This window comes from Somniosus microcephalus, chromosome 3 (genome assembly GCF_052327205.1).
Source record: "Somniosus microcephalus isolate GS21.2 chromosome 3, FLI_Smic_1.0, whole genome shotgun sequence".
Classification (NCBI taxonomy): Eukaryota; Metazoa; Chordata; class Chondrichthyes; order Squaliformes; family Somniosidae; genus Somniosus; species Somniosus microcephalus.
This window is the reverse complement of record NC_140989.1, coordinates 305,289,395-305,361,483: the sequence shown is the minus strand read 5'-3', so window position 1 is coordinate 305,361,483 and position 72,089 is coordinate 305,289,395. Positions and strand designations below refer to the sequence as shown.

At 45.3% G+C, this 72,089-nt stretch overlaps 1 long non-coding RNA gene across 2 annotated transcripts; it reads right to left on the bottom strand.

Moving 5' to 3' along the window:
- Positions 1–18,217: 18,217 nt before the first annotated feature.
- LOC147122119 (uncharacterized) lies at positions 18,218–49,151 on the bottom strand. 2 transcript variants are annotated; one of them, XR_015075422.1, is made up of 4 exons: positions 48,622–49,145; positions 37,639–37,756; positions 28,731–28,816; positions 18,218–18,887 (listed from the first exon to the last, which is right to left on the bottom strand). It is a non-coding gene; the product is annotated as an uncharacterized LOC147122119 (long non-coding RNA). The 2 variants fall into 2 exon arrangements; XR_015075423.1 differs by lacking the exon at positions 18,218–18,887 and adding an exon at positions 27,211–27,318 and having other exon boundaries at positions 48,622–49,151.
- Between the last annotated feature and the right edge of the window lie 22,938 nt (positions 49,152–72,089).

The following is a 72,089-nucleotide window of genomic DNA, read 5'->3' as shown; positions in this document are numbered from 1 at the left end:
CACAAAAACAACCTTCGACCATCACCTTCTGCCTCCTGCCACTAAGCCAATTTTGGATCCAATGTGCCAAATTGCCCTGGATCCCATGGGCTCTTACCTTCTTGACCAGTCTCCCATGTGGGACTTTGTCAAAAGCCTGACTGAAGTCCATGTAGACGACATCAACTGCACTACTCTCATCCACACACCTAGTCACCCCCTCGAAAAATTCAAATTGGTCAGACATGATCTCCCCCTGACAAAGCCATGGTGACTATCCTTGATTAATCCTTGCCTCTCCAAGTGGAGACTAATTCTGTCCCTCAGAATTTTTTCTAATAATTTCCCTACCACTGATGTTAGGCTCACTGGCCTGTAAATCCCTGGTTTATCCCTACTACCCTTCTTGAATAATGGTACTACGTTAGCTGTCTTCCAGTTCTCTGGCACCTCCCCTGTGGCCAGAGAGGTTCTGAAAATTTGTGTCAGAGCCCCTGCAATCCCCTCCCTTGCCTCACACAGCAGCCTAGGTTACATCTCGTCTGGGCTTGGGGATTTATCCACTTTTAAGCCCGCTAAAACCACTAGTACCTCCTCCCTCTCAATGCTAATTTGTTCAAGTATATCACAACCCCCCTGCCTGATTTCTATGCCTACATCGTCCTTCTCCATAGTGAACACAGATGCAAATTATTCATTTAAAACCTCACCTACATCTTCCGGCTCTACACACAGATTGCCACTTTGGTCCCTAATGGGCCCTACTCTTTCCCTGGTTATCCTCTTGCCCTTAATATACTTGTAAAACACCTTAGGATTTTCCTTTATTTTGCCCGCCAGTGTTCTTTCATGCCCCCTCTTCGCTCTCCTAATTTCTTTTTTAAGTATCCCCCTGCACTTTCTATACTCCTCTAGGGCTTCCACTGTTTTTAGTCCTTTGTATCTGCCAAAAGCCTCCCTTTTTTTCCTAATCCATTCTTGTATATCCCTTGACATCCAGGGTTCGTGGATGGCTACCAAGCCACTCTTGGTGGTGAACTTTGAAGTCCCCCACCCAGAGTACATTCTGTGTGCCTGTTACCTTCAGTAATACTTCCAAGTGGTGTTCAACATGAAGGAATACTGATTCATCAGCTGAGGGAAGGCGGTAGGTGGCAATCAGCAGGAAGTTTCCTTGCCCGTGCTTGGCCTGAAACCATGAGACTTCATGGGGTCCGCAGTCAATGTTGAGGACTCCCAGGGCCACTCCCTCCTGACTGTATTCCACTGTCCCACCACCTCTGGTGGGTCAGGACATGCCCGGGGTGGTGATGGAAGAATCTGGGACATTGACTGAAAGGTATGATTCTGAGTAAGGCTGTTGCTTGACTAGTCTGTGAGGCAGCTCTCCCAATATTGGCACAAGTCCCCAGGAGTTAGTGAGAGGACTTTGCAGGGTCTGGGTGTGTCGTTGTCGTGTCCGAAGCCGGTGCCGAGTGGTCCGTCCAGTTTTATTATTATTATTGTTTTTCGTAGCGGTTGTGTACAACTGAGTCAACCACATTGCTGTGGGTCTGGAGTCACATATAGGCCAGACCGGGTAAGGACGGCAGATTTCCTTCCCTAAAGGACATTAGTGAACCAGATGGGCTTTTACGACAATCCGATAGTTTCATGGTCACATTACTGATACTAGCTTTTTATTCCAGATTTATTTAATTAACTAAATTTAAATTCTCCAGCTGTTGTGGTAGGATTTGAACTCTCTCTCTGGATCATTAGTCCAGGCCTCCGGATTACTAGTACCAGTAACATAACCACTATGCTACCGCATAGTGCTGCTAGACACTTGGAAGGCTTCGGATAGTAAAGGAAGGCCTCTGAGAGGGAAGAGGAAGACTCAAAAGAGGAGGAAGCAGAAGGAAGGATGCAACCCAGACAGCCCCTTTCTGGCTGGGATATCCAGGATTGAATTATCCATCTGCAGTACCAGTGACCACAACACCAATTCCCCTTTCAAAATTTGTCCCACACCTTATCTTCCCTCAGTTACTGACCATCACAGCGTCCTCTTGGCCACAATGCTGAAATAAAATTCACCACAAAGCAAACTTTCCAATCTAACTTTATACATCCAGAAATTAACTAATCACCCTTGTGCATTCCCTTAGTGACTGCCGTGTGTGTGCCTTTGCCTAACCTAGTGATGTCACGCAGTGCTACCCCAGTGGCTGCAGCATGGCTGCTGACTTTCAGTGGGGGGACACTGCAATTGGCCTTGCAGGACTACCTCAAGGAGTTTGTGGCTGGGAGTGTGAAATCGAGTGATGGTGTTTCTTCTTCTTCTTCACTCTCCCCTCCCACTTTCTGGTCAATCACTGGCTGGGCAGACTGGATTTCTTGGGTGTGTGAAATGAGGAAGGCACAAGGGTGCAGTTGTGGTGAGGGAAGGGCAGGAAAGCAAGTGGTGCATGTTTTCACCATGTGTAGTTTGTACATCAGAAGATATTGTGGGATGAGGGAGAAGTGGGATGTGAGAAGGAGGATAAAGTATGAGGATACCCGCATCTTGTATTCTTTCAGCCCTGTGGCTGGCCATGGGATCAGCTATGCCCTGCCAAGAATGGCCAGCACCATGTCCTTCAAGGGGGTGAGGTGGAGCTAGGAATTGGAGGTGTGCCTCGTGTTTGGTAGAGATTGTTGGTAGGTGAGTGATGGGAGGGGGTTGTGTAATGAGCAGTGTGTGAAGCTAGTGGTGCAGTTGGTAGGAGACGGCTTTTGAAGATGCATTCACTGACCTTGACCAGTGGTCTGAGGTCATGCAGCCTCTTTGGGCACTGGAGCCAGGTCATGGGGGTGACACTGCTGGCAGTGACGGCCTCGGTGATCTGTTCCCACATCGTTCTTTCTGGCTGGCCTCCTTGCCCCTGTGGATGGAGGACCTCTCTTCCAATGTTGACCCCCTGCACAAAGCTGGAGTGCTGCGTGCGAGACCCTGGACTCCCCTTCCCTGGCTTGTTGACCCATTTGTGTTAGTGCTGAAGCAGTTTTCCCATTATTTAGGTGTGGAAGGCAGTTCAGCTTTAAGAGCGGAAGACTGCCATTTGGAAATTATTTTTAAAGTTTACTTTTTTTCAGAAGGCAGTTGAGCTCAAGGGCTAAAGACTGCCATTTTTAAATGATATTGTTTTTTTTCATTTTAGAAGGGACCGACACTGCTTTCTAAAATGACAGCCTTGCTTTAAGACAATGCTGCTCTTGCTCCAGGGATGCTACGGTCACACTACATTGGGCCTCCTGCTGAGAGTACTGCTGGAAAACCAGTCTCGCTCTCCAGGTTTTGCGCTGCACTAATTTAAATTAGCAGGCTGCACCAAAATACTTCAGTCCGCGGTGGCACCGGTAGGTTTCTGGCCTACTCCAATTTCTAGGCCCTAGACAGCTTCTGCTTGGTTGATAAGTCTTGCAGTCCATAGAACTACTTTTCAAATAAACGCTTGAAGGTGAAGGTGCCACATGCATCATTATTGTAGGTCTGTAAAATGGAGGGCAACAAGATCAGATATACTCGACATACTGCTGTCAAGTACTCTTAGTAGAGTAAGAGATAGTACAGTATTATGTGGGGTCAGACTAAGAAAGAATACAAGGAGGTCTAAGATAGGTTTACAGTGCATGCGTGTAAATGCACGAAGCGTGGTAAATAAGGTTGGTGAGCGGCAGGCACAAATAACCACATGGGAATATGATGTTGTGGCAATAACGGAGATTTGGCTCAAAAAAGGGCAGGATTGGGTACTAAATATTCATGGATATTGTGTTCAGGAAAGATAGGGAAGGAAATAAAGCAGGTGGGGTGGCAGTATTGATTAAGGAGAATATTACAGTGCTGGAGAGAGAGGATGTCCTGGAGGAGTGAAGGACAGAATCTATTTGGTTAGAGTTAAGAAACAATAAAGGTGCCATTACATTACTAGATGTAATCTATAGGCCACCAAATAGTGGGAAGGTTCTGGAGCAGCAAATTTGTAGGGAGATTACAGAGAGGTACAAGAACTATAGAGTAGTGATAATGGGGGACTTCAATTATCCTAATATAGGCTGGGATAGTAATAATGTAAAGGGCAGAGAGGGGGAAGAATTTCTGAAGTATGTTCAGGAGAACTTTCTTGATCAGTACGTTTCCAGCCCAACGAGGAAGGAGGCTTTGCTGGATCTGGTTCTGGGGAATGAGATAGGTCAGGTGGATCAAGTGTCAGTAGGGGAACATTTAGGAAACAGTGGTCATAGTATCATAAGGTTTAGATTAGCTATGGAAAAGGACAAGGAGCAATCTAGAGTAAAAATACTTAATTGGAGGAGGGCCAATTTCAGTGGGTTGAGAACAGACTTGGCCCGGGTAAATTGGAATCAAAGATTGGCAGGCAAAACTGTAATTGAACAATGGGCTGCCTTTAAAGAGGAGATGGTTTGGGTAGAATCGAGGTACATTTGCACTAAGGGGAAAGGTAGGGCAACTAATGTCAGAGCTCCCTGGATGATGAAAGAGATTGAGAGTAAGATGAGGCAGAAAAAAGGGGCTTATGATAGATGTCAGGTTGAGAATACAAGTGAGAACCAGGCTGAATACAGAAAGTTCAGAGGGGAAGTGAAAAAGGAAATAAGAGTAGCAAAGAGAGAGTATGAGAATAGACTGGCAGCTAACATAAAAGGGAATCCAAAAGTCTTCTATAGGCATATAAATAGTAGATGGGTAGTAAGAGGAGGGGTGGGGCCAATTAGGGACCAAAAAGGAGACCTACGCATGAAGGCAGAGGGCATGGCTGAGGTGCTAAATGAGTACTTTGCATCTGTATTTAACAAGGAAGAAGATGCTGCCAAAATCATAGTGAAAGAGGAGGTAGTTGAGATACTGGATGGGCTAAAAATTGATAAAGAGGAGCTACTAGAAAGGCTGGTAGTACTTAAAGTAGATAAGTCACCAGGACCAGACAGGATGAATCCTACGATGCTGAGGGACGTAAAGGTGGAAATTGCGGAGGCACTGGCCATAATTTTCCAATCCTCCTTGGATACGTGGGTGGTGCCAGAGGACTGGAGAATTGAAAATGTAACACCCTTGTTCAAAAAAGGGTGTAGGATAAACCCAGCAACTAAGGCCAGTCAGCTTAACCTCGGTGGTGGGGAAGCTTTTAGAAATTATAATCCGGGACAAAATTAACAGTCACTTGGACAAGTGTGGATTAATTAAGGGAAGCCAGCATAGATTTGTTAAAGGCAAATCGTGTTTAACTAACTTGATTGATTTTTTTTGATGAGGTAACAGAGAGGGTTGATGAGGGCAATGCGGTTGATGTGGTGTACATGGACTTCCAAAAGACATTTAATAAAGTATCACATAATATGCTTACCAGCAGAATTGAAGCCCATGGAATAAAAGGGACAGTAGCAGCATGGACATGAAATTGGTTAAGTGACAGAATACAGAGAGTAGTGGTGAACGGTTGTTTATCGGACTGGAGAAAGGTGTGGTGTTCCCCAGGAGTGGTGTTCCCCAGGGGTCGGTATTGGACCACTGCTTTTCTTGATAAATATTAATGACTTGGACTTGGGTGTACAGGGTACTATTTCAAAATTTGCAGATGACACAAAACTTGGAAGTATAGTGAACCATGAGGAGGATAGGGATAGATTTCAGGAGAACACAGACAGGCTGGTGGAATGGGCGGACATGTGGCAGATGAAAATTAACGCAGAAAATTGCAAAGCAATACATTTTGGTAGAAAGAACGAGGAGAGGCAATATAAACTAAAGGGTACAATTCTAAAGGGGGTGCACGAACAGAGAGACCTGGGGGTATATGTGCACAAATCGTTGAAGGTGGCAGGGCAGGTTGAGAAAGCGGTTAATAAAGCATACTGACAGAGTAGATAGAGAGAAACTGTTCTCATTGGCAGAAGGGTTGCGAACCAGAGGTCACAGATTTAAGGTGACTGGCAGAAGAACCAAAGGCGACATGAGGCTTTCAAAAGGGAATTGGCTAAGTACCTGAAGGAAAAAAAATTGCAGGGCTACGGGGAAAGAGTAGGGGAGTGGGACTAGCTGAATTGCTCTTGCAGAGAGCTGGCACGGGCTCGACGGGTCGAATGGCTTCCTACTGTGCTGTAACCATTCTATGATTCTAAATGATTTCAAGAATAGCAGTCTTACTGGTTTTAGAATCTTAACTGGAATTAATTTGCAGTGGTTTTATATCCCAAGAGTTTGAAAACTGGGGTGAGCTGTCTAATTATTATAAGTAAAAATCAAATACAAGCTAATTATATTTCCAGTATTAGCATCATGGCTAAACTATCTTAGCAGTTTCCTAATGAAATACAAAGCAGAGAGATAGACAGAACACATTTGGGGGTAAAACACACACACACTAATCACCAAAGGCTATAATGTTCGACAGTCTTATCGGCATCAATGGGGGCTTGCCAGTGAAATGTAGCAGAATATCCCATTCATCCAAAAGAATATCCCATTCTTCCGTCCATTATTGAAAAAATATCTAAAATCTTGAATGTCTGTAAAAACGTCACAGCGTATCAGGATGCCTAACACACGGGAAATGCTGAATTCTGGCAAAGCCAGCAGTTGAGTGGAAAACAAGCACTATATATACAGCATGGAAAGACGACAGAAAATGCTCTGTAAAACCTCCATTTATAAAGCTGTTTTCATCTACTGTAACATTTCATAGGGCACTTTATTTTTAATGTTTTATTCCTTCCATCGTTGACCAATAACACTTCTATTATAAATTGAAATAGATTATAACAATAATAGAGAACATAATTTACAATTCTGTGGTTTGTCATGAGACATTTTGTAACTAATTTTAAAATTAGATTTATTCAAATGAATTAAAATAATACAATGAATTTGTTATGAAAATACTAACAGAGATAGACAGGGAGTTGATTTTAGTTCTCTGACATTCTGGCAAGGGTCCACTCGGTTTTCATATTTTTGGAATATATCATTAACATATGCCAAATCTTGTCAGTAATTAAATAATTAAAGTAACTCACACTCAATATATCAATATAATAAGAAAAAAAACCAAGAGACTTATTTTTGTAATGACACAAATAGCTTTCCAACAGCATTTTCCTCCTCATTAATTTCAGTTTTACTACACTACTTTGATGCAACACTGAAATGTTAAAAAGTTATTTTCAACCATCTCACTCCTAAACATGACAGGGCAGACCAGTTATGTCAATTACTAATGGAATTAAGATTGTGGTTGATCACGCTAAAATGCAAGATAAGTAGAAATTAAGGGTACAAGTTATAAAGCTCAGTTTTCTGCTAACCAGCGCCTATTTGAGCATTTATAGAAATTGAAAGCCATATTTATTACAGTGGAGCACTTTGCCTGCCTGCTCCCATTTGGAATCCTATAGTTGCTATTCACAGTCTATTTCCAGAGAAGCCAAGGATTTGCTATCCATGATTTTGTTCTTACTCAATATTCACAGAAATGCTACAGACAATAGATAACTTGAGATACATGAAAAATATTTGTAGATACAGGTAGACTACCCTTTATCCGGACTTCCGAAAACCAAAAACCACTAAAAACCAAAGGTTTTTTCGGTCAGCGTAAGTCGTGCGCACGACATGACCAGAGTGGCGCACGACTTACAGGCCTAGCCGGATAAGGGATAGTGTAGCATTTTTCCGCACTTCTGAAAACCGAAATCGCTCAGCGTAAGTGTACCAGCCTTTATCCGCACATCCGAAACCAGAAAACCTCTGAAAGCCGAAAGTGGAGCAAAGCATGACTTCTGAAAACCGAAATGCGCACGACCACGACCCCCGCCGACCCCCACCCCCGACCCCCACCGACCCCCGACCCCCACCCCCCCCGCCGTACCCCACCCCCGCCGAACCCCACCCAATTTCGGATAAGAGATAGTGTACCATCCTTTATCCGCACATCCGAAACCAGAAAACCTCTGAAAGCCGAAAGTGGCGCAAAGCATGACCCGACGCTGCCGATGCTTGACCTACGCAGGTGTTATGCTGCTCTGTGTGATATTTGCTGCTCTCTTAGATATTTGCTGCTATTTGCAGCTCTCTTAGATATTTGCTGGCTTTTAACAATTTGTGAAAATGCTAAAAAGAGCTGCAGATACCCCAATGGGTAACAGTGAGAAGCAGAGAAGGAAGCATCGCTCATTATCGATATCGCAGAAAGTGGAGTTATTGCAGAAGCTTGATCGTGGTGTGTCTGTGCGACATCTTACTGAAGAATATGGTGTGGGAAGTACCACCGTATATGACTTAAAGAAACAGAAAGACAAGTTGTTGAAATTTTACACTGACAGTGATGACCATAAACTAATGAAAATTAGGAAAACATTGCATAGGGCAAAAAATGAAGATCTTGACCGTGTGCTGATTGAGTGGATTCGACAACGCAGAGGTGAACGTGTGCCACTGACTGGTTTGATGGTCATGAAGCAAGCTAGAATATACCATGAAGAACTGAACATTGAAGTTGAGTGTGAATATTCAGAAGGTTGGCTGCATAAATTTAAGAAGCGTCATGGTATAAGATATCTGAAAATCTGTGGTGAAAAAGCTTCTGCTGATCATGAAGCAGCTGAAAATTACATAGATGAGTTTGCAAAAATAATATCGGATGAAAATCTCGGTCCTGAACAAATTTACAATGCTGATGAAACAGCTCTGTTCTGGCGCTACGTTCCTCGAAAAACATTAGCAACGGCTGATGAGAGTGCACCAGCAGGTTTTAAGGATGCTAAGGACAGGTTGACTGTTCTTGGGTGTGCCAATGCTGCAGGCACACACAAGTTAAAGTTGGTAGTGATTGGAAAAAGCCAACATCCGAGATGTTTGAAAGGTGTATGCAATTTACCTGTGCATTATTATGCGAGCAGGAAAGCATGGGTAACCAGAGGAATATTTTCTCACTGGTTCAATAACCACTTCGTACCAGCGACACGAGCTCATTGCAGGCAAGTTGGACTGGAAGAAAACTGCAAAATTTTATTGTTCCTGGACAACTGCTCTGCACATCCCCCTCCTGAACTTCTTGTGAAAAGTTATGTTTTCGGCATTAACTTTCCCCCTAATGTGACATCTTTAATACAGCCTTGTGACCAAGGAATTTTACGCTCCATGAAGAGCAAGTATAAAGACGTTTTTTTGAACTCTATGCTTGATGCAATCAACAGAGGCGAAGGAATCCAAAGCTTCCTGAAAGAATTCAATGTTAAGGATGCCATTTATGCAGTTGCTAATGCTTGGAATGATGTTGACAAACCAACATTAACAAATGCTTGGCACAGACTTTGGCCTTCAACGATGTTTCATGAAGATGGACCTGCAGATGACGAGTTTGAAGGATTTCCTGTCAGTCAGGAGAAGATGATGATATCAAACCTCCTCACTTACGCCAAAGGTTTATCATCCGAAAGTGTAAATATGTTAGAGGAAGCTGACATCGAAGAAGTGCTGAACATTGACAATGATGCACCTGTTGTGAATTCATTGAGTGATGGGGAAATTGCTGAAATGGTGTTAAATAAAGACAAGCATGAGGACAGTAGTGATGATGATGATGACATTGTGAACACAGGTGAAAAAATCCCCATAGACGATATGGTGACAATGTGTGATCAGTTAATTGCTGGCCTTGAAAAACGTGCATTTATCAGTGAGCAAGAGATTATGCAAGTTTACTCAATTAAAGAGAGACTGCTTAGACAGAAACCAATGTTAATGAGACAGATGACACTGGAAGAAGTCTTTAAAAAGGCCGTCTGTCGTAGTCATGCTTCATCACTTGAGAATCCTGTTCCTGGCCCATCTTCAGATGTCCAACTCCAACCTGATGACAATGATGCCAACACTGATGTACCCTCTTCTCCAAGATCCTCAAGCCAGATGTAATGCTGCTTCATCACTTGAGAATCCTGTTCCTGGCCCATCTTCAGATGTCCAACTCCAACCTGATGACAATGATGACAACACTGATGTACCATCTTCTCCAAGATCCTCAAGCCAGATGTAATGTACCTTTATTGCATGTTTATGTACAGGTATTTAGCTTAGTTTGTACCTGTACATGTTTGAAGTTTTACTGAATGTTTTCCTTACAAATAAACTGTACTACAGTATTTATCCCTGTAACTACAGTATTTATAGTCGTTATTTTCGGATAAGGGATAGTGTATCCTTTATCCGCACTCCCGAAAACTGAATTACCTCTGAAAACCGAAGTGTTTTCGCGCACCTTCCGAAATCCGAAATTTTCCTAAAACCGAAACACGGCTGGTCCCGAGGTTTTCGGATAAAGGATAGTCTACCTGTACTAGCAGATCTCCCATGGCATTACTTACAGTGAATCAGAGGTTATGCTGTTCCAAACATCGAGTGCGCATTTCCAGTGAGAGCTATGCTCAGACTGTTGCATATTAGGAATTGCAGTACAGGTGCAGTATATAGTAGGTAACTCTTTTCAGCTGAGGTGATAGCTTTGGGAAGAATATTGACACAAACCCCTTGGGAGGCGATTTTGTCAATGCCGGCGCGTTGGAGGCGGGACTGTTGCTTGTCGGGTTTCAGTCCCGCTTCCATCGACTTCTGGCCAACCCAAGCTATTTTCCCTTGATTGACCTTGTTAAGCCCGCCCAGCGGGCTTAGCAGGCCAATTAAGGGGAAGCCGGTTGCAGAGAACGTCAGCGTATGACGTTTCATCTATCAAAAAATTTTTGCCAGATGAATTGTCATTGTTTGACAGTTCTGTGAAGCTGTCAAACACTGACATTCTCTGTTGTTTGATGAGTCCTTGTATTCAAGACTCATCAAACCTCTTTCTTTAGCAGAAATTAGATGGATGTTGCATCGGAGAATGCAGCAGCCATCTGTCATCTCTGCTGGTGAGATGCGAAACTCTCTGCATCCCCAACTGTTGAAGCCTGCAGGAAGAAACAAAGGTAAGTAAACATTTTCTAGCACTTTCCACTCACCTCACATACTTACCTCTCCACACTTGCACCCATCACTTACCTTTACAGCACACTTTTGGACCGCGCCACCCCTTGCAGACCCACTGCTCGCCTCGGTGACCATGGCGGGGTTTCCCGATGTCAGGAAGCCCGCGCCTCAGCTGGAAAAATGGGGACAATCCTCTTAACTGCCTGTTAACTACCTGTTAACAGGCAGTTAAGTGGCTGTAATCCCCTTCCCGCCTCCAGGAGATGGGACCTGGCGCAGGTCGGCTACCCGCCTTCTAGGAAGATGGCACGGATGCGGGTTGGGGGCGGGATGGCCACCCGCCCCCAGATTCTGCCATTTTCTCAGCAGTCCCGCCTCCAAACCTGCCTCCCCAGGGCTGGCAAGATCGCGCCAGCTTTTTTGGAAAGGCTAAGACTTCTTAGTACCTTTAAAGGCACAATATTGAGCATGCAGGATAAATACATACCTAAAGTCAGCAAGTTCAAACTACATAGACATGACCCCAAATGGATTAATAAACAAATCAAAAGCAAAATAAACCTCTACAAATCCCACAGGGAAGAGGGATGGGGTTCACATGGATGAAAATAAGAACATGTGGAAACATGTTAAATAGGTGACCAGAGAGTCAAAAAGAGGCCTGGAAAAATATATAGCTGCAGACATAACAGAATATACTCACTAGGATCTGATTTGAAACTGCCCACTTATTTCATAAACAAACATTCCAGCCAAAAAAGAAAGAAAGGAGACTCTGATCCCATTGTTCTGGGCTAGGTTTGAACACAAATTTCAGATGTGACAGTATGGAGTTCTAACAGACAGGATAATTCACACATCCTTCCTGCTGCAGTCTAGGGTGCATTTACACTGCACCTACTGGTGAGTGAGGTTTTCCCCACATCTAAGAGCAGGAGGGTTACAATACTAATACACAGGAGAACTGCCTTCCCACCGAGATCAAAGCACAGGAAATGAAAGATCAGTACAGAGCAATGAAAAAGCCATTGGACAATGAAAAGACGCTATTATTGTTCATGAGTTAAACATTGATAGTTCATTGCTATAGTTATGGACATCATCATGCTCCTTAAGGGCCCAACTCATAGATAACATGCCATCTGAGTTAGCATTTCCCCCCCACCCCCCAAGTTAGATATTTACTTTAACCCAAACATCACCATAAATGTATATAATGAAAATTTTTGCATCTAGCGCATGCTTGTAGCAGCATACCTATTCAAAGGTGCCATACATTAACTGTGGTACTCACCTAAAAAGCATTGCACATTGTAGGGTAAAAAATTGTGATTGGCTGAAATGACCACTAACTGTTAAGTATCCAAACAAATATCCAGTTAACTAAATGTGAATGAATGAAAAGCATTTGCATTCACTTGGCTGGTAGCCCAAGGTATCAATGAGGAACAAGTGACCAGCAAAAAAAAACAAAGCAATAAAATTACTATTTTTTTTTACCACCAAAGATAACAAACATCAAAAATAATTTTCAAAGAAAATGACTAAACTTAGTCACTTAGGAATCTATGTAAAAGTTTTCTTGCACACAGGCCTACCTCTACTCCTGTAACCATGGAGTGGAGTGCCACTAGGTTCCCAGTGCTATTGGTGAGCTTTTCTGCTGATATTTCCCAGGTACGGAGCATGCTTCAGCTGTTGGCAGCCTGTAACCATTAGGTTGCCATTTTTAATGCTTAGCAAAATCTTACTTCTGGCAAAATTTCATTCGCTACTCCAATTGATAAATGTGCAGCCTAACTTCTCTTTTTTGAAAACTCTGCTGCCCAGATCCTATCCTCCACCAAGTCCAGTTTGCTCATCACCCCTGTGCTTCAACATTCAAATTGTGAGCCTTGTGTTTAAATCCCTCTATCACATCACTCCTCCCTACCTCTGTAACCTCCTCCCACCTACAAGGCCCCCTCCTAAACTGCTCTGATTTTGGCTTCTTGCATGTCTCCCTCTTCTCGCCCCACCATTAGCATCCATGTTTTCCGCCGCTTAGAATTCCCGCCTTAAATCACTCTGCTTGTCCACCTGAGAGCAGATGTAGATTCTTTTGCCTGCTGCCAAAAAGCCCAAAGGTAAAACTTAGCAAAGGTATCCAATCCCAGAGGGATTGACTACCTTATAATTGCTGGGCAAATGTTCCTGCTAGGAATAAACTGAAAGACATTTGCAACAATCTTTGCCCTATTATGGGCACAGGTCTTCCTGTCTCAGAGCAACCAGGTGCCACTGACATTCCAGCGGCACAACAGGGCGGGCAATTCTGTTGCACGACCAGCAGCTGAATGTCACCCACCCCAATTATTCAAATGAGCGGGTTGCGTGATTTGAAACGGGGTTCTGTTGAGGTTCAACTGGTAGATATTAGTCCTGTTCCACCCAGCTTCCACCCCCACCTTAAGGCTCCACGGAATGTCTAAGCCAATCTATTTATTTTTCCTCAGTGGAAAAGTTGAGTTTTGTCCTTGCTCGGGCAGTATTTCAGCTTGCCTTTCCAAGAATCAGCTGGATGTGAATTTGAATCCTTCAGTTGGGCCTTGCTGACTGTTTTTTTTGGAAATGCTTTGGCTCCTCCTGATTAGTGACTGTCCATGTAAATCACGACAAGCCCTTCTCACTGGCTCCAAATACAGCTAAACATCTTTCACAGTGGAGTAAAATTAACAATTGCACATTAGCATAGTGGTCAGTTCCCCTTGCAGTCGAGTTTAAAACTCAGAAGTATGTGACGCAATTAAATTTTTGGATAAAAGCCCAAAAATGTAATTCTTAACTTTTGGGACTTTTGTCAAAGATAATTAATATTTTCTGAAGTAAATTTTAGTGATTGACTTGCTAGCTGGTTATTCATGCAACTTCCAAAGTGATGTAAAAATTGTTAAAATGGGGCTTGGGATTGAATAAAAAATAACGTATTTTTGTAACAAAACATGGAAACAGTATGAAGCACAATTTTCTTTAAAACGCGATCTAAAATATTTTTTTTTCTATTTTATGTCCGCTACAATTTTTGGGTCTGCTTTAAATATTCTCTTTGGTTCAGCAGCGCTGGTCACACCCATAAGCTATCCAAACGTATTGGCCTAGGTACTGGTTCATGCTCGACTTCAGGCACGAACCCAGCAGCAAACTGTGCTGAAACTGATGAGCAAGATGACCACGCAAAATTGGTCCCCTTGCATCATCATGACGTGACCAGCACGCTGGGGACAGCGGTCGCACCCCAAGAAGCAGTGCACTTGTCGCGAAGAGGACAAAGATCGACCGGCGGGAATGCCGGCATTGGAGCAACCATGAGTTGGTGGGGGGGAAAGGAGATCAGGAGGGAGAGAGCTGTGGATGGCAGCTGCCCGCACTTTTAATGTGCAGCCAAAAGGAGCGATTCTGTTCTTTCTGGCTCCACGTAGGCAAAAACTTCAGGTTACTTACCTTTTTGGTGGCAGCCACCAGCGGTCCCTTTAAAGACCACTTGTTTGGCTGCAGTGCACTTGAGAAAAATTACGTCAGGCGCCAACCATTTGTGGGAAGGGGCCTGAAATAGACTTAGGCCTCCGATTTGCACAGACATTGAGCCTAATGCCTTTTTCAGTCACCCTGAACGATTACAGGGCGCCCTAACCAATACGGCTTGCAGTAGACAGCTGGATGTTGGCGGGTAAGTCCTACGGGCGATTTTCACTGGCCGGTTCCACAGGCCCGGCAAGGTTAAAATCACCCCTATAGTTTTTCCTTGGAAAAATGGGCAAATACCATACAATAAAAATGGAATTTGACTTATTAGTCACTGTAAATTAGTTGCCCTGACATCACACAATGTATTGACACCCATGTTATCATAAAGCACTATATCCTTTGAACTACTGTAGCAAGGCCACAGAAAGTCCACTACTAATATAATAAAAACAATACAATAGCTTACATTCCCTGTCATGTCACACTTTCTGTGCCACACTTTGGGTATCACATGACTGCTATTTTATTAATTAAAAATTTGAACCAATGAATCAGAACTCAATATGCGGGTCACAAATTAATTCAAACATGAGTAAAGCGGCTAGAAAATATAAAGGAGAAACTATTAAGTGTTCTTGAATTCAACAAGTCAAGGAAAATCCAACACTAAGAGAAAGGAGATGATCACCTATCATTTTGCTCAAAGTATTTTTAAAAATCCTTTCGACTGTCTTCATGGACGCTCACCAGCTTAAACTTAGAACTGTAAATAAAATTTGTGACATAATAAAGACCAAAAAATACATAGTGCATAACAGGATTAAATGACCTAATTTGTGTTTTTGAGTACTTCACTAACATTACTTGGAGGCCTCAACCTCTGAAAAGTTGAGGCTTTGAGTTGTTCTTCCCTGAGCTCACACTGTCAGTTTTACCAAGTGCACGTGTATCAGAAATTCCCAGCATGCTAAAGTCAGAGTATGTGCACAGTAGAAAATAATGCAGCATGATTCACTCAGCAAATCGGTTCAGATTCTTCGAACCATAACTTTCCTCAAGCTACAACAGCAAATCATGTGTTTTGTTTCTCCAAATGTTTTCAAAATCAACTGAAGCATGAACTTTAGATCTTTTTTGAGGTGCATTTTGGCAGGAAAATTATCTCCAGGTGCTTATTTGTGAGTGTGTATCAGAGAAAGAGAGAGAAAATAACTGCAGAGAGATCTTTATATTTTCAAATGAATTCTAAATGGTTACTTGTGTATACTCAATTCAAAAATGAATAACAGATTTATTTTGTAGCTGAGGCATTTAATAATTTAGTTGGATGAAGTGGGTGAGGAAAGCAGTAACTTTTCTGTGAGCCTTCACTGTATCCGGTAGAACTTACATAAACTTCTTTCTTTCCCTTTTTTCCATTCAAGTTGTGCAGCTCTCCCCTACATTCATATTCCAGTAGCTTACCCCCACCCCCCAAAAATTACAACCTCAGACTCGGTGAGCAATGCCACAGATCTCTTAGTATATATTAAAAATGATATGATAGCATGTGTTTCCTCCCCATCACATCACAGTTGGGGCACCACAGTTGATGACTGGCTCAATCATATTGAGAAATGACTAAAGATTTAGGAAAAAAAAATCCCGAATAACCAAATCAATAGAAGAAAAAAGAAAGAGAACTAATAATGTCACTCAAAACACTTTGAAAATTGTTTCAAGCATCATTTCCTTGCCTGTTCTCACCAGGCATATCTCTGATGGCCATATACTGGGTTCTAATAAAGGCCCAAAGGATGGGAACGCTGACATTTGGGGCAGGATTTTCATTCAGGAGTTGGGTTGGAGGCGGGACTACAACTTTCGGGGTTGTAGTCCCGCCTCCATCGAGATGTGGCCAATCCACGCGACCTTAACTTGATTGACTTTGTTGAGCCCGCCCAGCGGGCTCAGCAGGCCAATTAAGTGCCACCCGGCAACAGGTGGCGTCACAGACTGAAATTTCATCTGTCAAGAGGTTTTGACAGATGAAATATCAGTGTTTGAAAGCTGTTTGAAGCTGTCAAACACTGACAGTCTTACTTCTCCACAGACTCAGTTAGAAATCTCTCCTGCACAGTAAGCTGAAGGCTGTCACTTTTGACTGTTCGCAGCCATTCTGCTTTCTGTGCTGGTGAGATGAGGGACTCCCGGGACCTAAAGGAAGGAAGGCTGAAAAGGTAAGAAAGGGTCATTTGAACTTCTTTAATCACTTTAGACACACCAAACACACTTACCTTTGCACTCATGCACACATCACTCACCTGAGCACCGACATCTCGACCCCTCCAAGTCCTTCAACCCGACGGCCCGCCTCCTCTAATTTGGCGTGGTTTGGAGCCGTCGGGAATCCCACACTTCAACCTTAAAAATAGGGATTAGGCTAAAAACTGCCTGTTAACTACCTGTTAACAGGCAGTTAATTGGCACTAATCCCTTCCCGCCTTGGGTAGGTGGGTCCCAGTGCGGGACGGGAACCCGCCTCCTTTGAAACTGGCATGGAGGCGGGTTTGGGTGCGGGATGGGGTCGGGACCCCTGATTTCGGGATTTTAATCCCCCACATGCCTCCAATCCCGACTCCACGGCCCAATGAAAATCCTCCCCTTGGAGTCCCTGCCCCTTATGTCAATGGCCAGGTTTGGAATGCGTGGAAGCTCTGCCCCCAACAAGCCATCCAACTAATTTGGATGCAAGGCTGAGACCCAACTTATCTGGTTCCTGGTCTAGTTTCTGGCATTTCCAGTGGGTCTGCCAGAAAAGCCAAAATGTCTTGCATCTAGCATCTGTCAGAGTTCACACTTTGTTACAAATGTAAAGCTATGTTAATAAAAATATGAAAGAAAACCAGTCATTGACCTGGAGCCTGAAATGATAAGCAATTATAACTGTCCTCTGATTGACCTCAGCTTTTTAAATACGTAGTTAGAGTTACTTGGATTTGTATGTTTGGAGCAGTGACGTTAAATACACAGCCTAAGTTAGCAGTTAAAAATCACAATCATGCTCCAAACACAAGACTCTCCATGATCAATTTAAGGGTGATCTTTTAGTTTATTGTTATATATTTACGGACATTCCATAATTTTCACATCAACGTCAGCTTTATATCTAGTCCAATAGTCATACTCATCATACATGAATGCCCTTTATTTCCCATTCATCATTTCCAGGTGGATATTTGGTCTTTTTCAATTTCCATTAGAAACTCTCCTCCTCACCTCAGCCTTAATTGTGCCCTTTTGAGAGAATTTTGCTGTCTAATTTTCCTTAGTGAGAATACGGTATAGTGAAACACATTTTATTTTCATATAGTTAACAATGTTGGATTGTAAAACATTTGTATATATTTGTGAAGTCCATTATCTTCTTTACCATGGATTTGAAGAGACAGTGGAGTTCGAAGTCTAATTCAATAGTTATATATAGAGGACATCCACAAAAACTCATATTCACAATTAGTTTCTTAATACAGGCACTGATGATTTGTAATTATCAACTTTTTTGGTAAAGAAACAGTGAGAGCACAAGATGATTCTGAAGGAGAGCATGAAATCTGGAAAGTTCCAGACATCAAACATCCAGAACAGAACTATGAAGTAACTCAAACACACCATCTTGGAAACTTTCAGAAGGCAACTTAACAAAAGGTAGTGGTGATCCAAGGAGTAAGGACACATCAACCATTGGGGGTGTCAGAGTTAACCGCTTGCCTCAATAAATCTATTAATTGACAACATTGATATTCAGCCAGGCAATTTTATTTTCACAACTCGGTAACAAAAGCTTAATAGAAGGTAAGGAGGTGGTTTTGCGTCCAGCTCTAGTGTTCTGATATGTGGTGATTTTCTGTGTGGATCTAAATTGCTTAATATATATGGATGTAGAAAATGGTTTGCCTGGTACCAATTAATTTGATAAAGCACAACGTGTATTCAAAATTGGTTCTTTTTTTTTAACATCATACACTGATTAAACCTAAATGCATCAGATATGATGCCCTATAGTTTGACTTACAGTATATTCATATTTGGCAAAAATGCAGCACATTTATAAGCAAATATCCCTTAACACAGTGGGAGGTATTAAATCTGCTTCAAATGTTTTGCACCCTCTGGACAAGGAAAACAGCAGTCAGAATCATTCAGACAAAATACATCCCCAGTAATGGCCTCAGTTGGCATTTTATTTATCTATTATTTGATTAAATATTACAAACAGAATGCAGAGTAATGGTCAATTCCATAATTTCTGAATTACTGCCAATAGTAACATACCACAATCAGTTCTATTACCACACACAGAACAATCCAGACATTTATTTTTTTCCTCCTCAGCAAATAATTGGCTTGCTTTGCAATGGCTCTAGAAACAAAAGGCAAATAGGATAGAGGTTATCCTTTTCAACTGTCATTTTCAATTGTGAAAACAGTCAGCAGTCAATATTGTTTACCTTGCCTTTTTTAGTAGCTCTCAAATGTAAAACAGTTAGTCAATATTGCTCATCTCTGCCTCCTCTTTGGGATTACCATAAATATCTAATGCCCAAGAGTGGATTTCAGGCTGCTAATACTTCCATTTGCTATAAACCAGAGATATTAGGCCAGAATTTACTGTAAAAATAACCATGAGGCTAACAGCACTCACCATTATTTATGTACAAATTGGACACCAATTTCAGGCGAGCGCAGATGCGCAGTTAAACATGGAGATCCGTAAGTTGCCGTCCAAGATGTGCTGCTGCACCGTAAGCTGTGCAAAAGCGGCATCTCGCTATCTGGCTCCACATTCAAATATATTGAACAGTGTGAAGTTCCTGTACTGACGTCGTAGCTATGGGCTAAACTCACCACAGAAAGTTAGGGCTTGTTCATTTCAGTCTAAGTGCCCTTTTAACAGAGTGGTAAGTCTTAATTACTGCCAAACAACCTCTCTGGCACTGCAAATTAACTTTTACAAGTGTGGAGTCTCATTATTCCTTCAGCTTTTAAATGTTGTTGGAGATTTAAAAAAAATTAAATTACACTTACAAAAAAAATGTATGTCTGTTTCTCCCTCGCTCTTAAGGCAATCTTTCTTTCCCTCTCTTTTTCTTTCTGCACCCGATTTGACATTGAATCCACTATTCTAACTCACATTTCCTGATTCAGATTCTTCACTGTTCATTAACAATTTTTCAATCTGATTGGTTAAGGAGAGACACAGGCCGCGATTTTGCCGGTGCTCAGAGGGCGGGTTTGGAGTAAAAATCCGAATGATTGATGGCGGGTTGCAAACCCACCGCCATTCCACCTCCACGCAACTTTGCAAAGTGTCAGGTCTGCGAGTCCCGATCAGACCCAACACCAAACGGTGGGAGAGGCACTTAAGGCAGTTAACAGTTTGTTAACTGCCTACGTAATGCCTTTTTAACAGGCTCTTCTCAATTTAGAATCGGAGGAAGACCAGCCGTGGCAGCAGCAGAACCGGGCACAACAGCAGCAGCAACAACAGGAGCACCAACCTTCTCCTCAGCCACCTGATGCTGCACAGGGCATCAGCGCAGGGCTGCACCGCGCTACAGGAGATACCCCCAACACAGGGTTTACAGGCCGAGGATGAGTTTCCTCAACATGAGTGAGAAGCAGTGCCAAAGAAAGGCTGAGACTTTCACAAGAGGTAGTCGCTGACTTCTGCACAATGCTGCACCAACACCTGGAGCTCAGAGGAGCGGGTGGACACTCCTTACCAGTGGCTGTCAAAGTCACCACCGCACTCAACTTCTTTGCTTCAGGGTCCTTCCAGGGATCATCAGCAGCATCTCCCAGTCAGCTGCACACAACTTGCATCACGCAGATTACCGATGCCCTCTTTGCAAAAGCGCACAACTACATCCACTTCTCCACGGATGAAGCAAATGTAACTGCGCATGCGGTTGACTTTGCAAATATGGCAGGCTTCCCAGGGTGCAGGACATCATAGACTGCACACATGTGGCCATTAGGGCACCCCATCACAACCCATCTGTATTTGTCAATCGCAAGGGCTTCCACTCCCTTAATGTCCAGCTGGTGTGTAACCACAGGAAGAACATTATGCATGTTTGCGCCAAGTTCCCTGGCAGTTGCCATGACTCGTCCATCCTGCGCCAGTCTACCGTGCCTCAGCCCTTCAATCTGCTGTAGTGTATGTAACCGTTCTACCTTTAAGAGAACTACTGTATGTAACCGTCCACCTTTAAGAGAACTATTTTAGGTGTTGCACTACTTTATCTTGGCTGCTGTATACTGTAATACCGGGAGTGACCACACCGGTATATAAGTGCTGTGTAAGGATTTATTGGGCAGATTCGCCCTGACCTTCGAATAGTAAAGTCCTGTTAAAGTTACTCTTGTAGTCTGTGTATTAATTCACCATATAACCCACAGACTTTACAGTGGCGACGAGTTCGATCTTACCCTGCGGCAGCGACACACCCGAAGCAGTTAACGAGCGTCGAGAAGAGGCACCCGCCCTCGTCGTTCTGCTGAGAGAAGACTCGAGTCTGCGGAGCAAGGAAGAAGGAAGGATTCAGACACGAAGCCTTCCATCAGCAACAGGCTGTTATTGTCCCTTCTGCCACGGTGGTGAGTGAGCCGATCAGCCAAGAGAAGCAAGTCGGCCACGTTGACTGTGAGTAGGGGGAAAATAAAAAGAAACAGAGGATAAGGGCGGTGAACTCGACCACGGTCGGGGGAAAGGAGCCGGACAGAAGTCGGGCCCAGAGGCGCTGAGACTGGGGCAGCGTAGGGCACGGAAGCCACGGTACAAGCGGGAACGCAGCCGGTGTGAGAGACCGGGATACAAGCAGGAACGCAGCCGGTGTGAGAGACCGGGCTACAAGCGGGCTGGGAGACGCAACAGCGTCGTGAGACAGCTCGACCGCGACCGGCCGGGCAGCTACCGAGGCCGCGAGGCGCTGCAACCAGGATCGTAAGGCGCGGGAAGAAATAAAAATAAGAAACCGCGGAGAACTCAGCCGCAGCCGGGGGAGGAAAGGACCGGACTGCAAGAGGGCTGGGAGGCGCGATTGGAAGCCGCTGAGGGAGAGACAGAGCCTGAGCGAGCGGGAGAGACAGAGCCGAGCGAGGGAGACCGAGGAGATTCAGCCAGCGGCTGGAACTGTTCGCCGTCAACGGGTTGTCCCCAGCGCCGGTTGCCCTGCCGAGAAAAGGGAACAAGGAACGCACTGAAGCCAGCGCGCAGGCTGCGAACTCCGAAAGCCAGCGGTCGTCGCCCGAAGGAAAGCTTACCCCTCCAGCCAGGGGAAGAAACGTGGGAAGCCGCCAGTAGGCGGGGAAGAAGACAGAAGTGGGAAACCGCCATTTTGAAAGTGGGCGGGGAAGAAGACAAGCGCGGGAAACCGCCATTTTTGGAAAAAAAAAAGTAACGAACAAATTCGTTGTGGTTTCTCAAAAAGATAGTGAAGATGCCTAAGCATGGTAACATCAACAACTTCGATTCCGAGGTGGAAGATTGGGCCACGTACGTAGAACGCATCGAGATATATTGTGAGGCCAATAAAATAGCAGATGATGATAAAGCTCTCACCTTATTAAACGCAATGGAGGCGAAGACATATGGGCTATTGAAGCATCTTCTATCACCAGCTAAACCGGCGGATCAGACTTTCGCTGATATTGTTGCTGTCCTGAAGGATCATTTGAACCCCACACCACTGATGTTGGCGGAACGATTCAAATTTTATGCGAGAACGCAACGGAAAGAGGAAAGCAACGCGGAATACTTGGTCGAACTGCGTAGACTAGCGAAATACTGCCAGTTTGGGGAAAATCTGACAGAGGCATTGAGAGACAAGTTCGTGTGCGGGTTGTCGAAGGAAGGAACACAAAAGCGACTGCTCGAAGAGAACGATCTTACACTTGACAAGGCTGTCCTTATTGCAGCATCACACGAAGCAGCCGCGAGAGGCACTGCGGAAATGCAGCTGAAGGCAGCGGTACTCAGCGTGGATCAAATGACTTCGGGTACAACAAAATGTTATCGTTGTGGGAAGACAACACATGACCAGAACCAATGCTGGTTTAAAAACCAGGAATGTAGAAAATGTGGCAAGCTTGGTCACATAGCTAAAGTATGCCAGTCAGGAAAGAAGACCAACAACAGAAAAAAGTCACCGCAGGAAAAGTACAGCAAGGTACACAAGGTGGCTGAGAAGAGTTCAGATGAACAGAATTCGGATTCAGACCCAAACGGCCAGGAACTGGGTAGTCTGAGAATTCACAATGTGAGTAAGGAAGCTGACCTACAAACTATCTGGGTCACACTAAAAGTAGCCGGAGTCCAAGTGAAAATGGAATTGGACACAGGATCAGCCCTATATCGAAGGGATTACAACCGGCTATTCTCACATATACCCTTGAGAGATACCAAGATCGTATTGCAGACATACACGGGGCATAAAGTATACCCCATGGGAAAGATACAAGTCAAGGTGAGGGACAGGGGCAAAGAACACCAAGGAATGGACTTATATGTACTACCTGAGGGAGGTCCACCACTTCTGGGACGGGAGTGGATCAGGGAAATAAACATGGAATGGCACTACCTAAAAGCAATAACGAGTGAGAACTCGGTGAAGACAATCAGCTCAGACTCTGAAACGGATGACGACAGGACCAGCCCAGGTGCGAAAGACAAGTCTAAAATGGACTTGCTGACTAAGGTTGGAAAAACAAAGGAGTGCATAAATACTAATGCTTCAAAGGAGAACAAAGTTTCAGAACAGAATTCCACTGAACAACAACAACATAGTTTGGCAGAGAATTCTGAGTCTGTCCAGTTTACAGACATGCACAAGTCTGAGGAACACCGGGCTCGAATTCAACTCCATTTCAAATTACAACAGCAATTAGAACAATTGAGTTGCCGTCTCGAGCAAGAGATAAAAGCAATGAAAACGTTCTTTGACACAGAGTGGGAGAATCTGGAAAGACAACAGAAACAGCTGAGGGAGAAAAGGGAGCAGGAGCACACAAACCGTCTGCGCAAGGAGGCCAAACGAATCAAAGCTGATTCGGTTTCTGAAGGTGCGTGCTCTAATCTGGTGGAGCAAGAGGTTCAGCAACTGAAGGCGCTTGTTAGCAGATTGCAGGCAGAAAAGGCTGAGTTGGTCGCCATGAATTCCGAGCTCCTACTGAAGTTGGGTGCAGCATCACCGGACGATTCATTTGTGGAAATTCGAATGGTGGAGGCTGCGGATGATGGCGAAGTAGAAACAGCAAAGGAGCCCCAGGGCAAGGTTATAAACAGCCCTGCAGCTACTGGGAAACGGATGAGGTCAGAAGAGTCAACGGTCAGCCAACTCCTTCATATGCTGAGGGACAAGACTCTGAAATGGGAACAATTTGGACATGAGTCTAAATCTTCAAAGGAGAGGGATTTGGAGCTCCCAAAAGTTATTGGAATAGCTGAGGTTGCAACACAGACTGAGAAGATGGCAGCAGAGCAAACCTTGGATGCCAAAAGTACGCTGATTCACGTCAATGTTGAACAACAGAATGCTGAAACAGCTGCTCCAGTAGAGGGATTGAATAATACAATCAATCAATCTCCCAATGAAGTTGAAGTATTGAAATCACGAATGAGGTAATTAGTAAAAGACTTGCAGGAAGCCCAGAAAAAGCTGGATGAAACTGAATGCATGAAGAAGTCTCTTCAGGAAAGATGTCTGGATTTGGAACAAAAGCTGGCTAACGTCCAGCTGGGTATGGAGGAAATAGAAGACCCTCTCGCTGGCCTAGCTCAGGACGACACCGAATATTACCATGACCTGTTGGACGACACCGAATATTACGATGACCTGCTCTGCCCAGCTTGTGATGAAAACTCCCAAAGTGCAGAAACCATGAAGAATCACCTAAAGTCTAAGGAACATCGGGAGATGGTGGCGCTACTACGGAAAAAGGAGGACGAGAAGGAGGAATGGTGCATGCAGCTGGCAGCTGACAGTGGAGCCCAGAGAGTCTCCAAGAAGCAGAAAAGGAAAAGATGAAGCAGAAGATGATGACCATCTGAACCATTATCACCTCTACCAGGTCACGCACGTGGTCTCTCTGTACGGAGCCAAACCAGTTTGGAAGTAGAAAAACTTCCCAAGGTACTCAAGCTTTTAAAAGTCAACAATGCTGGTTCAGAAGTGACGGAAGTTCAAGCTGTTAAGTCCAGTGAAGGACTATTGGATGAGTCACTCCAGCAACGTGAACCGACTACACCGAGACTGAATCTGTGAACTGTTTTCCGCAGAGACTGAACCTGTGAACTGTTTCCCGCAGAGACTGAATCGGTGAACTGTTTCCGCAGAGACTACATCTGTGAACTGTTTTTACATGAAGTTGGATATATGTTATGTTTAATGGGGAATAAGTATGTTGTAAGCTAAAAAGGGAGGATTGTAGTGTATGTAACCATTCTACCTTTAAGAGAACTATTGTATGTAACCGTCCACCTTTAAGAGAACTATTTTAGGTGTTGCACTACTTTATCTTGGCTGCTGTATACTGTAATACCGGGAGTGACCACACCGGTATATAAGTGCTGTGTAAGGATTTATTGGGCAGATTCGCCCTGACCTTCGAATAGTAAAGTCCTGTTAAAGTTACTCTTGTAGTCTGTGTATTAATTCACCATATAACCCACAGACTTTACATCTGCCAACACAACTTTCTGGATGGCTACTTGGAGCCAAGGGTTACCCCCTGAAAAAGTGGCTAATGACACCGATGAGAAGGCCATCAAACGAAGCAGCATAGAGCAAACCATCGGCTTGCTCAAAAAGCAATTCAGATGCCTCGACAGATCTGGTGGAGCCCTGCAGTATGCACCTGCCAGGGTCTCCAGAATCATCGTGGTCTGCTGTGCCCTGCACAACATTGCACAGCAGCGTGGTTTACCACTGCCTGAGGAACAAGTGGCTCAGCGCACAGCCTCCTCGAAAGAGGAGGAGGAGGAGCAGGCAGTAGATGAGGCACGCCTTGCGGGGGCGGATGTGGCAATTCCACCAGCACGCAAGCATATTGCTGGCCGTGAGGCATGGGATGCACTTATCCATGCCACGTTCGTGTAATTTGAAGCTTCAACCACATATGGCTGGCACATGGTAATGAATGTCTGGCCAACCTTCTTAACACACCATACAGCATCTGTACAAAAACTGTGGTTTTCTATCACTCTCACCACCATCATTACAGATGAAAGGCGCCCTGACCCCTCACTGTGCAACTTCTATTGGGAGGCCAGCCAGGGGTGTGTTGGAATAGTCAAGTCTAGAGGTAACAAAGGCATGGACGAGGGTTTCAGCAGCAGATGAGCTGAGGCAAAGGTGGAGATGGGCAATGTTACGGAGGTGGAAATACTGGGTAATTAGAAGGCTATTTGCCCAACTACTGCCCAGCGAATATCCACAAAACCCTCATGCCTGGTAAAAGCAGGCATAAGGTCTTCTGTTACTAGCTTACGGGTTAAAATAAATGTTAAAATGAATAGATATTAGTGTAGATACAGCTTGTAACCCAGAATACTTTAGCAGTTTTGCCACTTTAGCTGTTTTAATTCTGCTCCCTTACACTTTTTGGTATTAAGAGTAAGTCCAATCACATCATTAGAACTCACTGGCTGGGATATTCCTCGGATTTGCTCCCGCTCGCTGGTGTTATGTTTGTCAGAAGTATAGCAGAAACCCCGTTTATGTGTGAATGGGCATTCCACTGCATTTCTGGTGAAGTAACGCCAAGAAAGTGTGAACAGATCCGATGAATTTCCTGGCCAGTGTTCTAATGATATGATTAGAGTTCCTCCTAATACCACTTTTGTGCAAACATTAAGAATCTATGGGGGACAAATTCAATGGAGCCCCCTTTGGGGTGCTAACTTCGCCGGGGTGCTACTTTTAGCGCCCCAAAAAAGTTAGCACCCTGCGCCGTAAATTCAGTGGTAGTGCCCCAAGCAGGAAGCGCTTCACCTCCTTCCTAGGGCGTTACAAGTGAATATAGCGGTGCTACATGCAACCGCACCACGCTCTGCGGCACGCAGTGCCGCGGTACTGCAGGCCTCCCTCCCCTGATTAAAGGGGAGGGGCCTAGCTCTGTGCGCACCGGGGCCCTGCTGGACCACCGGGGAGCGGAGTGCCTGGAAAACAGCTCGGCAATGAAGAGGAGTGTCGGGCTGAGCGATCGCGGCCGGCACCCCGAAAAAAAAAGGGGAAGGGGGCAGGTGCTGTCAGGTGGCCAAAAAAAATGGCCACCTGACACCTGCCCTTTAACTTGCGCCGCCACGCCTGCAAAAACGTCACCCTGACACTGTCGGACATATCGTCCGGCAACAAGTCAGGGGGCACAACCGAAGTTTGCGGCTGGGGTGCGAGCGGGGCCCTGCGCACAGCGATAACATCACCGCCGGTGGTGCAGCACCGTGGGGCGCTACCAGCTACCGCCGCCGCTAACCTCCCGCTGAATTTCGCGGGAGGCATTAGCGGCGCCGTGCCCGGGCGCTAGGGTTCCCCCTATGAGTGCAGATGCCATTATTAATTTATTTAAGATGAAACAAAGCAAGCAGCAACATGAAATCCAAACAGGGCAAAATAAACATTCCAGAAAGGTGCTGAGCATTGGCCAATAGGAATGCAGAACTGAACAGTGCAACTAACCTTTTAACAGAATTTGAAGCAGAGTCTTGGGGCACCGACTTGCTGCTGTTTATTTATTTCTCCATGGTAACAGGGACCCCAGGGCTCATGAGCACTTCCAAAAAGAATGTATTGCTGCACAGAGGTACAAACCAGAGGGCAAACACTTTTTTTTTAAACTGAAAAAAGCACATTTAAACTGAGCAAAAGGGGTAGGTCATTCAGCTCTTCGAGCCTAGTCTGTCATTCAATTAGATCATGGCTGATCTGTACCACAACTCCATTTACCCGCCTTTATTCCATACCCCTGATACGCTGCCTATATTGAAAATACCTGTAAACTGCAACTGTTTGCAAGGGTTGCTTGAGTTTTAGCGAGAGTGCAACTGGGAATCAACCTGAGATTTGAGGGGAGTGCTACAGCGCCACCAATGGAGAAAATACAGATTTCAGGCATTAACTGTTGGTAAATTACAGCTGGCGTCCTTCTCACGCCCCACCTAATAACCTTGTTGTGCTCCCCAGTTTTGGAACCTCTGCAGTATAGCATGTGTTGACTGGAAGCGTACTTGATGTGGGTGCATCAAAACCATGTTGGCACGATATCTAGAAGTATGATTTGGATTACAGTTGTTAAACGATGATGGACGTATTGGCCCAGAAATTTGGGTCGGAGGCTTCCCGCGGGTACAAGCCTCCGACCTGCACTTACCTAGCGCGCCGGCTGTTGAGCTGTGGGCCCGCGTGGGATTCCGATCCTGGGCCTCCTCCAACTGCTGGCGCGCAGTGCTTGCGTATCCCAGGGGCGCAGTTAGTTCGAAGCGTCCCCTGGGATCACGTGGGTCATGGGGAGCCAATGGTAGCAGGGAAATGCCCATTCATAAAATTGACAGGAAGAGCTGTCAAAACCATAAATACTATAAGCCCCAAAACATCACTAAAACTTCAAATAATTTTTTTTTTAAATCACAATTTTTAAAATAACTATAAATTATATAAAATAGCTATTTTAAACAATAATTTAAATTTTTGAAAAAATTAATTACATCTAATGGGGCTAAAAATAAACTTACCTTTCTTTAAAGTATTTAAAAATAATAAACCTGTGGAAAAAATGTTTTAATTTTAATTAATTCACCACTTACCTTGTTAAAAGCAAGCCTTGCGACTGCTTTTTACATGTGTAACTCCTGGCGACTTACCCTCCCGGAAAAACCTGGGAAAAAAACGTAAGTGCAATGCGCACGCGCTGCCTCTGCGGCGCATGCGTTCCACCTCTGAACCCCTTCTTTCAAGGGAACGGAAGTTCCGGTTTCCCACGCATGCACAGTGCATGCACGAAACCGGCACTTTCGTTGGGCCTACGCGTGAGTGCTCAGCGCGTACTCACACGTGGGGACCCGAATTTCTGGGCCATTATGTACATCTCCCCAAAATACATTTTGTTCCCTGAACCATGGTGCAACAGTGAGCAAGTGACTTGGGCCCTGCCAATGTCTTTGTGATTAACTGCTAGGTAATATAAGAGTTAGGTAGGTGTCCCTCACCTCTCCAAACGTTAGCTTCCTTCTTGTGAGAAAACACATGGCTTCTGCTTCATAATGCCATCTAACAGTACCACAGAGACTAGGATCTTGTCATGTGGGAAAATCACAGGTACAAACAGCATGTTAAACATTTTGTGTCAATATGCATTCAATGCAATATACTACTTCAATAGAAAATAAAGGAAAATAACAACACTAAACTGCAAATTACTGTAAAAATTTGAATCTAAGAAAGAAAGTGTTGACGTGAGAGAGTTATAAGGATGGATTACTAGACCTTTAATTGGCCTTCCAGGCCTCCTAAAGATTTATTATAAAGCATGTCCTTAGTACCTATCAAATAAATCAAAATTAGGTCACGATTAATTAGTACTTTTGAAATACCTATCAAATATACTCATATCTCAATGCATTTTGGCTATTAATCCAACTGCAAATTTTAGGTGAAAGGTTTGTATGTACAAATCTGACCTCCATGAAAATGGTATGTGTGGCATAAATATAATTTCTACAGACTGGTCCTGCCAAAAGAAAGTAGGAGCAGTTTTACAGCCCTCAGTTTTACAGTCATTGTACAGTACCCTATTGTTTTCAATGTACATAATTACCCAGATAGCTGCCTCTGCTACTCCCCACTTAGAATTATACAATCATACAGCACAAAAGGAGGCCATCCAGCCCATCGTGCCTGTCCCGGCTCTTTGAAAGAGCTATCCAATTAGTCCCACTCCCCTGCTCTTTCCTTATAGCCCTGCAAATTTCTCCTTTTCAAGTATATATCCAATTCCCTTTTGAAAGCTACTGTTGAATCTGCTTCCACCACCTTGTCAGGCAGTGCACTCCAGATCACAACAATTTGCTGCATAAAAAAAATTCTCATTACCCCCCTGGATTTTTTTAACCAATTATCCTAAACCTGTGTCCCATTTAAACACCCCCATTAAATCTCCCCTTAACCTTCTCTGCTCTAAGGAGAACAATCCCAGCTTCTGTTTTCTCTCCACATGAGAGAAGTCCCTGGTATCATTCTGATAAATTTCCTCTGCACCCTCTCAGAGGTCTTGACATCTTCCCTAAAGTGCGGTGCCCAGAATTGGACACAATACACCAACTGAAGCCTATTCTATGCCTCTATTTATAAAGCCAAAAATCCATGTGCTTGTTTAACAGCTTTATCAACATGTCCTGCTACCTTCAAACATTTGTGTATGTGAACCCCCAGGTCTCTGTTCCTGCACCCCCTTTAAATTTGTACCATTTCGTTTATATTGCCCCTCCTCATTGTTGCTTCCAAAATATATCACCTAACACTTCTCTACATTAGATTTAATTTGCCATGTGTCTGCTCATTTTACCAGTCTGTCTGTGCCCTCCTGAATTCTGCTACTATCCTCCTCACTGTTTACTATATTTCCAAGCTTTATAAGAACATAAGAACATAAGAAATAGGAGCAGGAGCAGGCCAATCGGCCCCTCGAGCCTGCTCCGCCATTCAATAAGGTCATGGCTGATCTGATCCTAACCGCCAATCTACTATCACAGAACCATCTCCTGAATCTAACAGAATTAGACGCACGAAATAGGAGCAGGATCAGGCTCCACGGCCCCTGGGCCCGCTCCGCTACCCACAGGGCCATGTCCGATCCGAACCGAGACTCATGTCCAAATTCCTGCCCGCTCCCCATAACCCTTAATTCCCTTTACTTCTAGGAAACTGTTTATTTCTGTTTTAAATTTATGTAATGATGTAGCTTCGACAGCTTTTTGGGGCAGCATATTCCATGGACCTACCACCCTCTGAGTGAAGTAGTTCCTCCTCATCTCAGTTTTGAAAGAGCAGCCCCTTATTCTAAGACTATGCCCCCTAGTTCTAGTTTCACCCATCATCGGGAACATCCTCCCCGCATCCACCCGATCCAACCCCTTCACAATCTTATATGTTTCAATAAGATCGCCTCTCATTCTTCTGAACTCCAATGAGTAGAGTCCCAATCTACTCAACCTCTCCTCATATGTCCATCCCCTCATCCCCGGGATTAGCCGAGTGAACCTTCTTTGTACTGACTCGAGAGCAAGTATGTCCTTTCTTAAGTATGGACACCAAAACTGTACGCAGTATTCCAGGTGCGGTCTCACCAATACCTTGTACAACTGAAGCAATACCTCCCTATTTTTATATTCTATCCCCCTAGCAATGAAAGCCAACATTCCATTGGCCTTCTTAATCACTTGCTGCACCTGCATACTAACCTTTTGAGTTTCGTGCACCAGGACCCCCAGATCCCTTTGTACTTCAGTACTTTCCAGTTTCTTGCCATTAAGATAATAACTTGCTCTATGATTTTTCCTGCCAAAGTGCATAACCTCACACTTTCCAGTATTGTATTCCATCTGCCAAATCTCTGCCCACTTACTTAGCCTGTCTATGTCCCCTTGCAGGTTTTTTTTGTCCTCCTCACTCACTACTTTCCCTCCCATCTTAGTATCATCTGCAAACTTTGATATGTTACACTCGGTCCCCTCCTCCAAATCGTTAATATAGATTGTAAAGAGTTGGGGACCCAGCACTGACCCCTGCGGAACACCACTAGTTACTGATTGCCAGTCTGAGAATGAACCATTTATCCCAACTCTCTGCCTTCTGTTAGATAGCCAATCCTCTATCCATGCCAGGATATTACCCCCAATCCCGTGATTTTTTATCTTAAGCAATAATCTTTTGTGTGGCACCTTGTCAAATGCCTTTTGGAAGTCTAAATACACTATGTCCACTGGTTCCCCTTTATCCACCCTATATGTTACTTCCTCAAAGAACTCCAGCAAATTTGTCAAACATGACTTCCCCTTCATAAAACCATGCTGACTTTGTCCTATTAAATTATGATTATCCAAATGTCCTGTTACTGTCTCCTTAATAATGGACTCCAAAATTTTACCTACCACAGATGTTAGGCTAACCGGTCTATAGTTTCCAGCCTTCTGTCGACTGCCCTTTTTAAATAAGGGTGTTACATTAGCAGTTTTCCAGTCTGCCGGGACCTTTGCTGAGTCCAGGGAGTTTTGGAAAATTATTACTAATGCATCCACAATCCCTACTGCCACTTCCCTCAAGACCCTAGGATGTAAGCCATCAGGTCCAGGTGATTTATCCGCCTTGAGTCCCATTATTTTACCGAGTACCACTTCCTTTATGTCACCTGCAAACTTAGAAATTATGCCCCTATACCCAAGTCCAGGTCATTAATATATATCAAAAAGAGCAGTGGTCCTAATGACAACTCCTGGGGGACACCACTGTATAACCTCCCTCCAATCTGATAAACAACCGTTCACCGCTACTTTCTACTTTCTGTTCCTTATCCAATTTCAACAACAACAACAACAACTTGCATTTTTACTTTAAAGTCGTAAAATGTCCCAAGGTGCTTCACAGGAGCATTATCAAACAAAATTTGACACTGAGCCACATAAGAAGATATGAGGACAGGTCAAAGAGATAGGTTTTTGCTGGTCACTGGTTTATGGTTTTAATTTTTCTCCACCGCTTTGATCTACGGTGACCTCCAACTTGCGTCAATTTAGCCATCATCTTTCTGCATCACTACCAACTCTCATTCCTACAGCAACAACCTCCATCCTCGAACTCTCTGCCCTTCAAATAGCTTCTGGACTTCACTCGCCTGCTACACCTATCTCTGAATTTGGACAGCGGTTCGTCGATGCTCCGTACCAGCCCCATCCTGCTTACGTTGGCTTGTCCCTCCATGGGACCTCTGACTTTGACCCTGGTCTCCCTACTATTGTCCCCAACCTATTCCCTGCTACTAGGAAATATGTATTCCATTAATTATTACATTTAAACAGGCCTATGTAACCTGAGCTTATCCTGTGTCCATTCACGTGCGCACTTTGGCTGCCGCTCCAGACCCGAGCCATTCAACTTTTTTCCCCTATTTTCATTTTCTCTCTATCCCTCCCTGACCGCACTCTCCTGTCATCATGCCTCCTTTCATCTCTCCTCTCTCGGATACACTGCCCTCACAAATCCTTACCCCAATCCTTCATTACTCTTCGACCTTCTGACTCTCCTGCCGCTATCCCAGGCTTGACTCCCTCTTAGATAAGCCCACAGCTTCCCTCTGTGACTCTCTTGGCATCCTACGAAGGGCGCATCGAGTCACTCATTGCTGCCGCCTTACAAGCAGAAACCCCAACTGTTCCATCCTACTCTCTCGCCGACCGTCCCGCCCAGCATGCCCACTGGGGGCAAATCTCCTCCCCATCCAACTCATCCCCCCCCAGTGCTGACCCTGTGGACGCTGGCAGTGGGGCAGCCATCACCGTCCCTCTCCGCATCTCCCTACAGAATGTCCGTTCACTTGTGAACAAGTCCCTTGCCATCCATGAGCTTATCGTGGATGACTGCATCGATATCGTGGCCCTGACGGAAACTTGGTTGAGGGGTGATGACACCTTACCCTTAAATGAAGCCTCCCCACCTGGCTATACCTTCCACCACTTGCCCCGCTCAGACCGCCGTGGTGGTGGTGTGGCTCTCATCACCAAATCACATCTTGGTCTGTCCCCCTATTCCTCCGGCAGATTCTCCTCCTTTGAGCATCTCACCTTATTCCACCACTCTCACCTCTCATTTAAAATTCTTGTTCTCTGCCGCCCACCTAAGTACCATAAAAATGTTATTCCTGAGATATCTTCACTGTTCTCCTCCCTCAGCCTCTGCACCAAACGACTTCTCATCCTCAGTGATTTCAACCTCCATCTCAATTCATCATGCTCTCTCTCCTCAGTTCACTAGCCTCCTGTCCTTCCTTAACCTCTCCCTCCATGTAAACTCCCCAACCCATATTCACGGCCACCCCCTCGACCTTGCCATCTCTCGTGGCCTTGCTACTCCCATCGTGTCAATTGCAGATAAGGCCATCTCTGGCCATTTCCTCGTATCACTCTCCACCCACATCCGCCTTCCACCCACCTCTCCCAACCCTACTTCCTTCTGTGTCCGCCCCTGGAAAAAACTCTCCCCCAACTCTCTTACAACTGCACTTATGAAATCTCAATTTCCAGCCTCTGGCCCTCCATTCACCATGACATTTCTGGAGCTACCGATTAGCTCAACCACACCCTCACCACTATCTTTGATGCCCTAATCCCTACTAAAATAATTACCCTCTCTCACCCTGGCCATTCCCCCTGGTATGGCCCTCATCTTCGCTCCCTTAAGTCCAAGAGACGCAGACTTGAACGGATATGGTGGACAACTGGTTTAGCCATTCACCACCAGATCTGGCTGGACCACATAAAGCACAATCGGGCCCTGCTCTCGTCTGCCAAAATTGCTCACTATTCCAGAATCATTCCGGAATGCAAAGATAAACCCTGGCTCCTATTCTCTACTGCTAACTGTCTTCTTAAACCCCTCTCCCCTGTCTCCTCCGCCCTCAACTCCGATAACAAGTGTGAGGAGCTCATGGACTTCTTTGTCTCTAAGATTGAGACCATCCGTTCAGCTGCTTCTGCCACTTCCCCTCCTTTACCTAGCCCACCGGGCCAAACTTCCTCTAAGGTTCCCCCCTGCCCTAGCCCTCAACTCACATCTTTATCCAGTTTCTCTCCGATCTCCCCTCATGATCTCTCTGCGCTCATCTTTTCTATGAGACCCACCTCCTGCTCCCTCGACCCTGTTCCCACCAAACTGCTGACCACCCAACTTCCTTTTCTGGCACCCATGTTAGCTGATATTGTTAATGGTTCTCTCTCTTCAGGTACTGCCCCCCTCTCCCTCAAATCTGCCGTCATCACCCCTCTCCTCAAAAAAACAAACCTTGATCCCGCCGTCCTTGCAAACTACTGCCTCACCTCTAACTTCCATTTCCTCTCCAAAGTCCTTGAACATGTTGTCGCCTCCCAAATCCGTGCCCATCTTTCCCACAATTCCATGTGTGAATCCCTCCAATCAGGTAAATGCCCTTGCCACAGTACCGAAACGGCTCTCATCAAAGTCACAAATGACATCCTTTGTGACTGTGACAAAGGTAAACTATTCCTCCTCGTCCTTCTTGACTTGTCTGCAGCCTTTGACACGGTTGACCACTCCATCCTTCTCCAATGCCTCTCCACCGTCATCCAGCTGGGTGGGACTGCACTCGCCTGGTTCCATTCTTATCTATCTAATCGTAACCAGAGAATCACCTGCAACGACTTCTCTTCCCGCTCCCGCATCATTACCTCTGGTGTCCCCCAAGGATTTATCCTTGGACCCCTCCTATTTCTCATCTACATGTTGTCCCTTGGTGGCATCATCCGAAAACACAGCATCAGTTTCCACATGTATGCTGATGACACCCAGCTCTACCTCACTGCCTCTTCTCTTGACCCCTCCACGGTGTCTAAATTATCAGACTGTTTGTCCGATATACAGTTCTGGATGAGCAAAAATGTTCTCTAATTAAATATTGGGAAGACCGAAGCCATTGTTTTCAGTTCCCGCCACAAACTCCGTTCCCTAGCCACTGACTCCATCCCTCTCCCTAACATCTGTCTGAGGCTGAACCACACTGTTCGCAACCTTGGTGTCATATTTGACCCTGAAATGAGCTTCCGACCACATATCCACAGCATAACAAAGACCGCCTACTTTCACCTCCATAACATTGCCCGTCTCCGCCCTTGCCTCAGCTCATCCGCTTTGTTACCTCTAAACTTGACTATTCCGATGCACTGCTGGCTGGCCTCCCACATTCCACCCTACGTAAACTTGAGGTCATCCAAAACTCAGCTGCCCATGTCCTAACCTGCACCAAGTCCCGTTCACCCATCACCCCTGTGCTCGCTGACCTACATTGGCTCCCGGTTAAGCAGCACCTCGATTTCAAGATTCTCATCCTTATTTTCAAATCCCTCCATGGTCTCGCCCCTTCCTATCGCTGTAATCCCTTCAGCCCCACAACCAACCCCGCCCCCCCCCCCCCCCCCAAGAGATATCTGCGCTCCTCTAATTCTGCCCTCTTGAGCATCCCTGATTATAATCGCTCAACCTTTGGTGGCTATGCCTTCTGTGTAGGCCCTAAGCTCTGGAATTCCCTGCCTAAACCTGTCCACCTCGCTACCTCTCTTTCCTCCTTTAAGACGCTCCTTAAAACCTACCTCTTTGACCAAGCTTTTGGTCACCTGCCCTAATTTATCCTTATGTGGATCGGTGTCAAATTTGTTGTCTTACAATACTCCTGTGCAGCGCCTTGGGACGTTTTACTCCGTTAAAGGTGCTATATAAATACAAGTTGTTGTTGTTGTTTTAAGGAGTGTCTTAAATGAGGAGAGAGGGGCAGAAAGGTTTAGGGAGGGAATGATGCACAAGAGGCCAGATTTGGAGGTGCGTAGAGATCTCAGTGGTTGTAGGGCTGGAGGAGGTTACAGAGTTAGGGAGGGGCGAGGTCATGGAGGGATTTGAAAACAAGGATGAGAATTTGAAAATCCAGGCATTACCGGAGCAGGAGCGAATGTAGGTCAATCAGCGTGCACAGGGGTGATGGGTGAACAGGACTTGATGCCCTTTTAATTGTATGGGCTTCAATCTTGCTAACAAGTCTATTTTGTTGCACTTTATCAAACACCTTCCGAAAGTCCATATACACATCTACTGAACCACCAGCATCATACCTTTCCGTTATTTAATTGAAGCACTCAACCAAGTTTGTCAGACACGATTTGTCTTTAAACAAATCCATGGTGGCTGTCATTTATTAACCCATCTTCTAAACGACAATTAATTTTGTCCCAGATTATGGTCTCTCGGAATTTTCCCACCACTAACGTTAGGCTAACTGGCCTGTAGTTGCTTGGTTTATCTCACTCCCCTTTTTTGAATAGGGGTGTAAATACATCAAGGAATACTTTTTAATGGAAAGAGAAAAAAGAAACAATTGCGTTCTATTACACTGCCCGATTGCGCTGGTTCATGGAATATTTTATGTTTGTGAATATGCAAATGAATTTTAACAGAAATTTGAACTGTAACCTTACCAAGTGCACTTTCAAGCACATTTTGGGTGCAATTTCCTGATCGTGTCCAAAGTGGAAACTCTATTCGCCGCTCACGATGCGGTCTCCTCTACTCAGGGGAGACCAAGTGCAGATTGGGTGACCACTTTGTGGAACACCTCCGTTCAGTCCGTAAGGGTGACCCCAAGCTTCCGGTCACCTGTCATTTTAATTCTCTGGACCACTCCCACTCTAACCTCTCTGTCCTCAGCCACCTACACTGTTCCATTAAAGCTCAGTGTAAGCTCGAGGAACAGCACCTCATCTTCCTATTAGGCACTTTACAGCCGTCCAGACTAGTTCAACAATTTCAGATCATAACCTCTGCCCCCATTTTGTCAGACAGCAGCTGTTGCTGATGATTCTGATATTCCTATTTACACCTCCTCTAGACCCATCTTTTGTTTCTTTACTTGTCCCATTACCATCTCCTTTTCCCTTGCACCATCATCCCTTTTGTCATTTAATCTCTCCTGCCTTCCACCCTATCACAGACCTTCCATTTTGTTCTTTCCTCCCCTCCCCCCTTTCCCTGCCTCTGTACTTGCTTAAAACCTGTTACATCTCTAACCTTTTCCAGTTCCGATGAAAGGTCATCAGCCTGAAATGTTGGCCGGAATTTTCCGGGGGTGGGGAGGGGGGGGCATCAGCAGTGGGGATTGGTGGTGGGTTGGGTGGAAAAGTGTTTGTTTTCATAGTGGGTCGGGACCCCGCTGTGAACCCGCTGCCACACGCCTTTCCCAATGCCGGGTCTGTCAACGCTGAGCAGACCTGACACGCAGCAGTGGGGGACCCAATTAAGCTCATTATGACCTTGGTTAGACATCATTAAGAATACATTTTAGCTTACCTTTTGACATTTCGTGCTCACCCACAAGGTCCCTGCTGCTCAGGGATCACGTCTGTTAAGCTGAGGCGGGAGTTGAATGGCCTTTGAATCAGCTGATTACTTGGTAGCTTGAAATGTGCTATAAACATAAGAACATCAGAACATAAGAAATAGGAGCAGGGGTAGGCCATTTGGCCCTTCGAGCCTGCTCTGCCATTCAATAAGATCATGGCTGATCTTCTACCTCATCTGAACTTTCCTGCACTATCCCCATATCCATTGATTCCCTTAATATTCAAAATTATATCAATCTCTGTCTTGAATATACTCAACGACTGAGCCTTCACATCCCTCTGGGTTAGAGAATACCAAAGATTCACCATCTTCTGAGTGAAGACATTGCTCCTCATCTCAGTCCTAAATGGCCGACCCCTTATTCTGTGACCCCTAGTTCTAGACTCCCCAGACAGGGGAAACATCCTCCCTGCATCTACTCTGTCAAGCCCTGTAAGAATTTTGTATGTTTCAATTAGATCACCTTTTGTTCTCCTAAATTCTAGAGATTATAGGCCTAGTCTACTCAATCTCTCCTCATAGGACCATCCCCCCATCCCAGGAATCAGTCTGGTGAACCTTCGTTGCACCCCCTCAATGGCAAGTATATCCTTTCTTAGGCAAGGGCACCAAAACTGTACACAATACTCCAGGTGTGGGATCACCAGGGCCCTATCTAATTGCAGTAAGTTCCCACCTCATAGCTCTTCATGTTCCAAGCTCAGAAGCTGCTGCTTACTTCATTGGGAAGACAGATTGAGCTTTATGCAGCTTGCAAGTGTTTGGAGCAAACCCTCTATCCAGCATCACCTCATTGGAATAACCTCTCTCACCATTGACAGATCGCTTCTGTCATCTCAAGTTCACTTACCATCTATTACATCAGCATCAGTGCCCTTTATACTCTGTCACATTGGTCCTCAGAATCTCACCATGATCAGCCCCAATGTCAGCAGCACCAGGCACACCAGCAACACCAACAATACCAACCTTCTCTGCAATCAACTGATGCTGCACAACACAGGGCATCAGCACCCGACCACATTGCTGCCCAGGAGGCCAGGGATGGCCTCACCATGGCCAGATTTACTTCATGTGATGCTGTACACCCATATGACTGCCACATGATGTGCCAGATTGGCACCACCACACACCAACACCATAAAGCATCCCTACAATGCTCGAGCCATTCTTTTCACACTCACGACCATTGCGGGGGGTGGGGGGTACCGTTATGTCTCACCATTCACTGCAACTCACTAAGCCACTTCCAAAGGTGCACATAAATCTGTCCAAGAACACAAAGTGTTGAATATAAAGATTTCAATGTTTGACACCACATTAACAGAAACTTTACATGAACATTGGAAAAAAACACCCAATTGGCTACCCTTGTATGTTGTTAGTTGAGGGGGAGTGTGAGGGGTGGCTAGTGAGATGGGGATGTGATAATGTAGATAGAGAGGGACGGGTGGAGGTCCAAGGTAAGTTGGTGTGAGTAAGGATGTGCAGGAGTAGGGTAGGGCAGGCAGAGTGATGGGGATGTGATGAGAGTCACAGCAGGATGAGGTTGAGTGTGGCTTTGTACTAACGTTTCGTGATCTACTGAGATCATTGAAACGTTTGCGGCACTGCACCCAGGTCCTCCTGACCACATCCCTGTTTGTGCCCTCCTCTGCAATGTGCAATCAGGCTGTATTGATCACCTGGGGAGGTCTCTTCTGCCCATGGGAAGGGAAGAGGATCTCCGTGTGCTGTGACTCCCTCCATAATGGAGGGAGTCATGGGAGAGCGTGGGTGCAGCCCTGTGCCTTTGTGCAGTCGCTGTCAGCGTTTGTAGCACCTCAATGCTGTAGAACACTGACAGCACAAATGTTAAAGGGACCATGTCCAAATTTATTTTAAGGAAACCGACTGATGACGCATCATCAAATGACATCACCAGAACTGCTTCCTCTAATTGGCTGGGAAATGCGCTGGGCGGGCTTAACAAGTCCCAGCAACGGAAATTCATTTCACAGAGTAGGATGGAGCCAGCAGCGATGTCGGGAGCCACTGAGGTCAGCAAAATCCCAGCTGTTAACACTGTTTCTCTCTCCACAGATGCTATCTGACCAGCTGAGTATTTCCAGCATTTTCTGTTTTTATTTCATTACTTCAAAGTTAGCTAAAACATAGGAGCTAGGGACATAAATGGAAGTTCATGAAAATATATATCAGGTGTTACATTCGTGGATTATTCGAGGGACTAAATGGTCTACTCCCATTCCTATGAGTAAGGTAATAGAGGGAAACAGTGGGGTTACTCAAAGTAAAATGAGATGTCTTAATGTGATGATGGGAATGTTCATATATGGGAGACAAGAGGCCATTGGCCTTGCTCACTTCTGACTTTTCTTACTACAAATGAAGTAGAAACTCATCTTTGCCGCATTATGGCCCTAACAATACCAATGGTAACGAATACCAATTTAATACCAGGGTCCTTTGAGGAGAACATCTACCTGATCATGATGCTTTTTAGATAAAATGGATCTGAATGGATCGTGTGTCTCATAGGAGCCATACATAAAGTGTAGTACTTGGCTTTGTACGATTGGGGGAGGGAGAATCAGCATTGTGAATATGTACCCTCAGGCACGAGATCAAAATTATAGGGCAGGATTTTCATTGGGCCGTGGAGGCGGGATTGGAAGCGTGTGGGGGGTTAAAATCTCGAAATCGGGGGGCACGAACCCATCCCGCCCCCAATCCACCTCCATGCCAGTTTCAAAGGAGGCAGATACCCGACCTGTGCTGGGACCCGCCTCCCCGAGGTGGGAATGGGATTAGTGCCTGTTAACAGGTAGTTAACAGGCAGTTTTTAGCCTAACCCCTATTATTATTCCTGAAGTGTGGGATTCCCGATGGCTCCAAACCACGCCAAGTTAGCGAGGCGGACCATCGGGCTGAAGGGCTTGGAGGGTTCGAGATGTCCGGTGTTCAGGTGAGTGATGGGTGAATGAGTGCAGAGGTAAGTGTGTTTGGTGTGTGTAAAGTGTTTAAAGAAGTTTTACTTACCTTTACAGCCTTCCTTCCTTCAGGTCTCGGGAGTCCCTCATCTCACCAGCACAGAAAGCAGAATAGCCGCGAGCTGTCAAAGTTGCAGCATTCAGCTTTCTGTTCTGGAGAGATCTCTAAATCAGCCTGAGAGGAAGGAATTAACTTGGAGTACAGATTGTCAGTGTTTGACAGCTTCAAAGAGCTGTCAAACATTGATATTTCATGTGTCAAAAGCTCTTGACAGATGAAATGTCAATCTGTGACGTCACCTGTTGCCGGGTGGCCCTTAAAGTTGTAGCCCCGCCTCCTACATGCCTCCAGTATCAAAATCCAGCCCATAGGGGGTGATTTTCATTCAGAAGTCGGGAAGGAGGCGGGACTACAACTTTCGGGGTTGCAGTCCCGCCTCCATCGAGATGCGGCCAATCCACACGATTTTAACTTGATTGACCTTGTTGAGCCCGCCCAGCGGGCTCAGCAGGCCAATTAAGGGCCACCCGGCAACAGGTGACGTCACAGACTGAAATTTCATCTGTCAAGACGTTTTGACAGATGAAATATCAGATTCAGACAGCTGTGAAACACTGTCAAACACTGACAGTCTTACTTCTAACCTGAGTCCTTCTACACAGACTCAGTTAGAAATCTCACTGGCACAGAAAGCTGCAGGCTGTCACTTTTGACAGATCACAGCCATTCTGATTTCTGTGCCGGTTAGATGATTGACTCCCGAAACCTAGAGGAAGGAAGGCTGAAAAGGTAAGTACAGGTAATTTAAATTTCTTTACACACTTTAGACACACCAAACACACTTACCTTTGCACTCATGCAAACATCACTCGCCTGAACACTGACATCTCGACCCCTCCAAGTCCTTCAACCCGACGGCCTGACTCCTCTAACTTGGCGTGGTTTGGAGCCGTCGGGAATCCCACACTTCATGCTTTAAAATATGGATTAGGCTAAAAACTGCCTGCTAACTACCTGTTAACAGGCAGTTAATTGGCACTAATCCCTTCCCGCCTCGGGGTGGCGGGTCCCAGTGCGGGGTGGGTACCCGCCTTCTTTGAAACTTACATGGAGGCGGGTTGGGGGCGGGATGGTGTCGGGACCCCGAATTCGGGACTTTAACCCCCCGCACACCTCTAACCCCGACTCTACGGGTCAATGAAAATCGACCCCATAGTGTCTAAAAACATATTGGCCCAGATTTTCCGGGGCCTATGACCACGTACGCACAGCATACGCGGTTGTAAGTGCCCCGCAAGTTGCAATCTGTCATGTTTCAGCTTGATGGGTCGTACGAATCCGCAGGAAATGGACATGCGCTGGCAGAGAGTTGGGCTATTACTGCCCAGTGAATGCCCAGGAAATCTTTACACCTGGTAAAAGGTGTAAGGCCTTCTTTTACCAGTGTAAGGGTTTAAATTAATATTAAAATACATTTTTAAATATAATTTAACCATTCAGAAACATTTTAAATTAGTTTAGGTTATTTTTGGCCCCTTGAAAAATGTTTAAATTTATCTTTCAAAAAATTAAATTTTTGTTTTAAATGTTTAATTAAATTGTATTTTAATTAAACTGTCTTTTGGATGAGATGTTAAACCGAAGCCCCGTCTGCTCTCTCAGGCGGACATAAAAGATCCTATGGCACTATTTTGAAGAAGAGCAGGGGAGTTATCCCCGGTGTCCTGGCCAATCAATCCCTCAATCAACATAACAAAAGCAGATTACCTGGTCATTATCACATTTTTTTTGTGGGAGCTTGCTGTGTGCAAATTGGCTGCCGCATTTCCTACATTACAACAGTGACTACACTACAAAAGTACTTAATTGGCTGTAAAGCGCTTTGAGACGTCCGATGGTTGTGAAAGGTGCTATAGAAATGCAAGTCTTTCTTTCTTTAATTTTGAACATGCGATGATTTCTTTTTATTTAAGTGCAGTGAAAGTGTGTTTTTTTAGGGGATTCTTATTGATGCTTATAGGGATTCCGTCCGTAAATGGAATCCCCATAAGCATAAAGGGAATCCCCTTTTGTGATTGGTTGGGCTGGCCCACGTGACCCCGGGGCACTTGCAAACCACATGTGCTCCTGGGATACATGGGCCTTTACTCAGGCGTACGCCTGCAGGCCCAGGAGCGCAAGTCTTCAAAGATATGGAGGCACTCGCCCGCAGGAAGCCTCCGACCGCAATTTCCAGCCCATTATTTTAAGAAACAAATTTAATTTCATTGCAATCAAAGTGAAACACCTGAGAAAACAATTTGAAAAGTGTTCGGTCTCTTGTTTAAGCAAGATAATGTAAAGTCTGTGGGTTATATGGTGAATTAATACACAGACTACAAGAGTAACTTTAACAGGACTTTACTATTTGAAGGTCAGGGCGAATCTGCCCAATAAATCCTTACACAGCACTTATATACCGGTGTGGTCACCACCGGTATTACAGTATACAGTAGCCAAGATAAAGTAGTGCAACCCTTAAAAATAGTTCTCTTAAAGGTGGAACGTTACATACACTACAATCCTCCCTTTTTAGGTTAACAATATATACATATTCCCATTAATATAACATCTTAACATATATACAACTTTATGTGAAACAGTTCACAGATTCAGTCTCTCTGGAGGCTTCCGGACTCTGTCCGGATAACGCCTCGGTGGTGTAGTCGTTTTCGGTGGTGTAGCAGGTTCTTCTGGCAAGGTCGATTCGGCTTGAAGGACCGTTTCAGGTTCATCGGATTCCCATATTACCGGATCGGAGGTAGATGCTCTGGGTATCTCTGCTTCAACATTAGACGTATAGAGTTGTGGAGTAGGTTGGGCCTTTGTGGATGATTCTATGATCTGGTCAACATGGCGCCTTATTATGCTTTCACCAATGTCCACGGTATACATCAACGGTCCTAGCCTTTTTCCAATAGTTCCCGGCTGCCATTTCTCGGTACGGTAGTCCCGGGCCAAAACTTGTTGACCTATCTGAAAGGATCTAGTTGGCCTTTCATTCATGCCTTGAAATTGTCGGTTCTCTACGTCCCTTCTGACGTTTGGCTTAATCAAATCCAGCCGGCATCTTATTCTTCTATTGAAAAACATCATGGCGGGAGTTTGGTTTGTGACCGCATGTGTTGCATTCCTGTACGCCAACAAGAAGTTATCTACCTTATGTTGTAGATTTATGTCTTCATTACCCATGGCCTTTATGGCCTTCTTGAAGGTCTGGACAAACCTTTCAGCTAATCCATTGGTGGCGGGATGGTATGGGGCGGACGTATAGTGCTTGACCCCATTGCTTTTTAAGAACTTCCTGAATTCTTCGGACACAAATTGCGGTCCATTATCAGAACAGATCTGTTCCGGCAGCCCATTCCTGGCAAATATGGTCCTTAATACTGTGATGGTTTTTTCCGTGGTGGTGGAGGACATTTTTATTACCTCCGGCCACTTGGAGTGTGCATCCACCGCGATTAAAAACATTGAGTCCATAAATGGACCAGCAAAGTCGATATGTACCCTTTGCCATGGAGATGAGGGCCACTCCCATGGATGCAGAGGAGCTTGTGGTGGCGCATTTTGGACCTTCTGGCATCCTAGACAGCTCTTGGTTATTTCTTCGATGTCTCCATCAATACCTGGCCACCACACAAACGCTCTGGCTAGGTTCTTCATTTTCACTCCACCCAGATGCCCCTCGTGAAGCTCCTTTAGTACTTTCTGCTGGAGTTTGGGTGGAATCACCACTCTAGATCCACACATCAAGGTTCCTCGGCACACTGACAGCTGTTCTCTTCTGTGCGAAAATGCTGGCAGCATTGGTTCGCCATGTACTGGCCATCCCTCCACCGTTAAATCGTAGACTCGTGAGAGAGTCGGGTCATTTCTTGTTTCCTTTTCGATCATGGAATTTGTTACTGGTAGACATTCCATTATGGTTGAGTGGAACATCTCCACTGGGTCCACTGTAGTCGCCTCTTCTTCCACTGGCAACGGTAGGCGCGATAACCCATCAGCATTTCCATGCTGTTTGGACCTTTTGTATTCGATGTCATATTGGTGTGCCCCTAGTAGAACGGACCACCTCTGTAGCCTTTGTGCTGTCATAGTGGAAACGGCCTTGTTAGGGTTGAATATGGACACCAACGGCTGGTGGTCTGTCAGCAATGTAAACTTCTTGCCCTGCAGGTAATGATTGAATTTCTTTACTCCCCACACAAGGCTGAGAGCCTCCCTATCTATCTGAGCATAATTTCGCTCAGCGGAGGTCAATGATCGGGACGCAAATGCGACTGGCCTTTCCGAGCCATTTGGTAACTTGTGTGAGAGTACAGCTCCAATACCATAAGGGGAAGCATCACAAGCTAGATGAAGAGGTAGCGTTGAGTTGAAGTGAGCCAACACTTCCTCAGAGGTAATCAACGCCTTGCTTCTGCGAAAGGCCTTCTTACAGTCCTCGCTCCACTTCCATGGTACTTCTTTCCGCAACAGAGCATTCAGCGGATGCAGCACCGTGGATAGATTTGGCAGAAACTTATGGTAATAATTAATCAACCCCAGAAACGACCTCAACTGTGATACATTTTCCGGAGCGGGGGCCTTCACGACCGCTTCGATCTTGTCAGGTGACTTGTGCAGCCCCTCTTGGTCAATGACATGACCGCAGTACGAGATCCGTTTCTGGAAGAACTCACATTTCTGGCGATTAACTCGAAGGCCATATTCCTTCAACCTGGTGAGCACCAGTTTCAAATTTGTGAGGTGTTCCTCCTTGTCTTCTCCCGTAATCAGGATATCGTCCAAGTAACACTGAGTGCTTGGAATACCCTGTAAGACCTGCTCCATGGCCCTCTGCCAAATTGCTGGAGCCGAAGCTACTCCCAAAACCAGTCTATTATATCGATACAAGCCTCTGTGCGTGTTGATTGTGAGATACTGGCGTGACTCTTCCTCGACCTCCATCTGTAAATATGCTTGTGCCAGGTCTATCTTGGTGAAGTGTTTCCCGCCAGACAATGAAGCAAAGATATCCTCAATCCGCGGAAGCGGGTATTGTACCGTGTGAAGCACCGGATTAACTGTGATCTTGAAGTCTCCGCAGATGCGGACCTTCCCCGGTCCCCCTGGCTTGTTACTTGATGAAGACTTCATGACGGGAACAATGGGCGTGACCCACTCACTCCAGTCCACCTTCGACAGTACCCCTGCACGTTCAAGCTCTTCCAGTTCTGCCTCCACAGCAGGTCGTATCGCGTAAGGTACCAATCTGGCTTTGAAAAATTTTGGGCTTGCATGTTCTGCAATCTTGATTTTTGCCTTAATTCCTCTCAGTGTTCCCAGTCCCTGCTGGAATACCTCTTTAGCCTCGTCCAATATTCTGGACAACCGTTCAGGTTTGACATCTTTCTTTCCGAAATCTACCGTCATTGTGTTTAGTGAGTGCCAGTCTATCTTTATTTTCCTGATCCACTCCCGTCCCAGAAGTGCTGGACCTCCCTTGGGTAGTACATATAAGTCCATTCCTTGGTGATCTTTGCCCTTGTGTCTCACCTTGACTATTATCTTTCCGATGGGGTATACTTTATGCCCCGTGTATGTCTGCAATACTATCTCCGTATCCCGTAGGGGAATATGTTTGAATAACTTTTTGTAATCTTGTTTATTCATGACCGTCAACGCCGATCCGGTGTCTACTTCCATCTTCACTTGGACTTTTGCAATCTGTAGTGTGACCCAGATAGTTTGTCGGTCAGCTTCTTTACTCACATTGTGAATCCTCAGACTACCCAGTTCCTTGCTGTTGGGGTCTGAATTCGAATTCAGTTCATCTGGACTCTTCACAGTCACGTTATGTACCTTTCTGTACTTCTTCTGCGGTGACTTATTGTTGCTGGTCTTCTTTCCTGACCGGCATACATTAGCTATGTGACCAAGTTTGCCACATTTTCTACATTCCTGGTTTTTAAACCAGCATTGGTTCTGGTCGTGTGTTGTCTTCCCACAACGGTAACATTTTGTTGTACCCGAAGTCATTTGATCCACACTGAGTACCGCTGTCTTCAGCTGCATTTCCGCCGTGCCTCTCGCTGCGGCTTCGTGCGATGCTGCAATAAGGACAGCCTTATCAAGTGTAAGATCGTTCTCTTCGAGCAGTCGCTTTTGTGTTCCTTCCTTCGACATCCCGCACACGAACTTGTCTCTCAGTGCCTCTGTCAGATTTATCCCAAACTGACAGTATTTTGCTAGCCTACGCAGTTCAACCAGGTACTCCGCGTTGCTTTCCTCCTTTAGTTGCGTTCTCCCGTAAAATTTAGCTCGTTCCGCTAACATCAGCGGTGTGGGGTTCACATGATCCTTCAGGACAGCAACAATATTAGCGAAAGACTGATCCGCCGGTTTAGCTGGTGATAGAAGATGCTTCAATAACCCGTATGTCTTCGCACCCATTGAGTTTAGTAAGGTTAGAGCTTTATCATAATTTGCTATCTTATTGACCTTACAATATATCTCGATGCGTTCTACATACGTGGTCCAATCTTCCACATCAGAATCGAATTCGTTGATGTTGCCACGCTTAGGCATCTTCACAATCTTCAGTCAACGTGGCCGACTTGCTTCTCGTGGCTGATCGGCTCACTCACCACCGTGGCAGAAGGGACGATCACTGCCTGTTGCTGATGGAAGGCTTCGTGTCTGAATTCTTCCTTCTTCCTTGCTCTGCAGACTCGAGTCTTCTCTCAGCAGAATGACGAGGGCGGGTGCCTCCTCTCTACGCTCGTTGACTGCTTCGGATGTATCGCTGCCGCAGGGTAAGATCGAACTCGTCGCCACTGTAAAGTCTGTGGGTTATATGGTGAATTAATACACAGACTACAAGAGTAACTTTAACAGGACTTTACTATTCGAAGGTCAGGGCGAATCTGCCCAATAAATCCTTACACAGCACTTATATACCGGTGTGGTCACCACCGGTATTACAGTATACAGTAGCCAAGATAAAGTAGTGCAACCCTTAAAATAGTTCTCTTAAAGGTGGAACATTACATACACTACAGATAATGTTACAGTATTTTAGTAAATAGTTGTAATATAATTCTAAAGTAGTGTCTCTTGGTATCTCCTTTGCACCTCTCTTCCCCCACCACCTCCACACCTCTACCTGGGTTCAACAAGCCACGTTATTTGACACTATACTTTAGTAAAAAAACACAAGTAAACGTTAGCTATGTTAAAGGTATTGTTTCAAACTCACTTCTGTTGACAGCTGAGGCCTATTACTGCTCCACACCGACTTTAACAAGGTTTTTCCACACCAGGTAAAAGGTACATTTTATTGCAGCCAAGGCGAGGGCTAAAATCACATCTGTAAAACGCCATCACTTCTTCATTATAAATACCACTGTTTCTAGTAAAACAATATCAGAGAACCGCTTCCTTGTGCGGTATAAGTGTTCTGGATAATTCAAGATGTGACCATCAAGTGTTTCTAAGTATTTCCTGCTGTCAAACCGCATTAATCGGGAGGAAAGTCTCCAGATTTTATACAAAGTTCATAAACGTGGTATGATGAACCCATTCTTGACACTGATTTAGCCATCGCTTCCCCCTCTTACAAACTTAAATGAAATTGGAGGACAAGATTTCAGATGTTGCAGACGGACCATCAGGTGTTTTCAAACGGCAAAATGGGGGCAGGAACCTTACCATGAACAATTTGTTGGTCCGTTCTTCGAACAGACATATCACTGTCAATAGTGGAGTATATAGTTAGAATCACAACAGACAGAAACGCCATTGTTTCGCCGCTTCTACAGATGAATCCCCAGATAGCCACACCCTACTGTTGACGTGCCAGATGCTGCATCTTTTTCTGAGGTGTTGCCACGGTAGATCTCGCGTTAAGCTTACCTTTCTGTACGTTTTAAAGCACACGCAAAATGAATCCCAGGAGCTTTGTTCTCATGTACTTGTAAATTGCAGCTCTTGATCTTGAGCAAGGGGCGGTTGTTTCACTCACAGCCCCACCCTGATGTGTACACCTCTCTCACGCCAAGCCTCGTAGTATGCTCTCCACCAGACTAAGGAACGTTCAAACAAATACATTGTTGTAGTCAATGCGAATGCTGCAGAATGCTGGGGCTCTTTTGTTTATGTCGAGGACCATGCAATCACGCTTTTATTGCAGCCACCCATCCACCGACCCCCTTCTTCACATGAGAGCCCATTCATTGGAAAATTACACCGGATCCACAGTGGAAAAAATGTCCCTGTGTTTCAAACCGATTCAGTTTTGCTGCCATAAAAGGTGAGAAACGTAAGTGTAAGCCTCTTCTCCCAATTGTGAACGCTCAGTGACATGCCAAGGCTTATTTCCCAGAGAAAAGCTAGTTCACAAATATATTGATCAATAAAGTTACCCAAGCTCAATTGTTATTTGAAAAGCAACAGAACCTATTGTAAGTATTAGGTCAAGACACGGCATTTTTATATGCAAACAAACGGTCGCGTTGTAGATTTCCTTTTAACTGAATGACTCTCCTGAGTGAATTCCCTAACGAGGAGATTACGGAGGCCATGGAAGTACTGAAGAAATCTCAAACATTTATCAAAAATATTTTTAAATGTGAGAAATGTTGGTTTATGTACCCACCCAAAATACATTCATGTTATCAGGTATGCCTGGTGCTCCTCCTAGCATACCCTTCTACACTCGGTATTGAACCAGGGTTGGTATCACTGGCTTGGTGATGATTCAGGGGTGAGGAATGTGCTGAGCCAGAAGGTCATAGATTGTTGTGGTATACAACTCTACTATTGTTATGGCCGAAGGTGTTCAACTTAGCACAGTGGTAGTATCACAGTACATGATAGAGGATGTCCTCACAGTAGAGATGAGAGATTATGTGTGGTGGTCACTCCTACCAATGCTATTGTGGATATATTTATCTGGTACAGATAGGTTGGTGAGAGTAAGGTCACTTCCTCATGTTGGTTCCTTCACCACCTGCCGCAGACCCACTCTGGCATCTATATCCTTTGGGACTTGGCTAGCTTGATCAGTGATGGTACTACTGAGTCACTCTTTGTGGTGGACATTGAAAACCTCCACCCAGAGTACACTCTGTACCCTTGCTTCCCTCTGAGTTGCCTCCCAAGTGATATTCAACAGGAGGAGTACTGATTTGGCAACTGATGGGTGTGGTGGTGCAGTAGGTGGTGATCAACAGGAAGTTTCCTTGATTTTGTTTGACCTAAACTCATGATACTTGAAGGGGTCCGGAGTCAATGTCGAGGACTCCCAAGGCCATTACTCCCCGCCCACCCCCCCCCCACCAAACTGTATATCATTGTGCCCCACCACTGGTGTGTCTATCCTGCCAGTAGGGCAGGACATGCTCAAAGATGGTAATGGAATAGTCTAGGAAGTTTGCTGATAGGTATGATTCTGTGAGTATGATTATGTTGGTTCTGGTGAAAGGTCACCAACCTAAAATGTTGACTCTGTTTCTCGCTCCACAGATGCTGCCTAACCTGATGAGTATTTCCAGCATTTTCTGGTTTTATTTCAGATTTCCAGCATCCGTAGTACTTTGCTTTTGTTTTATGTCTGTTGCTTGACTAATCTGTGGCACAGCTCTACAACTTGGGCACTGACCCCCCAGATGTTAGTGAAGAGAACTTTGCAGGTTCCATTGGGCTGAGATTGCCTTGGTGTTATATTGGTATGATGCCAGCGTCATTACCAATAGGTCCATCAGATTTTCTTATTATTGAACTTTATATGATTGTTTACAACTAAGTGGCTTGCTAGACCAGTTCAGAGGGCATTAAAGAGTCAACCATGTAATATGAATCTGGAGACACACATAGGCAAGGTATGTAGGGGTGGCAGGGTCCTTTCCCTGAAGGACATTAGTAAGCCAATTCAGTTTTTATGACAATCCGGAAGCTTTCTTGGTTATTTACCTGGTGCCAGCCCACAAAGTACCAGATTTATTGATTTCAATTTCACACCACGGATGTCAGAAAGGAAGATTATCCGTGGCAAACCAGACAGAGTTCATTGAGGAGGTGACGGATACGGTGGATGGGTGAAATGCAGTTGGTATGATGTACTTACAGAAAGCCTTTGACAAAGTATCATACTAGAGAAGATTAAGGGTTTGGGAATTAGGGAGGAGAGTAGCAAACTGGATGAAAAATGAATTAAAAGGGAGGAGACAGTGATAATGCTGCTCTCCTAACCATATCCATGGCCACCCCCTCTAACTTGTATCCCTCACCACCATTGTCTGCCTATCCCCTGCAGAGTTTGACAATATAATGGGAAATAAATCTTGCATTTGTTTCTTCATATTACTGTCCTCCAGTTCACATGCTTCATTCCCTATCATTAAAAAAACCAATTAGCAACATGGCAAACATGTTCTCCCAGAGTTGGAGAACCATCTGTGAGCTTCAGAAGCAAATACATCACCACACTCTTACATTCATGTAAGAGCTGAAGTGATGCAGTTGGCCAGTACATTTGTAAACTGTGTTGTATTGGCCACTAGCTAATTAGAGGTTCTAACCATACATCCCACTTCTTTGGTGCCCACTTGTTATACTAAGTAATCAGAAGTCCCTGCATCACATCCCTGGAAGAGTAGAGATGAATAGTCATCTGCTGTATTTATTCTTGTAGTATAGTGAATGATGGATTCACTTTCCTAATGCCCAGTGAAAACGTACACAGCCCTTTAGGATTGGGATTGGATCTTCAGATTTTATTAAGGGCCATATATTGAGCCATCAAAACCAAATTCCAAAGATAACTGAATTTTTCCTTTTTGTATAAAAAGGTGTTCTTTTCGCTTGCATTTCATACAACAGTCTAAGTGCAGTAACATAGCTGCAAATTGTCTTAATAATAGAGCAGTAATGAGAGAAAGGCTGTTCGAGTCACAATGTTAGCAAAACATGTTTGGGATATTTTTACATATGGCTGGTGTGCAACAATAGAGGTTGGCTACAGGGAATATAAAAATCCATCTTGCATCACTCTACAGAAAATTCTTGCATTTATATCACACCTTTTATGTAGAAACGATCCTGTGGCACTTTACCAGGTTGGCGGAGGAGGGCGGGGAAATAAGAACAAAATAAATGAAGCAATGGATGCTAGGCAATGGAGGGAAGATTAAAGAGGTGAATAAAAGCTTGGTTGAAAGAATGAATTTTAAGAAGATTTCCAGATATGGAGAGAAGATTTCTAAAGGCTGAGAGAGAAGCAGAGAGAGAGAGAGGGGTTTAGGGAAGGATTTCCAGAGGGTAGGGCCAAGGTGACTGAAGGCTCTGCCACCAACAGTGAAGAGAGAGCTGGATGATTAAAAGTCAGAGCACTAAATGTTGTGGGAAGGGATATAATGCTGGGGGAAATTTCAGAGATAGGGTAGTACAAGGCCACGAGATAGGAATGATGATTTTAAATTTAGTGCATTTGGAACAAGGAGCCAATGTAGATCATAGAAACATAGAAGATAGGAGCAGGAGTAGGCCATTCGGCCCTTCGAGCCTGCTCTGCCATTCAATGAGATCATGGCTGATCATCCAAACTCAGTACCCTGTCCCTGCATTCTCCCCATATCCCTTGATCCCTTTAGCCTTAAGAAATATATCCAACTCCTTCTTGAATATATTTAATGAATTGGCATCCACCGCCCTCTGTGGCAGAGAATTCCACAGGTTCACCACTCTCTGGGTGAAGAAATTCCTCCCCATTTCAGTCCTAAATGGCTTACCCCTTATTCTTAGACTATGACCCCTGGTTCTGGACTCCCCGGCCATCAGAAACATCCTTCCTGCATCTAGTCTGTCCAGGCCTGACAGAATTTTATAGGTTTCGATGAGATCCCCTCTCATTCTTCTAAACTCCAGTGAGTATAAGCCCAATCGACACAATCTCTCCTCATACGTCATTCCTGCCATCCCAGGTATCAGCCTGGTGAATCTTCGCTGCACTCCTTCCATGGCAAGAACGTCCTTCCTCAGGTAAGGCGACCAAAACTGCACACAATACTCAAGGTGCAGTCTCACCAAGGCCCTGTACAACTGCAGCAAGACATCCTTGTTCTTATACTCGAACCCTCTTGCTACGAAGGCCAACATACCATTTGCCTTCTTAACCACCTGCTGCACCTGCATGCTTACCTTCAGCGACTGGTGCACAAGAACACCCAGGTCTCTTTGCACTTCCCCTTCTCCCAATCTATTGCCATTCAAATAATAATCTGCCTTCCTGATTTTTCCACCAAAGTGGATAACCTCACATTTATCCACGTTATAGTGCATTTGCCATGTTTCTGCCCAATCACCCAACCTGTCCAAATCGTACTGGAGTTTCACGACATCCTCCTCACAGCATACCCTCCCACCCAGCTTTGTGTCATCTGCAAATTTGGAGATATTACATCCAATTTCCTCATCCAGATCATTAATATATATTGTGAACAGCTGGGGTCCTAGGACCGATCCTTGCGGTACCCCACTAGTCACTGCCTGCCACTCGGAAAACAACCCGTTTATTCCAACTCTTTGCTTTCTGTCCGCCAACCAGTTCTCTATCCAAGTCAATACCTTGCCCCCAATCCCATGTGCCTTAATTTTGCACGCTAATCTCTTATGCGGGACCTTATCAAAAGCCTTCTGATAGTCCAAATACACCACATCCACTGGTTCTCCCTTATCTATTTTACCAGTTACATCCTCAAAAGTGATAGGTGAACGAGACGTTGCAAGATATGGTGGCTAAATTTTAGACAAGCTGGAATTTATGGAAATTGCCTCCAAGAAGGACATTTGAAAAATTAAGTCCAGAGGTGACAAAAGTGTGAACAAGCATTTCAATGGTGGTGAGGCTGAGGTAAGGGCAGAAATGGGCAATGCTGAGGAGGTGGAAATAAGTGTCTTAGGACAACCCTCTCATGTCACTATGAGGAGAAATTGAGTTGAAAATGGCTTATATTCTCTGGCGTTTATAAGAATGAGAGGTGATCTCATTGAAACATATAACATTTGTAGAGGGCTTGACAGGGTAGAAGCTGAGAGGCTGTTTCTCCTGGCGGGAGAGTCTAGAACTAATGGGCATAGTCTCAGGATAAGGGGTCGGTCATTTAGGACTGAGATAAAGAGACATTTCTTCACTCAGAGGGTTGTAAATCTTTGGAATTCTCTACCCCAGAAGGCTGTGGATGCTCAGTCATTGAGTATATTTAAGACTGAGATGAATAGATTTTTGGACTAAGGAAATAAAGGGATATGGGGATAGAGCGGGAAAGTGGAGTTGAGGTAAAAGATCAGCCATGATGGTATTGAATGGCGGAGCAGGTTCGAGGGACTGTATGGCCTACTCCTGCTTTTATTTCTTATGTTCTTATGATAGATAATAATGTGAGGTTTGAAGTTTAGCTCTGGGTTGAACCACAGTGTATTTTTTGAAGAGGTAACCAAGAGAGTAGACAATGGTAATGCAGTAGATGTAATTTATCTAGATCTTCAAAAGGCCTTCCATAAGATGCCCCATAATAGACTGATGAACAAAGTCAGAGAATGCGGAGTCAGGGGACAAGTAGCAGAATTAATAGTTAGCTGGCTTCAGAAAGCAGAGAGTAGGGGTGAAAGGTAGCTAGTCACAGTGGCAGAAGGTGGGTAGTGGTGTTCCACAAGGTTCAGTGCTGGGACCACTGTTGTTCACAAATTATATTAATGATTTAGACTTCAGAATCAAAAACAAATTGGCCCATAAATTCCATTCCCTACGGGTGCGTACGTGCTGTGTACTCACCCATAGGGCCAACGGAAGTGCCGGTTTTAGGCATGCACTGCGCTTGCGCTGGAAACCGGAACTTCCGTTCTTTGAAGAAAGGGCTTCACAGGTCAAACGCCTGCGCCAGATAGGCAGCGCGTACGGCTGCAACTTCCGTTTTTTTTTCACAGTTGCTTCAGTCCAGGTAAGTCTGAAACAGCTGCGCCTGCAAAAGCAGGTGCAAGGCCTGCTTTTACCAGGCTAAGAGGTGAAGAAAGTAAAAAAAAAAATGTTTTTTCCACTGATTTATCATTTTAAAATACTTTAAAGAAAGGTAAGTTTATTTTTAGCCCTGCTAAAAACTTTAATTATTTTTTTCAAAAATTTAAATTTTTGTTTAAAAAAGTTAATTTATGTAATTTTTAGTCATTTTAAAAATGTGATTTAAAAAAAAAATTATTTGAAGTTTTACTTATGTTTTGGGGCTGATCTCTATTCATAGATTTGACAGGTCTTTTGTCAAATCTATGAATGGAGAGTCCCTGCTCTGAATGGCTCCCTATGGCGCACGTGACCCCAGGGGCGCTGCGAACTACCTGTGCCTCTGGGATAATAATAATAATCAACTTTATTGTCATTGTTAGTGCACAAGTGCAGTACAACGAAATGTAGGCTTGCGGCTCCCAAGAGTGTACATTTAGATTAAGACATTTAAACATTCAACATTCATTTGGCTTGTAATACATTAACATAAACACAACACGCACGCCCTGCACACTGGCAGTTTGAAGAGGCACAGCAATGGCGGAGATTTTTCCAAATTGCAGCCCTCCGCCCGCGGGAGGGCTGCGAACGGAATTTCTGGGCCAATTTCTAAATTTGCAGATGACACCAAATTGGGGGGGATAGTCAATACCGAGGAGGACTGCAACAAATTACAGGAAGACATTAATAAACTTGCAGAATGGGCATATCATTGGCAAATGAAGTTCAACACAGATAAATGTGAGGTATTACATTTTGATAGGAAGAATAGGGAGGTCACTTATTCCTTGGAGGGTGCGAGTCTCAGTGGGGTAGAGGAACAAAGGGATCGCGGAGTACAAATACACAAATCACTAAAAGTTGCAACAAGGCCGTAAAAAAAGCAAATCAAGCACTAGGGTTTATTTCTGAAGGTATAGAATTGAAAAGTAGGGAAGTTATGCTAAACCTGTATCGAATCTTGGTTAGACCACACTTGGAGTACTGTGTACAGTTCTGGTCACCATTTTATGAAAAGGATATAGAATCACTGGAGAGAGTGCAGAGAAGATTTACAAGAATGATACCAGAAATGCGAGGGTATACATATCAGGAAAGGGTGAACAGGCTGGGTCTCTTCTCTCTTGAAAAAAGGCTGAGGGGTGACCTAATAGAGGTTTTTTAAATTATGAAAGCTTTTGATAGAGTGGATACAGCGAGAATGTTTCCACTTATGGGGAAGAGCATAACTTGAGGCCATCAATATAAGATAGTCACCAAGAAACCCAATAGGGAATTCAGAAGAAACATCTTTACCCAAAGAGTGGTGAGAATGTGGAGCTTGCTACCACAGGGAGTGGTTGAAGCGAATAGTATAGTTGCATTTAAGGGGAGGCTAGACAAGCATATGAGGGAGAAGGGAATAGAGGGTTATGCTGATAGATTTAGATGAGGAAAGACGGGAGGAGGCTCGAGTGGAGAATAAACGCCGGCATGGACTGGTTGGGCCGAATAGTCTGTTTCTGTGCCGTACATCCAATGTAATCCTATGTAAGATGTAAAGGTTTCACAGGGTCTGTTCAGCCTGAGTGACTAGCTGGGGAAGAGATTAATTAGTGGCAAAGCAGCAGAGTTTATGGTGGAGGAATTGTAACTGGAACTACCTTTCCCTCCTTACTACCACTGTAAATTTGCTATTGTTAAGAACAATGGGGTGGAGCTACCGCTTTGGGCGCAATCGGCAATCTGGGCACAAATTGCGCTCGTTTTCCGAAGTGAAGTTATGGCTCAGGGTTCCGCCCAAACTCATTTGCATAATCACCAATGTAAAATCTTCCATGAACCAGCGCAATCAGGCATCGTAATAGAACATAATTGTTTATTTTCTTGCTTGCATTAAAAAAATCATAGATGCATTTAAAGAGTGGTAACCTGGTGCAGTTTTATTTATACAACTGAAAATGGGTTTATCACAAAGAAATAAGCATTTTTAATAAGTGTCTAGTCCACCACCTGTGAGTAACCTGATTTTAAATCACTGAAAATAACTTTATAAAAACTATGTTGAACCATTTACTAGTTTCTTTGGTGTACACGAGTCAGTTTCTTTGTAAATGGTTCTAGACTCCCCAGCCAAGGGAAACATTCTCCCAGTATCCACCCTATCAAGCCCTGTAATAATTTTGTGTGCTTCAATGAGATCCCCTCTCATTCTTCTGAATTCAAGAGAATACAGGCCTAGTTTACTCAATCTCTTCTCATATAACAGTCCCGCCATCCCAGGAATCAATCTTGTGAATCTTCGTTGCACTCCCTCTATGGCAAGTATATCCTTCCTTAGGTAAGGAGACCAAAATTGTACACAGTACTCCAGCTGTGGTCTCACCAAGGTCCTATATAATTGGAGTAAGACTTCTTTACTCCTGTACTCAAATCCTCTTGTAATGAAGGCCAGCATACCATTTACCTTCCTAATGGCTAGCTGCACCTGCACATTCACTTTCAGTGACTCATGTACAAGGACACCCAGGTCCCTTTGAGCATCTGCATTCCCCAAACTTTCATCATTTAGGACACTATCCATATAGGCAGCCTCATGGATAGTGTCAATCTTAGAGACAAAGAAATGCATGTAAATTAAAAATAACTAATGGGGATTGAAAAAATTAACTTTTAAATTTTTAATTGAGGCAATTCATGCCACATATAGAACAGAGCACAGCATTGTAGATTACTAAATTAACAATATTAGAATTAACAGCAGAATAACTATATCACTTTAATCATTTTGCATTAATTGAAGAATTTACAAAATCGTGTTTTGAATGTATTTAATTTAAAAAACCTGATGCAGTAACTAGTCACCACCATTCACCATCTTTATTCGGAATGTAATATTGTATTAGTGCTTTCTACGTTTGAAGGCTGCAGTTTTACTGCCACTTTTGAATCAAAAGAATGTGGTTCTGGTTTGCAGGAACTTAAAAGCAGCAGTATAACTGAGGAGTCAAGTCCCAATTGAATTGCCAGGTATGTGAAAGCCAATCCCTCAAGGAAGACATCTTGTACCACTTGGACTTTGCTCCAAATGGAACATACCTCTGTCCACTGTGAAGCTGGATTTAAAATGCACTCATAATCCATCCGCTCTCCTGGGCATGTTATAAACTTATATTTGAATATTTTTAAATGTTATATGCTGTATTGAGTGAAATCTGCATTGTCAGAGGTGCTATCTTTTTGTTGAGTTATTAAGCCACTTGTCCAGGTAGATGTAAAAAGTTTTCTGTCACTATTCAAAGAGCTCTCCCGATGTCCTGGTCAATACTTATACTCAACCTACACCACCAAAAGAGATTAACTGGTCACTTACCTCAAATTGGTTGTCAAGTCTAGTCAACTACACTTCAAAAAGTAATTCATTGGCAGTGAAGTGCTTTAGGATCTCCTGAGGACATGAAAAGTGGTATATTGTAGGAATTAACAAATTCCTACGAATAACGGAGATCGACACAAGAGAACAATTAAACAGGTCTTTACTCAACGGAGATGCCACGAGGACTGCCTGGGCAGCCCTGTGGTTTGCGACGTGACGTCATCGCGTTTACCCGCGTTTTCCCGTGCTCTTAAAGGGGCCACGCCCCGTACATGCAAACTCTATACACAAAACACAGTAATGCCAAACACAATGGTACAGGTTTAGGCTGGTGTTAGAACATCATTAAAGAGAATTATATACAGTTAGCCAGAGTCATACAATGGTTCTGCCACATGAGTCCCCCCAGAATTCGCTCTAACGGACAAAGTCAAACGGTGAGGGGGTCTGACAAGCCTGTCAGAACGACTCCTGTACTCTCGAGATGGAGGCTGCTGGTCGGCTGGCGGTCCGGCGGGCGGTCACACTTGGTCTGCCGTAATGGCGACGGGCGGCCAACCCCGTCTCGGCGGTTATGCTGTCTCAACAGGGCAGTCGAGGTCTAAATGTGCTGGCTTTAAGCGGTCGACCGAAATGTGGTCCAGTTTACCACCGACATCTAACGTGAAAGTTTTGTCCCCTGCTTCCAACACGCGGAAGGGACCGGTATATGGGGCCTTGAGCGGATCCCTATGTGCGTCATGGCGAATAAAAATGTATTCAGCCTTGTGAAGCTCCGTGGGAATGTGTGACCTCTGCAGCCCATGGTGCGAAGTGGGCACCGGTGCGAAACATCTGGCCGCCTCTTGGTGACTAGCAAGCTGGGCAGACGCGGACCATGGCTCCGTCGACGTTGGTAGGAAGTCCCCCGGGACTCGCAGCGGCTGACCATACACAAGCTCCGCTGATGAAGAGTGAAGGTCTTCTTTGGGGGCCATGCGAAGGCCCAACAGGACCCACGGTAGCTTGTCTGCCCATCCAGCGTCCTGGAGGCTGGCCCTCAGGGCAGCTTTCATTGACCAGTGGAAGCATTCACAGAGGCCATTCGCCTGTGGGTGGTAGGCTGTGGTGCGGTGCAATTTGACACTGAGTCCTTGGGCCACTGCATTCCAGAGTTCGGAGGAAAACTGCGGTCCCCTGTCTGACGAAATATCTGCAGGCACTCCGAAACGGGCGATCCAGGCGGAAATGAATGCCCTGGTCACGTCCGCCGAAGTAGTGGATGACACGGGGACCGCCTCCGGCCATCTGGTGGTGCGATCAACCATGGTCAGGATGTGTGAAAAACCATGGGAGGGTGGGAGTGGTCCTACCAGGTCCACGTTGACATGGTCAAAACGTCACTCCGGAACTGTGAAGGTGGCCAATGGAGCTTTGATGTGGCGCTGTACCTTGGCCTTTTGGCAGACCACGCAGGTGTTGGCCCAGTCGCGGACATCTTTATGCATGCCATGCCATACAAATTTCGCTGACATCAGTTTCTGAGAGGCCTTCATTCCTGGGTGTGACAACCCATGTATGGCGTCGAACACTTTGCGGCGCCAGACGACCGGCACGACAGGGCGAGGATCCTGTATGGAGATGTCACACAACAGCGTGGTACCTGCCGAATGGAACTTGATGTCGGCCAACTGGAGGCCAGTGATGGCTGTTCTGTAAGCTTGGACTTCTGGGTCTGAGGCTTGGTCCGCTGCCATGAGGGCGTAGTTGATGCCCAAATGAACCGTATTGACGATTGTGCGGGAGAGGCAGTCTGCCACCAGGTTGTCCTTACCGGCCACATGCTGTTTATCCGTGGTGAATTCGGATATGTAGGTCAGTTGACGCTGCTGTCGGGCTGACCACGGTTCGGCAGTCTTGGCCATTGCAAAGGTTAGCGGCTTATGGTCCACAAAGGCGGTGAAAGGACGTCCTTCCAGTAGGAACCGAAAATGGTGGATGGCCAGAAAAAGGGCTGTAAAATCTGTGGGTTGTACAGTTAATAACGACACAGACTTCAGGAATAACAAACAAACAGGTCTTTACTATTCGAAGGTCAGGGCGAATCTGCCCCAGCAATCCTGCCACAACACTTATATACTGGTGTGGTCACTGTCGGTATTACAGTATACAGAAGCCAAACAAGTAGTGCCACACCTAAAGTAGTTCTCTTAAAGGTGAACGGTTACATACAATAGTTTCCTTAAAGGTAGACGGGTACATACACTACAATCCTCCCTTTTTAGCTTATTACTTACAGAGTCCCATTAACATACATATCTTCAACTTCATATAAAACACTTTACAGATATAATCTCGGTGGGAAACAGTCCACAAAGTCAGTCTCTGCGGGAACAGTTCACAGATTCAGTCTCCGATCTTGACTTGGTCCGAACAACATCTCTTTGGTGTAGCCGGTTCACATGGATAGTGTGACTCCTCCATAGCCTTTTCCTTGACGTAACAGCTTGAACTTTCGTCCTGTTGAACCGGCAGTGCCGACTTTTATAACCAACTGGCTGTCTTGATAATTTCCCACTTTTCAACTAATTTAGCTCCTTTCGTAGGTCCCCTCCTGAGCTGGTAGAAGTGATAATATTTTAGATAGTTATTGTCTTCTGCCTCTTCTTTTTCTTTTCTGCCTTTTTGAGACTCTCGGGGCTCCTTTCTCGGCGGCCAGCTGTAGCGCCACCAACTCTCTATGTTCCTTAGACCTTAAGTGTTTCATCCTGATTTCAGCACTTTGGGAGTTTTCCTCACAACTTGGGCAGACCACATCCTCGTAATATTCAGTGTCACTCAACAGGTCATGGTAATATTCGGGTTCGTCCTGAGTTAGGCCAGCGAGAGGGCCTTCTACTTCCTCCTTACCCATCTGGACGTTAGCTGACTGTGGTTCCTTCCCTAGACATCTTTCTTGAAAAGACTTCTTCATGCATTCATCTTCATCCCGCTCTTCCTGGGTTTCCTGCAAATCCTTCACTAATGACCTCATTTGTGATTTCAACACTTCCCCTTCCCTCGGGGATTGATTGATCGGGCTATTCAATCCTTCTACTGGAGCAGCTGTTTCAACATTCTGTTGTTCACATAGATGCGATTCAGCGTACTTTTGGCATCCCAGTAAAGTCTGTTTTGCAACCTCAGCTATTTCCCAAACTTTTGAGAGCTCCGAACTCCTTCCCGTTGAAGATTGAAGCTCGTGTTCAGATTGTTCCCATTGCAGAGTCTTTTCCCTCAGCATATGAAGGAGTTGGCTGACCGTTAACTCTTCCACGGGAACACTGTGGATCAGAGTCTTCTCCATTTCATCCACCTTTTCCTCCAATGCTTCCACCTTCTGTTCCTCTTGTATTTTGGCTTTCAGCGCTCGGAAAAGTTGTGCCCTGATGCTTTCTAGCTCATGTTCAGGGACCATTCTTACAGTCTCTGTGTTTCTTACAGTTTCCTTTTCTTCCACTGAAAGGATTCCCAGTTGAATCTGTTCTTCAAGTTGTTGAACCTCGGACATTGCCACCTCATATTTGTCTTGGGTTTCCTTCAATATTTTTATGAGTTCTTGGACATCTTGTCTTTCATGTTCTGCCATGTCTTTCACCTCTAATTTCTCATCTATGGATGGAACTTCTACCGATGAGTCTGTCTTGGCCTTGAGCTCATCAAGAATTTCCTGCAGCCTTTGGACTTCTTGCTCATGTTCAACCTTTAGTTGTTCATATGCTTCTACTGAAACTAGTTTTTCGGAGGTTGCCGAGTTAACCCCCTCCAGAATTGTAGCCTGGGCCTGTTCATACTGTTCTTTCAACTTCTCACACTCTGCTTGTAAGGAGTCGTAGAGAAGAACTGGAATAACATCCTAGCTTCCTGAAGATTCCTCTTCATTTGCTTCTTTCGCAATTTCCTGTTGGAGTTCAGCCAAGGCTGCTATGCTATCTGCCTCTCGAAGTCTCACTGCCATCAAATCTTCTTTATTCTTGCAGTCTATCTCAGCCATTTTCCAATTACTTTCATTTAACTGAGTGAGTAGTCCCTTATTCTGGGCTGAGAGATATTGCACCTTCTCATGTAGACCATAGCACTCCTTCTCTGCTCGACATAGCTGGTTACTGCTGATTTGGTTCTGTGTTTCAAGTTCCAACATCCTTTGCTTAGCTTCTTTCAGTTTCGCCCCTGTTAGCTCCTCTTGCAACATGGCCACATTATTCACATCAGGTAAAGAAGCGTTTCTCTTTTCCATGTCCAAGATTTTTTTCTGCATATCTTTAAGTGCACACTGCGATTCAGCTTCTCTTAACCTTGCTTGCACTAGCTCCGTCTCCAATTGCAGAACAAAATCCTCAGTGTAGCGTGGTTTGCCTTTATGCTGTGTCTCTAGATCATGCAAATACTCTAACTCCTGAACATCATAAGGGAGATGTGATCGGTAATTGGTCACGATGGCTCTATGGTCACTCTTTGCTTGAGCTAGCTGCCTCTGCTGTCTTTCCAGGTTCTCCCATTCGGTGTCCCAGAACTTTTCCATTGTTTTCATCTCTTGTACGAGACGGTAACTCAACTGTTCTAATTGTTGTCGTACTTTGAAATAAGTTTGAGTCCGAGTTCGGTGTTCTTCCGTCGTGGATAAGTCCTTAACTTGAACAGGCTCAGAATTCTCTGTCAAACTGGAGTTCTGCTCTGAAGCTTTATTCTTCTCGGTAGCATAAGCCTTTATGCATGTCTTTGTTTTCTCCACCATAGTCGGCAAGTTCATTTTAGCCTTGTCTTCCATATTTGAGTTGGTCTTATCGTCATCTGTTTCAGAATCTGAGCTGATAGCTTGCACCGAGTCCTCACTCATTATGGCTTTTAGATAGTGCCATTCCATGTCTATTTTCTTGATCCACTCTCGTCCTAGAAGTGGTGGTCCTCCCTCAGATAATAAGTACAAGTTCATTCTTGGGTGTTCTTTACCCCTATCTCTCACCTTGACTCTTATCTTCCCCATGGGGTATACCTTATGCCCCGTGTATGTCTGTAATACGAACTTGGTATTCCTTAAGGGTATGTGAGAGAATAGCCGGTGGTAGTCCCTTCGATTGATGACTGATAGAGCTGATCCAGTGTCCAACTCCATTCTTACTTGGACTCCAGCTATTCTTAGCATGACCCAGATAGTTTGTAGATCAGCTTCCCTCCCCACATTGTGAATTCTCAGACTACCCAGCTCCTGGTTGTTTGGGTCTGAGTCTGAATTCTGTTCGTCTGAACTCTTCTCAGCCACCTTGTGTACCTTGCTGTACTTTTCTTGTGGTGGCTTCCTTTGGTTGTTGGTCTTCTTCCCTGACCGGCATACCTTTGCGATGTGACCCAGTTTGCCACATTTCCTACATTCTTGGTTCTTAAACCAGCATTGATTCTGGTCGTGCGTTGTCTTCCCACAACGATAGCATTTTGTTGTATTCGAGGTAATTTGGTCCACCCCGAGTGCCGCCGCCTTCAGCTGCATTTCTGCCGTTCCTGTCACGATGCAGCTATAAGAACAGCCCTGTCTAGTGTGAGGTCGTTCTCTTCTAGTAGTCGCTTTTGCGTCCCTTCTTTGGACAATCCACATACGAACTTGTCTCGCAGTGCCTCTGTCAGATTCCCTCCGAACTGGCAGCATTTCGCTAGCCTACGCAGTTCGACCAAATATTCCGCGTTGCTTTCGTCTTTCCGTTGCGTTCTTGCATAGAATTTGAATCGTTCAGCCAACATCAACGGTGTGGGGTTCAAGTGGTCCTTCAGAACAGCCACAATCCCTTCGAAAGTCTGATCCGCCGGTTTAGCTGGTGCTAGTAGATGCTTCAAGAGCCCGTATGTCTTTGTGCCCATCGAGTTTAGTAATGTTATCGCTTTGTCGTCTTCCTCTATTTTGTTGGCTTCACAATAGATCTCGATGCGTTCCACGTACGTGGCCCAGTCTTCTATCTCAGAATTAAAATCGTTAATATTCCCTCGCTTAGGCATCTTCCTTTCCTTGGGAGCAGCACAAGTATTTCTTTAAATTCTTATTTATTATTTATTTATTTCTAAGATGGCGGTTTTTCCCGCGAAAATGGCGGTTTCCCGCTCTTTCCTTCTCTCCCCGCCCCTTCAATGGCGGTCTCCCGCGTCTGTCGTCTTCTCCACCTAATGGCGGCTTCCCGCGTTTCTTCCCTGGTGGGAGGGGTACGCTTTCCCCACAGCGGACAGGTTCAGCCGCTGGGCTGGCTTCCGCACAGCTCCCCTTACTCGGCTCTGTCTTTCTCTCCTGCTCGCACGGCTCTACCGGCGCTGGGTACCCCGTTCACGGAGAACAGTTCAGCCGCTGGACTGGCTCTCGCGCAGTCTCTCTCCCCTTGCTCGGCTCTGTCTCTCTCTCCCCCACGTTCGGCTCTACCGGCGCTGGGTACCCCGTTGGTGGAGAACAGTTCAGCCGCTGGACTGGCTCTCGCGCAGCCTCCTTTGGTCTCCCACACGCCCAGCTCCCGTTCGCCTTCCAGCCCTCACGCAGTCCGGTGCTTCCCTCCCCGGCTGCGGCTGAGTTTCTCTCTTCCCGCGCCTGCTCCCGGTCTCAGCGCTTCGTGGCTTCGGTCGCTGCCCGGCTTTTCCCGCCGATCGCGGTCCGGCTATCTCACGACGCCGTTGGACCCGCCTTCCTGACCAGCTCTGCTCCCCCTCGACCGTGGTCGAGTGCACAGCCCTTATCCTCCAGATTTCGTTACACTTTCCCCCACTCACAGTCTCCGCGGCCGCCTTGTTTCCTGCTGATCGGCTCACTCCGCACCGTGGTAGAAGGGTAGTCAGTGCCTGTTGCTGATGGAAGCTTTTGTTGCTAAGTCTTCTTCCTTTCTATTGCTGCAGCCTCGTGTTTTCTCCCAGCATAACGACGAGGGCGGTTGCCTCTCTTCGACGCTCTTTAGTTGCTTTGGTAGTCTTGCCGCAGGGTACGATCGGACTCGTCGCCACTGTAAAATCTGTGGGTTGTACAGTTAATAACGACACAGACTTCAGGAATAACAAACAAACAGGTCTTTACTATTCGAAGGTCAGGGCGAATCTGCCCCAGCAATCCTGCCACAACACTTATATACTGGTGTGGTCACTGTCGGTATTACAGTATACAGAAGCCAAACAAGTAGTGCCACACCTAAAGTAGTTCTCTTAAAGGTGAACGGTTACATACAATAGTTTCCTTAAAGGTAGACGGGTACATACACTACAAGGGCGAGCAGCTCTCGGTCGAGCGTGCTGTATGCTCTCTCGTTCTGCCGTAGTTGACGGCTGAAGAATGCCAACGGCTGCCACGTCCCGTTCACCCACTGCTGTTGCACGGCACCGACTGCGTAGTCCGACGCGTCGGTGGTGAGGGCGATGGTGGCTCCTGGCAGCGGGTGCGCCAGCATAGTCGCATTGGCTAAGGCGCTTTTGGTGTCGGCGAACGCTCGGGCCATGTCATCCATCCAGCCTACTGGGCTCTTGCCAGTCTTGCCCTTGAGGGCCTCATACAGGGGCTGCATGAGTAGTGCCGCCTTAGGCACGAAACAGTGGTAAAAGTTTACCATGCTTAGGAATTCCTGAAGGGCCTTTACGTTCTGCGGGCGTGGAAAGGATGTCACCGCCTCTACCTTTGAAGGTAAAGGAACCGTTCCCTCTGAGGTGATGCGATGCCCCAGGAAGTCAATTTGGTGCAGGCCAAACTGACACTTGGCCGGGTTGATAATCAGGCCGTGTTGGCTGAGGTGTCGAAAAAGGGTGCGTATGTGACAGGTATATTCTTCCTTAGTAGGACTGGCAATTAGAATATCATCTAGGTAGACGAAGAGGAACTTGAGGTCCCGCAGCACGGAGTCCATCAGGCGTTGGAAAGCCTGGGCAGCGTTCTTTAACCCAAACGGCATTCGTAAAAACTCGAAGAGGCCGAATGGGGTGATGACTGCAGTCTTCTGGACATCTTGTGGATGAACTGGGACCTGGTGGTAGCCCCGGACGAGGTCAACTTTTGAGAACACGGTGTTCCCTGCCAAATGGGCAGAGAAATCCTGAATGTGGGGGATCGGGTACCGATCAGGAGTGGTGGCGTCGATAGTCGCCGCATGGCCGCCATCCGCCGCCAGGCTTCGGGGCGATATGGAGGGGTGAAGACCAGGGACTATTTGACCGGCGAATAATCCCTAAACGTTCCATGGTTGCGAACTCCGCCTTTGCGACCGCCAGCTTGCCAGGTTCCAGGCGCCGGGCCCTCGCATAGACCGGGGGTCCGTTGGTGGTGATGTGGTGTTCCACAGCATGTTTCGTGGCTGTGGAGGAGAACGTGGGTCTTGTCAGGTCGGGGAATTCGCCGAGCAGGCGAGCGAACTCATCAGGAGTCGGGAACACACAGGAGATGGTGCGCGACGTAGCGTTATTGCGGTAACACGGAAGAGAATTAAAAGTTGCTGCGTTGATCAGCCGCCGGTTCCTAACGTCGACCAGGAGGCTGTTGGCGCACAGGAAATCCGCGCCGAGGAGGGGCTGGGAAACTTTGGTCGTAACAAACTCCCAGTGAAAACGTTGCCCCACGAGGCACACCTCCACTCGCCATCTGCCGAAGGTCCGAATTGTTCCGCCATTGGCCGCTTCAAGGGTGGGGCCGTGATTCCCCGTCTGCACATCGAGGGCGGACGCGGGTAAAATGCTGCACTGCGCTCCGGTGTTGCACAGAAAACGACGACCGGAGAGAGTATCAGTGATGAACAGCAATTTTCCCGCGTTGCCGATCGCCATCGTGGCCGAGGGGTGCCCGTTAGACCGTTCCTCGGTGGTCGCTGTGTCAGTTGTTGTTTGTTTTGTTGGGGAAAACTGCAGGGAGGGCGGCAACGCTTCGCCTTCGCGCCGAACTGCGCATGGTAGAAACACAGCCCAGCAGGCTGACGAGCTGGGCCGGCGTCTGCGGGGGATGGTTGCCTCATGGTGGTGCAGTACTGCCGAGTTACAGCGAAAATTTTGTCAGCCTCCACAGCGAGTGTTGCGCAGTCTTCAATTTCAGATCTGGCCAGGGCAGCTTGTACCTGTTCAGGCAGTTGGCTGAGGAAAATCTCGCGGAATAGGAAACATTCCAGTTCTGAGCCCAGGAGTGTGAGCATTTGGCTCATCAACTCTGAAGGCTTGGAGTCCCCGAGCCCGGGCATAGCGAGTAATCGACGGGCGCGCTCCGATTTTGTGAGCCCGAAAACCTGCAGTAACCGCGCTTTGAGGGTTTCATACTTGTGCTCCGTTGGGGGGTTTTCGAGGAGGCTGACGATCCGAGAGGCGGTAGAGCTGTCGAGTGCGGAGACCACATAAAGGTACTTGGTCTGATCTGCATCGATGTTCCTCAGGGCGAACTGGGCCTCAACCTGAATAAACCACGAGGGCGCTTGCTGCTCCGAGAACTGCGGTAGCTTTAGCGAAATGGCGTTTGCTTCCATGCTGTGCTCTTCTTTTGTGAAAACGTTCACAAAAACGGGGTCACCAATGTAGGAATTAATGAATTCCTACGAATAACGGAGATCGACACAAGAGAACAATTAAACAGGTCTTTACTCAACGGAGATGCCACGAGGACTGCCTGGGCAGCCCCGTGGTTTGCGACGTGACGTCATCGCGTTTACCCACGTTTTCCCATGCTATTAAAGGGGCCACACCCCGTACATGCAAACTCTATATACAAAACACAGTAATGCCTAACACAATGGTACAGGTTTAGGCTGGTGTTAGAACATCGTTAAAGAGAATTATATACAGTTAGCCAGAGTCATTCAATGGTTCTGCCACAATATAAATGTAAGTTGTCATAACGCAGAGAAGTCTAAGATGAGAGTTAATAGATATTTTTAGATAGTGAATAGGGAAAAACTATTGCCTTGGTTTGAGAAGTCAATGCCAAGGGTCAATTTAATATTGTCACTATGAGAGTGAGCAAAGAGGTTAGGAGAAATTTCTTTACACAGTGGGCTGTTGGAGCCTGTAGTACTTTGTCATAGGGCATGGCTGAAGCAGAAATTATTGTATCTTTTAAGGAAAAATGTGTTAAATGTTTGATGCAGAGAATGATCCAAGGCTAGGGAGAGAGCACAGGGCAGTGGGATTAATTTAGGATTTCTCTGGCAAAGAGCCGATACAGGCATGATGGGTAGAATGGCCTTCTTCTGTGCTGTAAACGTCAATGGTTCCAAGTTCTTTCTTTTCTTTGTTTCTTTCCAGGTGCGAGTTGTGGCCAGCTGTTCCTTTGCAGTCTGCAGCTACCAATCTTAGTCCAGTAATGCAATAACTAATTGAATAGCTCTGCCAAAGAGCCGGCACAGGCACGATGGGCTGAATGGACTCCTTCTGTGCTGTATCATTTTATGATTCTATGAACTGCAGCCGTAGATATTGGACATATTTAGTAAACAAAAGTATACAAATGTGTGTTCTTATTAAGCAGCTGTTGGTTAGAGTATGTAATGTTACTAGCCAAATCAAAATTTTTCTAGGAAACAGCAATGCTGAATCAGTGATAATAGGAACATAGGCCATTCAGCGTCTCGAACCTGCTCTGCCATTCAATTAGCTCATGGCTGACCTGTACCTCCACTCCATTTACCCGCCTTAGCTCCATATGCCTCGCTATCCTTACCTAACAATAGGTAGATAATAATTTACCATTAGAAATGTATTATTCATTAATGCTAAGACAATATCATGCTAGTGTTCTATATTTTTATTTTAACAGCATCAAAATGTCGGGTGAGCAATTGAACACAAAAACTGGGCCTGCTTCTGCAATCAACAGCATCATATCCTGAAGTAAGTTAGGATTGGGATTTTCAACTTTTCAGATTTTACCATAAAGAAAGAAAGACACATTACATGGGGTTTCCACTTTGTTGTACTTGTAACCTTGGTCAGTGAGAATCAATATTTTTGTAGAAATAATCCAATATCATAAACACTTCTGTTTTCGAAATAGGTTGAAGCCCAATGCAATTCCTATGCAGGGTTAATTAAAATCAGTTATTTTTAATTAAAGATTTACTTAAGTTTTTTTTGAAAAAAACTTACTAAATGGAAGAACAGTGGACTATGGACATGATCTTTCATATAGCCTCATATGTATCACCATAATTCATAAATGTCAAGTCAGTAAAACACTATTAAGAATGGAATGTTTATGGAGCATGAAGGAAAGAATGTACAGTTCAGAAGGTTTAGGCTGGTGTGAAATATTGTACAGATATCCATACTGAACGTGTCAAGTCACAGTCAAACTGTCACCTCTGGGTCTGATCTCTCCCCCTCACCTTTAATCACTCCCAACGTCCGTGTCGAACAAAGTTATCACCAGTGGCCCACTAAGAACATATTAAATCATTGGACACATAATAGCAGCCCTTTTCCCCATTTAAATATGTCCTATGGAAATAGGGGGAGTACTGTTGAGGAAATTGGATTATCCGAATGATATACAACTTCATTTACATAAACGGCGACTGACATAAATCACTAAGAAATGCAGGTAATTATTCGCTGTACAACTCTTAAGTTTTGATCAAAAAATTATGATTAAATTAGTAGTTGTATTTTTAATGGAGGTTGATTATATCCAAAGGCGCTTGATCAGTGGAATTGGTGGAATGTTCAAGTCCCCTATTACTGGTATTAGAATAAACAGCACACACCTTGCAGGGTCTGCGAGTTCTGTTACATTTGTTTCTATAACAAATGTATGGGGCATGATTTTCATTGGGCCGTGGAGTCGGGATTGGAGGCGTGTGGGGGGGTTAAAATCCCGAAATCAGGGGTCCCGACCCCAACCCGCACCCAACCCGCCTCCATGCCAGTTTCAAAGGAGGCGGGTACCCGCCCCGCACTGGGACCCGCCTACCCGAGGCGGGAAGGGATTAGTGCCAATTAACTGCCTGTTAACAGGTAGTTAACAGGCAGTTTTTAGCCTAATCCCTATTTTTAAGGTTGAAGTGTGGGATTCCTGATGGCTCCAAACCATGCCAAACTAGAGGAGGCGGACCGTCGGGATGAAGGGCTTGGAGGGGTCGAGATGTCGGTGTTCAGGTGAGTGATGTGTGCAGGAGTGCAAAGGTAAGTGTGTTTGGTGTGTCTAAAGTGTTTAAAGAAGTTTAAATTACCTTTTCTTACCTTTTCAGCCTTCCTTCCTTTAGGTCTTGGGAGTACCTCATCTCACCGGCACAGAAAGCAGAATGGCTGCAAACTGTCAAAAGTGACAGCCTTCAGCTTTCTGTGCAGGAGAGATTTCTAACTGAGTCTGTGGTGAAGGACTCAGGTTAGAAGTAAGACTGTCAGTGTTTGACAGCTTCAAACAGCTGTGAAACGCTGATATTTCATCTGTCAAAACCTCTTGATAGATGAAATTTCAGTCTGTGACGTCAACTGTTGCCGAGTGGCCATTAATTGTCCAGCTGAGCCCGCTGGGTGGGCTCAACAAGGTTAATCAAGTTAAAATCGCGTGGATTGGCCATATCTCGATGGAGGTGGGACTACAACCCCAAAAGTTGTAGTCCCGCCTCCAACCCGACTCCTGAATGAAAATGCAGCCCATGGGGTCTATTCGAATTTACAGCATAAGGTGGCAAGATCCTGGCTGTTTTAACAAGAGTCTCAACAGGGCAGGATTTTCATTGGGCTACGGAGGTGGGATTGGAGGCGTGTGGAGGGTTAAAATCCTGAAATCGGGGGGCACGAACCCATCCCGCACCTAACCCGCCTCCATGCCAGTTTCAAAGGAGGCGAGTACCCGACCCGCACTGGGACCCGCCTCCCCGAGGCGGGAAGGGGATTAGTGCCAATTAACTGCCTGTTAACAGGTAGTTAACTGGCAGTTTTTAGCCTAATCTCTATTTTTAATGTTGAAGTGTGGGATTCCTGATGGCTCGAAACCACGCCAAGTTAGAAGAGGCAGACCATTGGGATGAAGGGCTTGGAGGGGTCGAGATGTCCGGTGTTCAGGTGAGTGATGGGTGCATGAGTGCAAAGGTAAGTGTGTTTGGTGTGTGTAAAGTGTTTAAATAAGTTTTACATACCTTTACTTACCTTTACAGCCTTCCTTCCTTCAGGTCTCGGGAGTCCCTCATCTCACCGGCACAGAAAGCAGAATGGCTGCGAGCTGTCAAAAATTGCAGCATTCAGCCTTCTGTTCCGGGGAGATCTCTAAATCATCCTGAGAGGAAGGAATTAACCTGGAGTACAGATTGTCAGTGTTTGAAACAGCTGTGAAACGCTGATATTTCATCTGTCAAAAGGTCTTGACAGATGAAATATCAATCTGTGACGCCACCTGTTGCCGGGTGGCCCTTAATTGGCCTGCTGAGCCCGCTGGGCAGGCTCAACAAGGTCAATCAAGTCAAAATCACGTGGGTTGGCTAGAACTCGATGGAGGTGGGACTACAACCCCGAAAGTTGTAGTCCCACCTCCTACCCGCCTCCTCAATGAAAATCCAATTATGTGTCTCTTACTGATACAAGCAGCACACCATCACTATGACACGTCTCAACATTAATAAACAAGTGCCATCTCACCTGACTACAAACATGCACAGACTTCGATGTTAAAAGTCTCCGTTAAACGATAGATATAAAGCAAACAGCAGCATTTTTGTAGAAATAATCTGATTTCAACCCTCAAAAGAAATCTCTATCAGTTGTAACTGACCACACCGATTGGCAAGTTTCAGGAGGGGTTCCTTGTCGATCTTTCAATCCCAATTTAATTAAAACGTTTTTTCACCTTTCCATGGCATGGTATTCCATAATACTGAAATCAGCAGCCTGAGTAAATAAATCATTTCAATAGACATAAAGGTTTCCACAGGATGCAGCGAGGCGAGAGAGAGGCTAAGCGAGGATTAAAAAAAAATGTTATTTTAGTTCTATTGTACGGAAAATAGTTTGTCGGACCACTGGTGTGGATCTTTAAATCTC